Raw genomic sequence first — 72089 nt, forward strand, 5'->3', positions numbered from 1 at the left:
TCGTCACATATATGTACAATACATCATTCACCAAGAAATAAAATCATATTTAAAAATAATTGGATTCACACCTCATTCCATCATTTAAAACATAGGCTATCTCATAAGATTCATCGTGCTCGAAACGGCACTAAAAACAGACCTACGGTTCGAAAGTTACACATCATTTAACTTTTCAAGAAAACAACTAACGCTACAGCACGCGGCGCAACCAAGACTTCGCGGTGCGACCTGAAGCACACAAACATGTTCGCGGCGCCAACCTATGCATGCGGCGCGATGCGAGAAAACAAGTACGCCTTCGCGGCGCCAACACGGGGACGCGGCGCGAACTGGCGATTTTACAGACTTTCAAGTCTGCGTCATATCCTGCGATCTCACCCAATCTGAGTCGAAAACTGACTCTAAACATCATATACAGGCAGTTAATCATCAATTGCATCATTATTCATCATCACACATCAAAACAACACACAAGCAATCAATAATACATGCAATTTTCATCAATTCATAACCTCCCTAAACCTAACATATAATCCAATTGACTCAACAACATCCCTAATCAATATTATTATCTAAGAACATGATAATAGATGATAATCGGAGAGTCCCCCCTTACCTTAGCCAAAGATTCTTGATTGGTCTCTCCCTTCATTGTTCCTCTTCACGTACCAGCTTTCCAATCCCTCATCTCCTCTATTATGCTTTTCACGTTCCTTTTTCCTTTCTCCCAATTTTCCTTATTTTTTGAAAAATAACATTTTAATTAGTAAAGGGCTTTACTAACATAGCACCCCCTCTTTACTAATACCACACTTGGCCCAACACTATAAACCATCTTTCTTCCAATTAAATCCCACAAACCACCAATAATTCTAATTATAAATTAAATTTCCATTTAAATTAAAAATTAAAATATACCGGTGTTACAACTCTCCCCCACTAAAAGAGTTTTCGTCCTCGAAAACATACCTCCAGTAACCAGCTCGTATAAGAATCCTCCACCTGACTCTTCAGCTCCCAATTAACATTACCATCGGTCAATCCTCAAAATCCATCTGACATAACCAACAGGATACATGTTTCATACATTCAAATCTCAGTTCTTACGTCGCATTTGACTATCCAAAAGTATACCACTCGTTATAGCTCCAAAAAGGTTAACAACAACATAACACTGAGGTACAACCTATACAATACGCTCAACAACCGAGTAATACAATTACACAACCTATAGTATGATCACACTGATCAACACTGCAGTAATGCATACCATCTACCAACATGCCAACCTCAGACATACTCTTCCATCTGAGCGATAAAATAATACTAACACTTTTCACCAACCGCTTCCTTCAAGAAACTCAATACTCATATTCCTATACCATTGAATTCCAATTATCTGACTCCTTTTAAGTCAAGCCATCGATTATCCAACACTTTACATTCCGTTTTTTTCGCACTACTCTGACTACTCATCACAATCATCTATACCAATTAGATTTCTGAGTTTCACCCGATTCCGACTCTCTTTACTCATTCGTCCAAGAATCATTCTTCATCATTCATGGTACCAATTTACCACTCAGTAATACTTACTCGCACTCAAAAACAAATTCCTGAGTTACTACATCTATTAAACATTCCGGCCATCGGAACGAGTGCACACAAGTAATTATAATCACGCTCATCAGCCTCAATACACCATTTCTTACAAAACAACTCAAATTGAGTTTCGCTCTTTTCTAAGAATTAAATCAATTCCTCCCTTCATAGAGTATAATTCCTCATTATATCTAGAATCTACAATAACCCCTTAACAACAACACAAAATTATTACAACGTCATATAGCATCAACTCTTCGTTTTAATTTCGCCGAATACATACTCGTTAACTACGTACAACTGTAATAACATATTCATCATCTCGGCAATTATTCAAAAGAGTTATAATTCTTCGACACGACATCCTTACATCCAATGGACTCTAAATCCAACATATAGATCAATACATATTCTCTATGTAGGCTTCTGACATATTAATTCCTTACTTCCCGCGAGTAGTACTCATAACACTACTCCACATCACACTTTCGCTGCGCGACTCTGATTACCCGTCTTAAGTTATTTGCCCATCATGTCGCACTCTTCCATAAGGTGGAACATAATCTCTCCTCTTCGTAGGTTCGAACGACACATTAATCCGACACTCGGAACTCATGATATGAATTTTCCAGTCATTGCCCGCAAAATGCAACACCGACATCATGCAGCGACACTCTATACGATATATCCAAAACTCTTCAAATGCTATATTCAATTCTTAAAATTACTCCTCAACAAACCTCCTAATTATTCCTTCAATCCGTTCAACACTGACACTAACATCCCGTGCAGTACCAATAAACAAGTCTAGTTATAAGAACAAGAGCAACCGCAACTTCACCTCTTTCCAACGTCATCCTGTCACAATTAATTATCTTACAGCTGCTGCAACCATTTTTGTAACAAATTTCATCTCGTTAGCTTTCCGACGCTTCAAACGGAACTCGATTCGGATGTCCAGAACTCCAGTTATGAATTTTCGAAGTTCCGCAGCTATTCAGCAATTTTCCTGCGTTTTGCTTACGAAAATCTCTCTCCAAAACTCATTCTCCTCAACCCTATCACATTCCAAACAGCCCCTTATCGTATCTCTTCACTTCCAAACATTCTTATGACTTGAGCAACACATCCTATCGCCGAAGTGCAATTTCTGGAACATTACGACAGCAATCCTCTTTGTAAACTTGCAGCTGAATCTTCTCCTTCTTTTGTCAACTTTCTTCTTCTTCTTTTGTCAACTTTCTTCTTCTTCTTCCGATTCTTCGTTTCCGTGTGCAATTTCTGTGTGGTGCGTATTGTTGCGGCATGAATTGTTGTGAGCTTCGTGCGTATGCGAACAAATTGAGAGAGTAACGGTGGAGGTTGGTGGCCGAGCTCAGGCTGGCTCAGAGCTGGAGGCAGGCTCTGAGCAACCTTGGTGGTGAGCTTTAGAGTGAGGGTGAGGAAGATGAATTGAGAGAATTGAGGGAGAAGAGAGGATTCAGAGCGAGAGAGGGATGAAGGAGGTGGTTATGGCGGTGGTGAGTGAAGATGGAGAATGGTGATGAAGTGGTTGAACTGTGAAGAATGAGCGTGTAGAAGATGATGAGAGAAGAAGATGATGATGGAGATGAGTGAGAGTGGTGGAGGAGAGTGAAGGTTGAAATGAGCGTGAAAACTCTGAATTGTGGAGGGAGAACTGTTATATAGAAGTTGAGATGATGAGAAATCAGTTAGAGATTGAGGATTGAGGGCCATTGGATTAGAGAGAGTCGGTTAGGAGATTGAGGGTGAGGATTGAGTGATTAGATTTGTGAAAGTTTGTTATAAGGTGGTTACATTCTGTTTTTGATTCAGTTACAGTCTGTTAAAGGGTGGTTATAAAACAGTTAGAGAGAGTTGGGAATTGAAACTTGAAAGTTAGTTATAGGTGGTTGTTAGTTACAAATTGGTTGAAGGGTTAGTTATGTTTCTGTTTTTTCTGTTGAAGTTTATTAAGCAACTGTTAGGAGATGTCAACACAGTTAGGAGGTTTGAGATGTATGGCTGTTTTTTCTGATATGCGTGTGTATGATATTGTGTATGCAAAACTGTCTATAGGTTCTATGGTCAGGGAATTTGAGAAAAAAAAACTGGTGAATTAATAGTGATCTGCTAACAGAAATTTGTTAAGTAAAACATTAATGTTAATAAAGGAAAGATTCAACTGTTAGTGTTAGGATTAGTTGAATTAATTGTTATGGGTTTTCTGAATGCAATTGCAGGGTTGATGCATGTACGGCTAGCAGTGAAACGGTTTCCCCACGGATCTGCACAATTGATGTGATTACGGCGGGTTTGAAGCAGGGACCGGTTTGTCTATGGTAGGTATGAGACTGTTTGGAATTAGCTACGTATGTGAATGCAGACGTGGGATTGGTTTTATGTGAATTTGAGCATGAGGTGGTATATGTGGACTGGCTGAAACTGGCTTATTTTCTTTACAATGCAGTAGGTTGGTATAGGTTCAAAGTAAGTTTGGACTAGTTTTGAAATTGATAGGAAATATGGGGCTGACTTATGTATGTTTGTATAGTCATGGATTTTCGTCTTGATGCAGGTGGTTAGCATATGGTTTGTGAATGAATGCAGTAGGTAATTTTACAATGGAATGTATATTGAATTGTATGTTTTTTTGGTTTTTGTGTGGTGTTGTTTGAAGTTATAGGTTAGCATGAAAACGATGTTATGCTTATTGTTGGTAGTTTGAAGGCTGGGTTCAGTTTGAGTATGGTACCGGGACTGATTGAAACTGAATTTTGTGTTATGAAAAGCTATTAGTTGGTACTGAGTTGGTTATATGGTTCTGTTAATGAGGGCTGTTTATTGGGATAGCTGTTAGAAATTATTGTTAGCTTGCTGCTGAATATATGGATGAGAATAGAGTTGTTCTTTTTGTGATGCTGATTCAGTATGTTGCAGGTTTTTTTTTGTTTAATTTTGGATGGAAAAGCAGCAGCTTGGAACACATTGTATGGCTCAGTCTTGAATGCATGGCGGTGCGGTTTCGGTTGGCAAGTGAAGTGGCTGCAAGTATAGGCCTGAGAGTAAGATGAATACCTGTGATGCCCACAAGCAAGAGCTCTGACCAATGCCTTTATATTTCTCAAATTTCGGACTCTTTGTAACTGAATTTTTCTTTACTGCAATGGTAGGCTTAGATGTATAAATGTTGGGAATTTGATGTAATTTTTGGTAATGAATTATGACTCATGTAGTAGAATAGGACCTTTGGATATGGTGTGGAAAACAAATATTGTAATGGGGTATGGATTGGATATTTTTGTAATGGATATTGAATTTTTTATGTAAGCTTGTAATGAATAATGATGTTGAATGAAACTTGAAAGGGTGTTGATGCTCTTGTAACTCTTGTGACCTCGATGATCCCTTTTCAATACGCAAAGCATTTCCCCTCTTTTGCTAGCCTTTGACCGATACCTTGCATCTTAAGAAAGTTTGGTTCACTCTTCTGTTGTTGCATTTGTAATTCGATCCCCCCATAACAATAAAGCTTTGAAGGAATCCTTGAAGAAGATACTAATTGAGCATAGGAGAATGCCTTAACACGAAGTCCAGTGAACTCAAAATGAAACAACAATCTCAGACACCAAGCACAAGTAACTCTAATCTCTCGATATCCACGGGAATATAGACCTTAGTCCTTCGAACTTGGTACATCTTGAGAGATAGTACCTCTGTATCCTTTGAATGAATGCGAGAGCCTCAAAGCAATATAGGAACCCTAATTCTTCAAGATCCTTGAACCCAATACCAGATTTATTTATTAATGATGCATGATGTGTTAAATGACCTAGTGGAAGTATGCAGATGAAATGCGAAGCTAAAGCCAGTTAGAAATTAAAGGGTAGGACAAATTTGGGGTATGACAGCTGCCCCTATTTAATCGTCTTAAACCTGAAGGTGAGATTGGCGCTAGCCTTTCGAACATTCGGGGTAGAAGAAGATTAAATATCCAAGTACCAGAAATTTGTCCTAAAGAGAAGTTGGTGTGATTGTTGTCCTTACTTCTTAGTGTGTGAGTTAGTGTTTTTTTTTTTTTTATATCTGCTGGGGAATGGGAAATTTTTGTTTTTCTGGTGGAGTATATGGATGAATGGTGGTTGTCAGGCGGGAACTGACTTCACCGTAGGATATCAGACGAGGACTGAAAATGATGGAAATGATTTGCCAGGGCGAGAACTGGACTTTGAAAAAGTTTGCCAGGGCGAGAACTGGACTTTGAAAAAGTTTGCCAGGGCGAGAACTGGACTTTGAAAAAGTTTGCCAAGGCGGGAATTGGGCTTTGAAAAAGTTTGCCAGGGCGAGAACTGGACTTTGAAAAAGTTTGCCAGGGCGAGAACTGGACTTTGAAAAAGTTTGCCAGGGCGGGAACTGGACTTTGAAAAAGTTTGCCAGGGCGAGAACTGGGCTTTGAAAAAGTTTGCCAAGGCGGGAATTGGGCTTTGAAAAAGTTTGCCAGGGCGAGAACTGGACTTTGAAAAAGTTTGCCAAGGCGGGAATTGGGCTTTGAAAAAAGGTTTGCCAGGGCGAGAACTGGACTTTGACTTGATTTGCCAGGGCGAGAACTGGGCTTTGACTTGATTTGCCAGGGCGAGAATCTGGGCTTTGAAATTGTTCGAAGGTTGGAAGGTAAAGGATTTACAACACGGGGGTTGGATCTGAAAAGTTTTCCCATACGAGGGGAGGGGTCACGGAGGCTAGTGACGACTAGACTCGATCAAAAGACATAATCACGAAGATGTTGATGCTTGCGAAGCATAAGAACTACATTAATCCCTCAGGCCAAAAGCGGGGTGTAACTCTTCAAGAGTGGCAATCGTTCGAATTGCCACACACCAAGTATGGTTATTCAAACGATTGAAAAATGAGATGGGTTGAATGCCCATCCTCATTCGCACTCTAATTTGCACGCAGCACACGGGAAATAACCTCGGAGACACGATTCTGACGAAAAAGGACAGGAGAGAGAAGATAAGATTTCTTTTGGGGATTGAGGATACCAGGTATTGGCACCATGGTTTGAGGAGATTTGTAATGTAGTAGCAGATATCAATCGGAGTTTGTATGGACAACTTCTCTGTGGGGACGTAACATTGTCTTGATTGAGTGTTGATTTGTATTATCTGGCTTATGCTTTGTATGCATGTTTGGATTTTTTTATGGCGTAATGCTCCATTTTGATGGATATGCTACGCTTTTGAGGATGCAATGTTATATGCAATGGAAACTATATGCAGAGTGCCAAATAAAGGCATTAGTGATAGAGAAGCATGACCATTCTGTTGGGGAGGAAGTGACTTCATTTGACTTTCCCTACACCTTGAACTGCTTGGGGATGGTGAGTTCGAGGAGATTCCCTCGATTCACCATGTTGAGGATGAGAGATTCAAACAAGGAGACCAGGTTAGGGGAGCGGAACAACTCCCATGAGAAATAAACTCATGTGGAGAGGCCAAAGTTCCAGGAGAAATAAACTCCTATGATCAGGGAGAAGGCAATAAAATTCAGAAGGTTGTGCCCCAAGCTTTGTGAACTACGAAGGACTTTGCCCCATAGGATCTTTGGAGAGATTTGTCGAGTCTCGACGTAACTGCCCCAGATTGGTTGAACCCAAGAGAGATTCCTCGACTTGATTGCCCCAGATTGATGGAAGCTTGAATGGATGCCTCAGTTGACAGAATCTTCACACAACTTGCCCCTTGGAGTAATCAGCTTTTGAAGTGAATGGCTCATGGAATCGATCAACTTTTTCTGCAGTTGTTCATTGTTTGATCTTCCTTGATGTCAAGTATTTATTCACAAGTAAAAGATATTTGTTTTGAAGATGCTAATCTTAATGTAATGCTTATGCTAGCTTCGAAATCAAAGTTATTAAAACAAAGTTGTGACATTCAGTGTTTGAATTATTTGTCATATCGATATCAACATAAATGGTAAGCAAACATCTAGGAGTCAGTTTTACACAACTTGCTTTTGAAATAAACCCTGCTTCAATTAGGTCTTTTAAGGGTTGTAACGTGGCCTGGTTCACGGTTTTAGAAAGAAAGGATTTAAGGCTCAAAGTCTAACCTAACCCACCCATTCTTCGTGATGTTCTCCAGTCCTAAGTTCAGCTTAACCTGATACGAGCGTTCATCCTTCAGGAGGGGTTTAAGATGATTGAGGAACCAATGAAGTCTTCTTGGACATAGCAGTCACTCACTTTCTTCTTTGGCATCTGATCACACGACTTTGTTCTTTTGATGAGGATCTTTATGTTGTAATTCTCGTTTTTTGCTTCTGCTTTGCCTTTCTTTTTTGTTTCCCTAACTTTTGCCTGGACAAATTCTTTTGAATTTTATTTTGGAGTCCAGCGGGATGCCTTAATTTTGCCTAAGTCACTTGTTTTCAAGTTGTTGACTTAGCGGGCTTTTTTTTTTTCAATCCTTTCTTTTTGAATAAGTCGTGTGATCCTGAATCTCTGACTTGTGGGAGTGATTGTGACTGCCTCATTCTTTGATTGATGAGGGATTACCATTGTGGTATTGACTTTTCTAAACCTTTTGAAGGATAACCATTGTTGTATCCTTGGATGCACACTCCTAATGAATTTTGAATGCTCGATCGAATTAAGTGAACGCTACCCTGCCCCTGGGTCAAATGTGAGGGTTTTTTTTGTATAGAAAAGAAACTCCTACTTCAAGGCTCAAAGGGGTTAACGAGGGTCTATCTCCCTTATATCTCCAGTGTTTGGGGATTTGAAACAATGCCTGTACATCCTCAGCGGGGTTTTATTCAAAAGCACACAATTAGATTTTGCATTTATTATTTTTTCATCATTCTCCTTTTGATATTTTTTGCTTAAACCAGAGTTTGATATCGATAGACAGAAAGATATGAGTGAACACGAATGGATTGATTCGAAACTAGCATATGCAATGCATTTTTATTTTTATTCAAAACAAACAAGTTTTACATGGAAGAAACATATAACAAAACAAGGAAAATTACAAATGAAAATGCAGAAATGAATTGATGATTGCCATTGTTGAGGAGGCTTGACTCCGTCTGGACTTGTTGATCTTGAATACTTTTTGCAGTTCTTTCCAAATACTTCAGATTACTTCAAAAGAAAACTCCAACGAAGTCACCCAAGAGTTGTAAACTTTTGCCTTACTTTAGGGATTCGAGCAATGCGAGTGATGCAATGCTCAAGATAAGAGTACGTCTTGCTTATCCCTCGTGCGGGAGCCCCAAGCATAGTTGCTAGAGTGGTAATCACCATCAAACATGGAGGAACCTTGCATGGCCGTCAAACTTAGAAAAGCTATATGTTGTGAGGAAAGAATTTGTTGATACTGGAGACTTTCTGAAATCTAGGCATTTATTCGAGCAAAGGAATTCCATTCACCCATATGTTTCCTTCTTGAAGGGTTATATGCCTCCCATCAATCAACTGTTGTACTTTGGTTTTGAAAGCATTGCAGTCCTCAGTTGAGTGCCCCATTGATCCAGCGTGATATCCACATTGCACATTAGGGTCATACCCAGGTGGAAACGGTTGTGGTGGAGGCTTTAGAGATTTGGGAACCACCAATGAGCTTTGAACTAGATATGGAAGAAGTTTAGTGTATGTCATAGGAATCTGGTCCAAAGGAGCATTTCTTCGTTCCAAATTACTTCTCGGTTGGCGTTGATTCGGATGACCTTGTTGATGTGGAACACATTGCTTTTGTGGTAAATACTGAATCGGTCGTTGTTGGACCATCTGAGGTTGTTGATTGATAGTGGTGGCAAAGGCTTGTGGAATATATTGGCCAGGAGAAACTAGGACCATTTGATAGTTAGGAACCTGAACCTGAGGATGACCAGGGACTCCCTCTTCTTCAATCTCTGAAACTGCACATGTTTCGCTTTTCTCTTCTTCTGTGAATTCGGAAACATTAGCAATATCCTGAATTTTACCCATCTTTAAGGCGTTTTCAATTCGTTCCCCTACGACAACCAAACTTGAGAATTCAGAGGAAGCACATCCCACCATCATATTCAGATATGGATCTTTCAAAGTATTCATGAACATGTCTACAAGCCCTCGTTCCAAAAGAGGAGGTTGGACTCTGGAAGCTAATTCTCTCCATCTTTGTGCATACTCTTTGAAAGACTCATCAACCTTTTGAGTTAAACTTTGGAGTTGTAGTCTAGTAGGAGCCATGTCACTGTTGTACTTGTAATGCTTGAGAAAAGCCTCTGCTAATCCATCCCATGTGCGGACATGAGTTCGTTCAAGTCGTGTATACCATTCAAGGGATGCCCCACTTAGGCTATCCTGAAAGAGGTGCATTAGAAGCTTATCATTTTCTGCATACGGAGCCATCTTGTTGCAAAATGCCTTGATGTGATTCATCGGACAAGTGGTACCCTTGTATTTCTCAAAACTGGGGACTTTGAATTTAGCAGGAATCTTGATATCAGGCACTAGGCCCAAATCAATAGCATTTAAACCAGAGGAGCTTCGACCTTCTAAAGCATTCAAACTTTCTTCCAGAAGATGGAATTTTCTCTCATTTTCCTCGATCGGGAACTTGAAAGTTTCGAGTTCAGAATCGTTCTCATGATGTGAACCCTCCTTATTTGGAACTTCCACGGGCACAGGTTTTGATCCTCCATTAGCAACAATAGTCGGAGTACTATTAGCCAATTTAGCAACACTTTGTCTTAGCTCTTCTTGCCCTTGAACAACAACATGGAGAGTCTCAAAGAGTTGGGTCATCCTTTCCCCCATAGTATCCAAGTCCTTACGAAGCTCAGCCTGATTCTGTTCGAGCTGGTCCATGATTCTCTTCTGATTAATCCTTGTATGCTACGGATATAGGGAAGTCAAAGGCGTTGATGAAGCAGAAATCTGAAGAAGGGACCCCAATTAGCTTCTGATGCGGAACCATGAAATGTATGATGATATGAATGCAATGTTTCATTTCCGAGGAATCCTAAAGTCTTTTCACACGCTTTTCATTTTTTCTTTTGAAATCCAAGCTTTCCTTTTTTATAGAATATCTTTTCTTTTCTTTTTGCTTTTCTATTTTCTTTTTTCCTTTTTCTCTCTTTTTTGGAAATAGACTTTAGAATTCCTCACAAATGAAGTGGATAAAACAATGATGTTATGCAATGCAAAAGCATGGGATCAAGGTCCATATAATCTTGGTAACCACCGCACAATCCTCTGAATAACTGATATAAAACCTCCTTGCAGGCCAAATGTCACAGGATCAAAGGTTCGACGCCTTTTTTGAATACCAGAATATCAAGCACCATGAGAACGGACCAAATAAAGGTCCGACCTCAACTCTGAAGAAGCAATGGTATGTAGGAGTCAAGGTTTCCTGTCCCACCCCAATCTCACGGGTATGAAGTCTAGACACGGACAGGTGGTCCGTAATGGTCACTAGGGTCTACAGTTCCCATGGGGTACAAAGTGTTTGAGGCAGCAAGGGTGCCAGACACAGTGTCCCATGAAAGAACCTCGCCCAGTTGTGGTACCCCATGTTGAACTCGATCGTAGCAAGGGCCACGGGAGTCAACATGAGCATCCACGCTAATCCTATGTGTCACTGGCCTGGGTAGTGGGCCTTTTACCCCACACAAACCCCCCACCTGCAAAACAGAACAGAAGACCCCAAGGAACACAAAATATAATCCATATGCATGATGTGCAAGCAGAAATAAACATGATATGCAAGCAGAAAATAAACATGCAAACATATATACAAGATATAGACATAAAACAAATAAACACCCAATAAAATAAAACAAACAAAGGCTTGGATCGACTTGCTTAGGTAATCCCCAGCAGAGTCGCCAGCTGTCGCACGCTCGCGAAAAATGAACAGAGTCGCCACCAATATATTTATCCCATAAGGGAAAGGAATATCAGAAAACCTAACAAAGTAAGGAACAAGGTCTTGCGACCAGAGAATCAAGGTACGGGAGTCGGTTACGCAAGGGGAAGGTATTAGCACCCCTCGCGCCCATCGTACTCGATGGTATCCACCTATGTTTGTTTCTATCTAAAGGGTGTGTACTATGTCTATGTCTACATGTGAATGAATGCAAAAGAAATACGGGGAAAAGAAGGAATTATTTACAAGTGTGCTCGTTCAAGCCCCGCGACTTGATGCCTACGTATCCTTTTCAGGAATCAGAGCGTCGTAGTTCGGCTAAAGATTTTCTGTTTGTTTTTGTGTTTTTTAGTTGGGCGGAGTTAACGCTCGCGCTCTTGCATAAGGGATCGACCTAGGATGCAATGGAGCAGAAATAACGGTGCCCTTAAGAGAAAGAGATGAGAGAGAGAGAGTTTGAGTGTTTCGAGGAAATCCCTAAAGCAAGGGAAACTCGAGTTACTCTATGGTTTGTGTCTTTTAGAATTTGGGAACTTACGCCCGAACGGAACCCTAAAGCAAGGGAGGTCCAAGCACTCGAATAATTCCCTAAAGCAAGGGAGATCCAAGCTTCCATTCCCTTTTTAATGATTTTCACTTTTTTATTAATGTTTTAGGTGTTTTCTTTGTATTTTTTATGGGGAATTTATTTCAAGTATTTTTATTAGTGTTTTATGTTGTAAAAGAAAAAGAATGGAAAAAGTGGGGGACTAGCCTAATCTCTAAGCCTAGGGTTATTCTTAAAAGTCTAATTCTAATGGAATGGGAAAAGATAAAATAGGCCAAAAATATGGCCAAAATTAAGCAACCAAGTCACACAAAAATTATACAAAAATTAGCATGGAAATGGTACGAAAGCAATTCAAGCATAAATGCAAAATTAAACTAAAAGAACTATTTTTATGGCATTTTTATGAAAGAGAATTCAAAGGATTAATGTCAAAATCCCCCTAAAAATCTAACAAAATATTTAAAGGTTTAATTGATTTTAGAACCTAAAAAATAATGGGAAAACTATGTGAAAAAGAACCTAAATCTAATGTGAATTAGCTTGAGTCAGGGGGTGCGAGTGGAATTCAGGTGTATGCTCAGTAGTTCGCTCAGGGCCCAGGAGATTGAGGCCCAGGGTGGCATTTTTGTTCAGCTCCAAACTACAGCACAAAATGGTGGTACTGGGCCCTCAGGGAGGTGCATGTAGCGAGTCCATATGGCCCAATGAGAATTATTCTCTTCAAATTTTATGATCCATTTTTTTATTATCAGATTTTGCCTATTATTGCCAACACATAATACAAAAAGAAAATAAAAATAAAAACAAAATTAAAATGAATGAAAACGGTGCGTTTTGGTTTGTTATGCGACGATTAAACTTTCATTTCTCAGACTCATCTTCCCTTCCTCATGAACGAAGACGGCGGCGATGCCTCCCCCTCCGTGAGCCACCACCTCCGCCCTCTCAATCGACCACATCTACACATAGACTCGACCTAAAATCACGCCCCGAACCTAAATCTTCCACTGATTTCTTAGGAAGAAACTTCATATGTCTGAATCGGAGAAGAGGGGAAGTCGAACCCTAAGTCTAAGATTCGCAAATTCGAGCTATAACGGAGGAATTGAAATTCAGAAAGAACAAGGATTGCATACGTGACTGAATGAAGACAAGTGTGAAGGGAACCTGATTGAAGATCGATGGCGGACGAACATAAATCCGGATGGGAGATTCTGACGCTCTTGAATACGAAGTAACCGGAGGAAGATGAAGCTTTTTCGGGTAATTTCTGATTCCGTATTTCTCGTATCTTCTCCTTCTTTTGTCAACTTTCTTCTTCTTCTTTTGTCAACTTTCTTCTTCTTCTTCCGATTCTTCGTTTCCGTGTGCAATTTCTGTGTGGTGCGTATTGTTGCGGCATGAATTGTTGTGAGCTTCGTGCGTATGCGAACAAATTGAGAGAGTAACGGTGGAGGTTGGTGGCCGAGCTCAGGCTGGCTCAGAGCTGGAGGCAGGCTCTGAGCAACCTTGGTGGTGAGCTTTAGAGTGAGGGTGAGGAAGATGAATTGAGAGAATTGAGGGAGAAGAGAGGATTCAGAGCGAGAGAGGGATGAAGGAGGTGGTTATGGCGGTGGTGAGTGAAGATGGAGAATGGTGATGAAGTGGTTGAACTGTGAAGAATGAGCGTGTAGAAGATGATGAGAGAAGAAGATGATGATGGAGATGAGTGAGAGTGGTGGAGGAGAGTGAAGGTTGAAATGAGCGTGAAAACTCTGAATTGTGGAGGGAGAACTGTTATATAGAAGTTGAGATGATGAGAAATCAGTTAGAGATTGAGGATTGAGGGCCATTGGATTAGAGAGAGTCGGTTAGGAGATTGAGGGTGAGGATTGAGTGATTAGATTTGTGAAAGTTTGTTATAAGGTGGTTACATTCTGTTTTTGATTCAGTTACAGTCTGTTAAAGGGTGGTTATAAAACAGTTAGAGAGAGTTGGGAATTGAAACTTGAAAGTTAGTTATAGGTGGTTGTTAGTTACAAATTGGTTGAAGGGTTAGTTATGTTTCTGTTTTTTCTGTTGAAGTTTATTAAGCAACTGTTAGGAGATGTCAACACAGTTAGGAGGTTTGAGATGTATGGCTGTTTTTTCTGATATGCGTGTGTATGATATTGTGTATGCAAAACTGTCTATAGGTTCTATGGTCAGGGAATTTGAGAAAAAAAAACTGGTGAATTAATAGTGATCTGCTAACAGAAATTTGTTAAGTAAAACATTAATGTTAATAAAGGAAAGATTCAACTGTTAGTGTTAGGATTAGTTGAATTAATTGTTATGGGTTTTCTGAATGCAATTGCAGGGTTGATGCATGTACGGCTAGCAGTGAAACGGTTTCCCCACGGATCTGCACAATTGATGTGATTACGGCGGGTTTGAAGCAGGGACCGGTTTGTCTATGGTAGGTATGAGACTGTTTGGAATTAGCTACGTATGTGAATGCAGACGTGGGATTGGTTTTATGTGAATTTGAGCATGAGGTGGTATATGTGGACTGGCTGAAACTGGCTTATTTTCTTTACAATGCAGTAGGTTGGTATAGGTTCAAAGTAAGTTTGGACTAGTTTTGAAATTGATAGGAAATATGGGGCTGACTTATGTATGTTTGTATAGTCATGGATTTTCGTCTTGATGCAGGTGGTTAGCATATGGTTTGTGAATGAATGCAGTAGGTAATTTTACAATGGAATGTATATTGAATTGTATGTTTTTTTGGTTTTTGTGTGGTGCTGTTTGAAGTTATAGGTTAGCATGAAAACGATGTTATGCTTATTGTTGGTAGTTTGAAGGCTGGGTTCAGTTTGAGTATGGTACCGGGACTGATTGAAACTGAATTTTGTGTTATGAAAAGCTATTAGTTGGTACTGAGTTGGTTATATGGTTCTGTTAATGAGGGCTGTTTATTGGGATAGCTGTTAGAAATTATTGTTAGCTTGCTGCTGAATATATGGATGAGAATAGAGTTGTTCTTTTTGTGATGCTGATTCAGTATGTTGCAGGTTTTTTTTTGTTTAATTTTGGATGGAAAAGCAGCAGCTTGGAACACATTGTATGGCTCAGTCTTGAATGCATGGCGGTGCGGTTTCGGTTGGCAAGTGAAGTGGCTGCAAGTATAGGCCTGAGAGTAAGATGAATACCTGTGATGCCCACAAGCAAGAGCTCTGACCAATGCCTTTATATTTCTCAAATTTCAGACTCTTTGTAACTGAATTTTTCTTTACTGCAATGGTAGGCTTAGATGTATAAATGTTGGGAATTTGATGTAATTTTTGGTAATGAATTATGACTCATGTAGTAGAATAGGACCTTTGGATATGGTGTGGAAAACAAATATTGTAATGGGGTATGGATTGGATATTTTTGTAATGGATATTGAATTTTTTATGTAAGTTTGTAATGAATAATGATGTTGAATGAAACTTGAAAGGGTGTTGATGCTCTTGTAACTCTTGTGACCTCGATGATCCCTTTTCAATACGCAAAGCATTTCCCCTCTTTTGCTAGCCTTTGACCGATACCTTGCATCTTAAGAAAGTTTGGTTCACTCTTCTGTTGTTGCATTTGTAATTCGATCCCCCCATAACAATAAAGCTTTGAAGGAATCCTTGAAGAAGATACTAATTGAGCATAGGAGAATGCCTTAACACGAAGTCCAGTGAACTCAAAATGAAACAACAATCTCAGACACCAAGCACAAGTAACTCTAATCTCTCGATATCCACGGGAATATAGACCTTAGTCCTTCGAACTTGGTACATCTTGAGAGATAGTACCTCTGTATCCTTTGAATGAATGCGAGAGCCTCAAAGCAATATAGGAACCCTAATTCTTCAAGATCCTTGAACCCAATACCAGATTTATTTATTAATGATGCATGATGTGTTAAATGACCTAGTGGAAGTATGCAGATGAAATGCGAAGCTAAAGCCAGTTAGAAATTAAAGGGTAGGACAAATTTGGGGTATGACAATCTCACCATTAATTGACCATTCAACCACCTCCACAGCAGATTCATCATCTTCTCTATTCTCTTCTACCACCTCTGTTTTGTTCTCTAGAGAACCTGAACCCTATTTTTTTCTTAACCCAGATTCTCCTATCACCCGTCTCATAACCAACCCTCCTGAACCCTCTGTTGATATTCGTTTTGAATTATTAAAGTATAAGGTACGGACAAGGTTAGATGCTCTGAAGGTTGCTCATGATTCCAAGATGGATCATGTAGTTGCTGGGAAGCTCTGGAGAACTTTTAGAAGAGAGATTCAATCTGACTTTCTGGATTTTCAAAAAGAGTGCTTGGCTGCTGCTCCTGGACCTTCTGGATTCCTTCTGGAGTATGATGATGAAAGATCCTACCATCCCATCACCAGCTGGAAGCCTCTTGAAGAGAAGGAGTTTGTTGATGAGCTTGAAGAAGAAAATCCTCTGGAAATCGTTGTGTGGAAGCTACATCCATACAAGGTTCTGACTGGAGATTTTCAGGCCTTATTCAACTGGCTCAGGGAGAACCCTTCTGAAAAGGCTCCTAACATGGTTTTCCAGAAGTTGAGTACCCTCCTGAACCTGAGACTCCTACTGCTCCTGAGAATCTGGCTGCAATTCTTCAAGGCCTAGAGCATCCTGCTGAAAATATTCCTATTGAGGAAACTCATGAAGATGTTCTAATGGTTGAAGCTGATGCAAATCCTGCTGTTTTGGACAACAACTTTGATGCTGCTTCTGCTGGACCTTTTGCATCTGTTCTGATAAACACTATGAAGGAGCTCCAACAGAATCAAGCTAGTTTGGCTAGTCGTTTGGACAAGCATGAGGACACACATGCTGAATTCAGATCCTTTATGCAGACTAAAAAAGAAGCTACTAAGAAGCAAGTTGAAGACACTGTTGAGATTAAGAACCTTCTGGCCGTCTTAGCTTCTAAGTTTAGCCAGTCGTAGTCTATCTTGTGTCTTAGTTTGTTTTCTTTGTTTTTGCATCTGCTTAAATTGCATATGCTTAAATTGCATCTGTTTCTGTATTGATTTCTTCTAATTAATTATCAATGAAATACTATCTTTTTCTTTCTTCACTCTGTGTGTCTTTTTCATCTGAATCTTTTATGCTTTTTGATGTTATGACAAAAAGGGGGAGAAATGTGATAATTGAATTGATTTATAATATAAGTTGCCGGGCTTAAGTCTCAATATTCCTAACATTATTTGCAAGTTTTTATGTCTCTGATAATTTTGCAGGAATGAGATATTCTGGACAAAGCTCAAACATGAGAAGCAAATACATGGGGAAAAGCAAGCTCTTAAAGATTTGAAGCAAGCTTAGTGCTCTGAAGCTTCAAGATCAGAAGCAAGGAATGCTCTGATACAATTGATTACAAAGAGAAATTCAAAGCTCTGCAGCTGTCCAATGGAAGCTCTGAAGAGAAGCTCTGAATGTTCTGAAGTTTTATTCAACGTGAAAGTCTCAACTGAAATGGAAAAATACTCAGGGAAGTTTTATTTATATATTCTTCTAGTTTTAATTTCAGGGGTAGATTGTTAATCTCAGGGGGAGACATATTCACACACTCTGATTATATGCTTATGCTATATCTGTGTAATTGTCTTTGTTCATCTGATATTTTGGATACAAATTCATATCAATTATATATGTTTTTGTCATCATCAAAAAGGGGGAGATTGTTAGAACAAGAATTGTTCTGATCAATATTATGTGTTTTGATGATAACATTATGTATGAATTTTGTATAAGATAATGTGGTACTCTAATCCTTTGCATTTTCCATTTCAGGAAATATATAAAGAGTATGCACAAATCAGCGCTCAGAAGCAACTGACTCAGAAGGTTCTGGATGGCTTCATCAGAACATGCTTTGGCAAGACATCAGAAGATGGTCATGCAGAATCAGAACATGAACTAAAAAGCATCAGAAGAATGGATGTCGGAAGAACAAGCTCTAAAGTTATGAATGGTATCACGCCCAAGCTCTTCAAAGTCAGAAGACAGAAGATGCTCTGCACCAAAGCTGATGGCTCTGATATTCAAACGTTGTTATCTACAAAATTTGAGTCCAGAAGAAAGTACAAGATGAAAGGCTGTAACGTCTAATCTCTGACTAACAAAAGGAACGTTAGAAGCTACAAAAGGCAAAGTTAGTAAAAGCAGCAAAAGCAAGGCTCGAGGTAGTTGACAAAAGTGTGAAACATTAAATGCAGCGTTGTACTATTCACGCAAAGCATTAAATGCTCCCAACGGTCATTTCCTCTCAGCGCCTATAAATAGAAGTTCTGATCAGAAGCAAAACAACAACACTTGCGCAAATATACAGAAACACTGTCAAATTCAAAAGCTTACGAACTTCATCTTCAACCTCACAAACTCTTGTAATATTTAGTGAGTGTTAATCATAGAACTTAAGAGAAATATCACATTTGTGATTACAGCTTTATTAGAAGCATTCAAACTCTTGTAAACTTTATTTTTACATTGATTGTAAAAGGATTCCTAGAGTGATCAAGTTGTGATATGTAGACTCTATAAGACTTAAAGGTTATCTAAGTGGAAAACCATTGTAATCAGTTGGATTAGTGGATTAAATCCTCAGTTGAGGTAAATCACTATAAGGGGGTGGACTGGAGTAGTTTGGTTAATAACGAACCAGGATAAAAATCACTGCGTTGATTGTTTTTATCTTCTAAGTTTTTGAGATACACTTATTCAATCCCCCCTTTCTAAGTGTTTTTCTATCCTTCAAGACCCTTCCTTCTTCTTCACCAACAACACCGGCGCACCCCACGGTGACACACTTGGACGAATAAATTCCTTCTCCAGCAACTCTTCTAATTGACTCTTCAATTCAGCCAACTCAGATGCCATCATTCTATAAGGTGCCATTGACATAGGACTAGTTCCAGGAATCAACTCAATAGCAAATTCCATTTCTCTCTCAAGTGGCAACTCTGTAACATCTTCTGAAAAAACCTCTGGAAAATCACATACCACCGACAATTCACTACTCACTACTTTTCCTTTCATCTCCATCGATGCAAATAACATAAACATGGCTGCTCCGTCCTTAACCGCCCCACCCACCTGTCTCGCAGTCATTGCTAAGTCCTCGACACTAACCTCTTCATGAAAGATAACCGTCTTCGTAAAATAATTGATACGAACTCGATTGAATTGCAACCAGTTCGTCCCCAAAATAACGTCAAGTTGTTCAAGCAGAAGGCACATTGAGTCCATTCCAAACTTTCTACCAAATATATCAATAGGACTGTTCAAACATGCAGATGAAGTGGTCACTGAACCCGACGCAGGAGTGTCAATAACCATACTTCCATTTATACTAGATATCTCTAAATTTAATCTCTTAGCACAATCCAATGAAATAAACGAGTGAGTTGCACCTGTATCAATAATCGCAATTAAAGGTGTGTCATGTATGAAACACGTACCTTTAATCAGTCTATCCTCTAGAGTAGTCTCTGATCCAGACAAAGCAAAAACCTTTCCTCTAGACTGGTTCTTCTTTGGCTTCGTACACTGCGGACTGATATGGCCTTCTTCGCCACAGTTGTAGCAAGTCACGGTCTTCATTCTACAGTCAGAAGCAATATGACCCGTCTTACCACACTTGAAGCACTTCTTCTCCCCACTCTTGCACTCATTCCTTCTATGCCTAAGCTCATTACAGTTGTAGCACCTAACGGAAGTACCAGAATCTCCCCCACTAGGCCTTTTCTTATCACCAGCTTTTGGGTTTCCTTTACCATATGGTTTACCTCTATCCATAGGCTTCTTACCCTTCTTATCAACTAACTCGTGAGAGTGAGATGATTTCAATCTAAGGTTATCCTCCTCAAAGATCCTGCTACAGTCTACTAAATCTGCAAATCGACGAATCCTCTGATACTTGATGCTTTGCTTGATCTCGTCACGAAGGCCATTCTCAAATTCGATACACTTGGAGAATTCATCAGCTGCATCGTTGTTGTAGTGTACGTAGGGATGTCAATTGCATCTGTTAATGGGGATCCCTGTGGGGAATATCTGTGCGGAGATCTGAAGTTGGGGATTTTTTTCCCCGTGGGGATGGGGATGGAGGGAAAAGTTCCCCCGATAACACTTTGGGGCGGGGATTGGGAAAGTATCCTCCGTCCCCGTGGATTCCCCGACTCCGAAGATATATGTTAATTTATATATTTTATATATTATATAATTATATAATTTTACAATGTATTAGAAAATGAAGAGTCATTAGAAGTTATAGATTTGTCGTCACACATAATCAACCACTTGCGCTGGACGACATCGGTATTGTGGTAGTAAATTAGTGGAAGCACGGTAGCAAAACGTTATGTCACTATTTATTTATTTTTACATAAAAAATATTAGCAACATCAAGTTCTTTTGCTTTTTTTATTTATTATTGATGCAAGATGTATTTTGATTTTTTTTATAAAATAAAGATGCAAATATATGCGTTTTAAAAAATACGGAAAAAATTAACAAAATACTAGTGTCATAGTTTTGATCAAAAAGTGTAGAAATTTTCTTAAGATTCGATCTCCGTGGATATCCGTGGGGATCTGTGGGGATGGGGATGGAGGGAAATATTCCCCCGTGGCGGGGATTGGGGATGGGGATGGGGACTAAATTTGGGGGCGGGGCGGGGAGTGGAGAAGCATCCTCCGAACAATATCTGCCCCGTTGACATCCCTAAGTGTACGTAGTACTTAGCCAACTCAACAAATTTAGAAGCATACTCCGGCACCGTCGTACTACCCTGTTTCAGCTCCAAAAACTCAATTTCCTTCCTTCCTCGAACATCTTCAGGAAAGTACTTCCTCATAAATTCCCTCTTAAATATGGCCCAAGTGATTGCTATCCCATCAGAATCCAATTCAGCCCTAGTAGTAACCCACCAGTCGTCAGCTTCCTTCGATAACATGTGAGTGCCATATCTCACCTTCAGGTTCTCTGCGCAATCGATCACTCGGAAGATCCTTTCAATTTCCTTCAGCCACTTCTGAACACCATCAGGATCATGAGTGCCTTTGAACAATGGAGGATTGTTCCTCTGAAAGATGTTCAATTGTCTGTCAGCACCAATCCCAGCTCCATTGGCATTCCCGCCTAGCACACCAGCAATCATGCCTAGAGCCTCTGCAATAGCATCATCATTCCTTCCACCTCTGCTAGCCATTGTTCTGCTAAGTCCCAAAACAATTCCGTTAGAATAGAAGTATCGACAGTGATACACACACTAGTCGCATACAGGAAAAAGTAACAAGACTCTGGTCACAACGACCGACTAGGCTCTGATACCACTATTGTAACACCCTTCTAAACTCCCACGACAATTATGATAATAATCAGAGTAAACATAAAACAAGGGTGCCACAATCAAGAAAAATAATAAAAACCATAAGTCGTCCGTCATGCTTTATTAGGAACGATCCACAAAATATCAAAACATATGATCAACACAGCGAAATATCATTCAACGGTATCGTAAGACATCACCAAAACATAAACCAAACGATACATAATTCAAAACAGCAAAATAGAGTATCATAAGTAACTCTAAGTCTATCGTTCCCTAGTGTTACAAATCAGAGCATGACTCGACACGAACTACGGACTAGTCTATGAGCTATCCTCACCAATTCAAGATGCCGCTACTCCTTAATCTGAAACAGTCAACATGTAAGGGCGAGTCTCATTCGAAATTAATAAGTATTATACAGTCATAAGTAATAAAACATCATAGCATTATCATTCACCCAATCATAACATGTCAACATGTAAGGGTGAGTCTCATTCGAAATTAATAAGTATTATACAGTCATAAGTAATAAAACATCATAGCATTATCATTCACCCAATTATAATGTAATTAGATAGTTTCAGCCTTGTTGGCATAGGAAGAAGCTAGCGATGAGTAAAAGTAACAAAAGAACCAAAGTATCAGAAACTGAAATCACATGCCATGCCACTTGGATAAGTTTTAAGAAAGGGGAAAAGTATCTGAAACTGAAATACAATGAAAAACTTTAACTTAAAAAGCCATTACACAGAAATAAACTTAACTTTTGAACAAAAAAAAATATTTGAAACAGGAATCACAAGAACCAGAAGAGCTGAAAATTTTCATTATAAAGAAATCAAAATTACTTTTAAATGTAATCAAGAAGACAAAAAAGTCAGTTCCCACAAAAATTACCTTAAAATGTAATCAAAATTACCAGATCTATATCTTTTTCTTCACTAAAACTCAAAATCTTAACCCACAAACATATATCCATCTTTTTTTTCACATGGTTTTCCGCTGAACTGAAATCATGAAGACAAAAAAAGCCATTAGGAACAAATCGATCTCAGATGAAAAGTGAAGGTTGGATCTGGAATAACAAATGATTATGTTGGTCTTCTAAAGCGTAAACTTGACATGTAACCTTCAAGAGGAAGAAGAAATCAGATTTGGAGAAGAATCAAAATGAAAATGGGTATAGTTCTATAAGTGAAAGAATGAAAGTAAATGATGCACTTACAAGATATGGAGAAGAATCAAAGTTGTAGTTGAAGCTTCAAATGAGAACTTGATCTTTACAGGGGAGAGAGTGAAAGGTGAGGATTGGAATGCAAGAGGAGAGAGGGAGAAATACTAATAGCCTGCAAAACTATGGTGTGTAGTGAGAGAAAGAACATTTACCCGGTTAAAGACGTGAATCCAAAACATTGAAAAATTGAAACAAACCGGGTAATTCAAATTTTGAAATTTGAATAAAATGGGGTGTTGAAGAATGAATGTAAAAGGGCAAAAGAGAGAGAAATATTGAATGTAAGGTGCAATATTTGTCTACCGTGTAAAAGGATGACTCATTTTCAGTATTACCCAATGGATTAAAAGGCTTAATGAATAGACAAAAGGAAAAAAAAAACGAAGGCAAATTTGAGATTGGGTGTGCCACTTAGAATAATGGAGAGATATGATTGGTCTACTAGAAGTTTGATTTAGTAAATTACCAAAATAAGCATATTTCAGTGCAATTTTAAAAAAGCAAAAGGGCAATTAAGGATGTTAATAGGTATATTATAATCTTAGTTAAGTACTTGATGAAATAAAAAAATTATTCTATTTAAATAAGAGCATTAAAAAAAATTAGAAAATCGATGGCACGGTACCACGGGTATAATTTTTGGGAAAAAACAATGAAAGAAAGGGAGCAATGATCGATGAGAGGAAAATTGGATAATACCTTGAAATTTACGAAAACTCCATACCCAAACCCTAATTCATCACATTCGCCATGGAAGTTACTTCTGCAATCCATCGTCTCTATCTCTTTCCCCAAGAACCCAGATTCTCCTCTTCCACACTCGTGAGTGCCATCATTTTTACCTCGATCTTCATCTATTTATCACATCCATGTTTGGTTTTATTGAAATCCTCTGATTATTGCATTGCAGTTACGCTCTCAAACAGGAACAACGCCTCGTGGTTTGTGAATTTTGACTTCTTCTTTGCGTTTGCTTACTTGTTAGGGTTTTGATATGTGAAATTTTATCTTCCTTTTCCTGTATAGCTTCTCAAACTAGTTTCTTAGGCATCTCCAAGCACAAGAGAAATGTATTGAGGGTATCATTTTGTCCCAAAATTGAGTTAGGTGGATCTCGTTACTGTTTCAAATTGAATAATAAACTCCCCAGGGATGTGATTGTAAGATCCGAGATTACTGCGTCTGGGTCTGGAGGAGAAGGCTATTCAATACCTGGTTTGTGTTGAAATAAAATGTCTTCTTTGTTTAGGTTAAAACTTGAATGCCGGTTCGTTATGTGATTGTTATTGTTCAATTTATTGTAGAACTCAAATTGGAAGCAAAAGTTCGGGGAGTTTGTTTTTACGCCGTTACTTCCTTTGCTGCTATATTTCTTTTTGTCTTGATGCTGGTTGGACATCCATCTGTGCTCCTGTTTGATCGTTACCGGAGAAAGTTTCATTATTTTGTTGCCAAAGTCTGGGCTACGCTGACTGTGGCCCCGTTTTTCAAAATTGAATATGAAGGGTTGGAGAATCTTCCGCCTCCAGATACTCCTGCTGTGTATGTTTCCAATCATCAGAGTTTTTTAGATATATATACTCTTTTAACTCTGGGAAGAAGCTTTAAATTCATAAGCAAGACTGGGATATTCCTTTTTCCAGTAATTGGGTGGGCAATGTTTCTTTTGGGTGTTATTCCCTTGAAGCGCATGGACAGCCGGAGCCAGATGGTACTCTTTCACCATTGTTTTTGCAGCTATTATTAACCCGTTCTTCTTGATTAAATGTTAGTGTTTTTCTTTGATATTATTCCCTCCCCCCTGGATTTTAAGATATTTATAGCTCTCTAATCATTACTGTGTTTGCTTCTTCATGTATAGGAGTGTCTTAAAAAATGCATGGATCTGATCAAGAAAGGTGCCTCTGTTTTTTTCTTTCCGGAGGGAACACGCTCTAAAGATGGAAAGTTAGGTGCATTCAAGGTGAGTTTTTATCAGGATTACCGTAATAAGGTATCAAAATTACAGCCAAAGGATAGAAAAGTAGTAAAAAATTGAAATAATATATTTCATTTGTACTGATAACATTATGTCCTATAAGCACCCCGTCCTCCCTTAATACCCAAACCACCTATTTAGGACAAGTACCAGTTTAGCACAGTGGGAGAACCTGGTACCAAAATACAATTTACTTGTAGAAACAAACCTTTATTGATGACAAAATATCTTTACAACAGAAACAAGATTACACATACTAAATAGAATGCACAATTCACACATAAACTAAGGAAAGAAATAGTCTAATATCTTTAGGATAGAAACTAGTGTTATCAAATACCCGCATGGTGGCACTCTGTTGGATATACATGGCAGTTTTTGCTAGTTTTTCCGCCATGGTGGCGCTATGTTGGATACATAGCGGGTTTTCCAATATAGTCCGTGATAACAACGCCACAAAGCTGCCGGTATGGCAGGATTTTAATTCTCCGCCACCGACTGCCATCTGCCATCTGCCATCGACAACATTGACAAAAACAAGATTAGACACACTAAAGAGAATGCACATTCACACTTAGGGTCCGCTTGGTTCAATTGAGGGGAGGGGAGGGGAGGGGAGGGAATTTTATCAAGGGGAGATGAGGGGAAGGGAGGGGAGGGATTTTAATTACATATATGTTTGGTTCAAAATATGAAGGGGGAGGGGAGAGGAGGAATTTTATTTACAAATATGTTTGGTTCACAAGGGAAGGGAGGTATTTTAAAACTAATTTACATTTTTAACCTTGTAATTTTACTATAAGATTCACGATATTTACTATTTATAAGTATTCAATTCGATAACATCAAAGAAAATTATAAAAACGTAACAGTTATAATATATAGTTTAAAAAGATTATCGAATACAATAAAATCTAACAAAAATATTTGAAACAAAAATATTGCAATAGTTAAAAAGTAACATAAAAATATAAAAAATAAAATTAAAAAATTTAATTATAATTATAACAAGGGTAAATATGTAAATATAATTATAATTAATATGAATCACCTCCCCCTCCGAATCCCCCCAAATCGGGGGAAGCAAAAAGTGACTCAGGAGGGAATTTGGTCCCCTCCATCTACCTCCCTTTCCCCTCTTAAAATTTGAACCAAACACCTAAACTATTAAAAATTCCCTCCCCTCCATTTACCTCCAACCAAACGGACCCTTAGGGTGTGTTTGGTTCGGGGTAGATGGAGGGGAGGGGAGGGAATATTTTTAATTAAATGTGTTTGGTTCAAATTTTATGAGGGGAGGGAATATTTTTAATTAAATGTGTTTGGTTCAAATTTTATGAGGGGAGGGAAGGGAAGAGGAGCAAAACCCCTCCAAAACGCACTTTTTGCTTCCTCCAAATCGGAAGGATTTGGAGGGGAGGGGAGGGAATCTCAACTTTAATATTTTAAAAATTATTATAATTACTATAATATCCTCAGTTTAATTTTAATATTTTAAAATTATTCATTTTCTTTTGAATTATTGTTCTCTTCTGTGTGATTTTTCTCGATTGCTTCTATCAACTTATTATAATTATTCTCCACCTTCAAATTATTTTGAAATTTTTGTCCTTAATATAAATCATAATCATTTCACTTTTTTGATTTTTTTATAACTCTTTTATGTTTATTTAGGTTTTTTTCTAATTTTGTTATGTATCCTATCATATTTTCTTTTATATCAAATTTTAAAATTTTCATTTCAATTAATTAATTTATTTTATTAAAAATTTAAACCATTTATATTTAATAATAAATTATTTTATGTGTTAAATAATTCATTACGATTTCAAAGTTGTTATCAACATATAATTTAATTTGTTTTTGAACATTTTATTCGAATTAAGTGAACTCAATTTTTTAACGTTATGTAGTAAATTATAACTTTTTAGTCACTCAATATTAAAAATTTTACTAACAAAAGAATATGTATAGATTTTTCACATTTGAATATCATATTGTATCACTTATATAAGATAATAAGGATAAAAATGTAAATTATTAATAAAACCCCTCCCCTCCTGAACCAAACATATTTTTAATTAAAATTCCTCCCTTCCCCTCCCCTCGTTTGAACCAAACACCCATCTAATTAAAAATTTCCCCTCACCTCCCCTCCCCCTCTCTCCCCTCCATTAAAATCCCCCCCTCCCCCTCATCTGAACCAAACACACTCTTAAGGAAATAAATGGTCTAATGTTAAAAGACAATTCCTATCCAAAAAGTTCGAAAGCTTGATCTTTCCCTCCCACAGCCATTCAAAAACTATCCCATAACCACTTTCCCCTTTCCGTATTATATTCTCAAACAGAAACACACATATAGCCCATAACTACTATACATAACTAACACCAATATAAAATAACTACCTATAACTTCCATAAAAAGTCCAACACAACTATTAGAAGCCTACTCCAAAAATGCTAAGAATGCTCATGATATTACAAGGCCATTTTCATCTTGTTAGAATTATCACTTAAAGAAAATACCCTCAGGCTCTTTGATGGGCTAATAAACCACAAACTTTGCTAGAGATACAACACAAGTAGTACAGTGGGACATAAGAAAATTTGGAGGAATGACATTGACTATGTCAGAGTGTGACTCTTCTTATATAGGGCAGTAAAACTTTTGGAGGCATAATGCTTTACTTGCTGGCTCGTGACAATATTGACTAGGCCTGAATTGTATCATATTATACAATATCAAGTAAGAGGAGTGTATTATTGTGAGAAATTAGATATTAAATAGTGGCCATTGGATTAAAACAAAGATTGAGATTAAATCATTCATTAAAGATTGCATGTAATATCCTCAATTTCTTATCTTTGTTGTTAGCATTAAAAAGTGCTTCTTTTTTTGTTGTTTTTCAGTCTCTCTCATTACCTTCCCTTTAGATAGATATACCTAATTCAAATTTACTGAATTAAGCATATTTTGGCAACAACAATCACATTCATTCATTTACACATTAGGCATATTAATTATTGAATGCAGTATGGTTCACTTTTAAGCAAGCATCCAATAAGGCAATAATGGTTATTATTGATGTGGAAGTCATGATTCTACTGGTTTGGCGTGAAAGAGCAAATTGGGGTGACATAATATTTGTTTGACTTTGTCTTAGATGACATCATATTCCATCCTGCGTTTATGTTTTTTGGGATGAGGCTGTGAGAGCTTCATCCAGGGTGCTATTGGGTAAGTTCACAGGTTGAAAGAAGACAAAGTGCACAGCCTAGAAACATGAGTAAATGCAATGACTATGATACCATTAGAAAATTTTAAGGATTGATTTAATTTGTTTTTTTTACAAAGTGCACAACTAGTCACTTGGGTTCATCTTCTTCATCCTACCACTCATTATTGTCTCCAAAATATCCATAACACAATCATCAAACACTATACTTAAAAAATCTAATGTGTGGCAATTGCTCACGTTGTCTTTGATTTAGGTCTTCCTTCACCGAGTCAATACTCTGCATCCAGCCACACTATACCCGTATTGCCTGCTTGTTTCTCAGATGCCTTGCATATTTGTCGTTGACGACAACAATGTCGCGCTCCTCACCATATTGTGCAAAACAACGCACACGTCCAACATTCTAATAGAACCCAGAAAATTATGGTAGCAAATGAATGGACGAGTTCAAGAGCTCTACAATGGTGACAAAATAGAAAAGGAAATGATAAACCAGAGTCAAAGACTCCTATTCCAGAGCAAAGCTCCTAACCCGAGATAACTCTTTGAACCAACTCTAACAATATTTTTGAATGCTGCTCAACTTCCCCTCCCTCACATAACAGAAATTCCCTAAAATAAGAGAGTATCCTAACTAACCTTCTAGAATATGCCTACGATTGTAGGTGTCATACCAATGCAACCCTTGCATTCTAGAATTATAATTCCTCCTTTCTCATGATTGAAAATAAGAGTCAATCCAATATTGAAATTATCTCTACTACTCTAAGATTTTGTGTCACTTGCATGACTAGAAGCTGATCTTGGAAAGGATCCTTCAGTGTGATTTGTTGAAAAGAATGAACCCAAAGTATTGAATACACCACCACCAAACAACTCTTGCTTGGGATCCAACTCAATCTCATATCTCAAAATCCTAAATACATTAAAACAATCTTTAAAAAAAAACAAGAGTTTCATAAGTTTCTAAATCAAGTAAAATTGGGTAAAATTGCTTTTGATTATGTCCAATTTCAGAGAGTTTACTACGTGTTAACTAGGGTAAACTGGTTCAACTCCGATCTTATACAGATTTGATTTACAAGCGATTTAACTCGAAATCTATATACGTGAATTGTGAAATTAGACGATTTTACAAGTTAAAGTTTGATTTTTACAACCTTGCTTAGGGAGCAGCTTTACTAAGTAGTATGTTCAAATTGTGATCTATTGTTTTCAAGTCTTTTATTATTCTATGCCTATTCATTTCTGGTAGAAATTTCATTTAGATAAACTAATTGTCAACTTTAATCTTTCCCTTGGGGATGTACAGAAGGGAGCTTTCAGCATTGCTGCAAAGACTAAAGTACCAGTGGTACCAATTACCCTTATTGGAACTGGCCAAATCATGCCAGCGGGAAGGGAGAGTATAGTTAACACAGGTTTCGTGAAAGTTGTTATACATAAACCTATTGATGGAAATGATCCTGACATGTTATGCAAAGAAGCTAGAAATAAAATCGCCAGTGTGCTGACTCAAGCTTGAAAAATGTACTGCAAAATATTTATGTAAATTTCTATTATCTGGGAATCAAAACCTCTTGTGCATTGAATCGAATTGAAAAGGTAAAATGTCTGCCTCTAGTAACTTGTAGCAAAGAAATTTCGTAGTTCATCAGTGAACTGTGGTGAGTGCGGATTGTGGGTTGTTCTTTTAGAAGGTGATTTGAGTTATCTTGTTCATACTAAACACTTTGTTACTTCCTGTGGTGCAGTCATGCTTTGCTTTGGTGGAACTATTTTGATTCATGTTGAAGTATTAGCCATGAGTTAGCAGATGAGTTAGCAGCTCTTCAGGCGTTGAATTCAATCTTTGTTCAGTCATATTGGTTCCACCATGTTTTTCTTTCTATAGGGAGGATGGAGGCTGTTCCTTGGATCTGCTGATCAACAAAGGGTTGATTGCAATGGCGGTCCAAGTGTTAGAAATGGATAATATTGATATTCTAATTTCAGTTTTGCAACTAATTTTTATGTATAAACTGCTTGGCAGGTTTTTAGTATAAAGAGGGCGGAAAGGAAGAGTGGAGGTATCTTGGAGAAATCATTTGTTTTAGTTATGGACAGAGAATATAGTTCTCTGTAGGAGCTTGGCTCTGGGGTAGATTGGGATTCATCCCTTTTTGCATTTTATATTTCTTCATTAATCAAATTCAGTCTATTTCCTAAAGTTTTACCGCTTTGTTTCTTTATTTTCTGTTTCGGAATTTCGGGATCCTAGCAGTTAGAAATGAGTTTTATAGCATTAGCAAAATGCCACTTAGATTTAAGTTTTAAGGTGTGTTTGGTTTGGAGTAGATGAAGGGAGAGGGGGGAGAGAGAGGAGGAGAAATTTTTAATTAAATATGTTTGGTTCAAATTTTAGAAGGGAAAAAGAAAGGAGGGGAGTAAAATTACTCTAAATAACACTTTTGCGTCAATTGAGGGATTTAGAAAAGAGGGAAAAGAATATAAACTTTAATATTTAAAAAATTATTATATTACCTAAAATATTTTTGATTTAATTTTAGGGTGTCTTTTAAGACGAGGATCATTCAAATCCCTCATCTATATATAGGGGTGGCAAAACGGGCGGCCCGCCCCGCCCGCCGCCCGCCTCGCCTTATGCCCGCCAAAAAACGAGCGGGGCGGGCATGCCCGCCAAGTAAAATGGACATAAAAGTCATGCCCGCCCCGCCAAGATGGCGGGTTGGCGGGCGGCGGGCTTACCCGCCTATTTTTATTTATATATTTTTTAATAGATTAATAGGCTCTTTTTACCTTTTAATTAAACTTTTCACTTATTTTTTAAAACAATTTTTTATAAAAGTAATTTTTAAACAAATTTACTTAAAAACTATTACATATATTTATAAATAAATGTATAAAATAAACCATCAAGAATTAGAATTACTAGAATTAACTAAAAAGAGTGAATTTTGGAGGAGGAGCGGACTTTGGCGAGCGGCGGGCTTTGGCGGGGCGGGTATGGCGGGCGGCGGGCTTTGGCGAGCGGCGAGACTAAAATCCCAACCCAACCCGCCATTTTTTGGCGGGTGCGCGGGCGGTCCGACGGACCCTGGCCCGTTTTGCCACCCCTATCTATATATAAATCTATATACTATCAATAATATACCATTAGATTTATAGAAAAAAAATGTAACCATATATCCTTTCTCCACTCAATCCCCACACAATTCGTGTACTACTTTTTTTTTTCAGAAAAAGCTTCTTCTCTATACAACCCTATACCTACTATATTATATCAAGTAGGTGTTTTATCAGTAAAAAGAAATTAATATCTGTACTATAAACCTCATAAGGAAAGGAAAAATTAAAAATCAAATAAACTATTCCAAACCAACGAAAATTATAACCATGGTTAAAGTTTTCATTTTGATAAAAACATAATTCCTAATTTATTATGACTTAACAGAGTCGATCTAAAGATTCATGTTTACTAATTATTATGGGAGTTTTGACAAAAGCACAATGTTTGAAAGTCTTATCATTTATTCAAAACAATTTGGTTTAATTTACACTCAGATCTAATATTGCTTCGAATGCAGAATAATCAATTTTTTAGTTTCTAATTTCATTTTTTGTAAACTTCATCATCATTAATATTATCATTGTCGACATGTCGTGTTGTGTTAAAAAGAGATAGCAATTTTCTTTGTTTCACCAATTGAAAAAATCTTCAATTTCATAAACGGAAAAGAACACGAGATGTGAAAAAAGACAACTCCATAGAAAAGATAGAGTGGAGAAAGACATATATGTTCCTCTTTTCTTAAAATAGATCTCATCCGTTAAATTATTTTAATATATCCATTGACATATTATTGATGGTACATTTGTGAGAGATTTAATTGCTCCCTCATCTTAGACACCACCTAATTTTAGTATTTCAATATTATTTATTTTCTTCTATGTAATTTTTCTTATTTGTTTCCATCAACTTATTATAATTCTTATCTACCTTTAAATTATTTTTAAATTTTCGTACTTAATATAAATCATAATCAATGCATTATTTTTGTAATTTGCATTTTTTTAATTTATATTTATGTTTGTTTTTTCTAATTTTTTATTTATCCTATCATATTTTATTTTATATCAAGTTTTAAATCATTCATTTTATTTTATTTTTTGTTTCTTCATTTTATTAAAATTTTAAAATTATTTATTTTAGTAATAACATATTTTATGTATTATTTTGTTAGATGATTCATCACGATTTAAAAATTGTTATTGGCATATAATTTTATTTGTGTCGGAGAGTTATAATTTGAATAAGCGTACTCAATTTATTAACGTTATGGTAAATTATAACTTTTTAGTTCTTCAATATTAGAAATTTTATTATCAAAAAAATATGTATGGATTTTTCATATTTGAATATCATATAACTTACATAAGATCATAAGGATAAAAATGTAAATTATTAATAAAATTCCTCTCCTCCTAAATCAAACATATTTTTAATTAAAACCCTCCCTTCACCTCTTTTAAACTAAACACTTATCTGATTAAAAAGAATCCATCACCTCTCCTCCCATTCCCTTTCCTCCATTAAAATCTCTCCCATTCTCCCCCTCATTTGAATCAAACACGCCTTTAAATTCTAGCGTTGAAAGGTTGTAAATAAAATTTGAAGTCACTAGTTCTCTCAAATCTTGTAAAAATTCGTAACCGAGATTGAAATTCGAATGCATTAAATGCAAAAAAACTACAATATAATATATTTTTTAATAGAAATATATCCAATGCAATTAAGTATTTGTCTCAATTATAATTTAACACTCTTCAGAAATTGAAACCCAGATTTAATCGAGAAAACGATTTTTACATTACTTTGTGTTAAACCATGCATAAGAGGTACTCTTTATAATCCTAACATATTTTCTTAAACCTTTTCAATTTTTTTTTAGATTCTTATTCAAGATTTTTTTTTTCAAACACAATCCTATTGTATTTTGACATTAAAAGACACAAAATCGACTGAAATTATAGATGATTTACATGTCTATTAATGATGTTCAGTGAGATAATCTATTTTTTCTTTCTTTTTTGTAAATGAACATAGAGTAGAAAATTGTAACCCGGGTCCTTTAAGAATTGGTTCAAAAATTGTAGTGTGGATCCTTTGAATGTTGACTGAAATTATCTTTTTTTATTGGTTGTAGGTATAGTGCATCTTAATATTGTGAAGAAAGCTAATACATTTAATGATGGTAATCCGGAATATTCCCAATAAATGAAGAGCAGAGTGCCAACTCTGATACCAATTGAAATTATGGTATCAGATATAAGATGTTTAATGAGATGTCACGACACTATATTTGAGTAATGAACACAAATAGCAACAACAATAATATACTTGCAGAAAGTAAATAACACAATGATATGTTTACCCAGTTCGGAACAATCCTTCCTACTCTGGAGGCTACCAAGCCAGGATGAAATCAATATTTGATAGTATCAAATCGAAGTTAAACAGTCCCAATTTACCCTTCTCACTTAATCACTACCCTTCTTATGATTTCTACCTAAGTCTCACCTAGGTATGAGGCCCTCCTCAAATCCATTCCTGTCACAATCCCGTGACTAAATAAAAATCAAATAAAAATAAACAAACTACTCCTCGATGCTTCAAAGCTTACGAGGATGGAAATACTCTCCTTGCTTAAAAGCTTCGAAGATCAAACAACATTCAACACCTAAAGGTTTGTGAATGTGCACAGTGGAACACACAGAAAAATAAGAATTCCTAAACCCTAAAATAAACAATATCAGTTCCACACCTAAATTAGGTTACAACCCTTCTATTTATAGATATGTCGTTTTCTTGACTAGGCTTCAAATTGCAACAGTGAGGCTGGCAAAAACTCTGCTACTTGTTCTCCAAGAAATTAGGACTTCAATCCAATCTTTCCTAAAATATCTCCAATAATAGACAACATGGAAATATTCTTATTGAATCCATCCTGGAAAAAATATCAGCTGATTGATTTCTTCGAATATTCTGAGCTGATTTAAATATTCTTGTAGCAAATAATAACGCCTGATCCACTTGTCAGATCAACTTTCTACAACCAGGATGTCATGACATCTTCTTCAACATTGTAGATGTTTTCATGTTGGCTGCATTTGTGGTAAAACATACCTGGGTGTTTAATGTCTTGACAAATGTCATGACATGCTTTATATGGTGTTATGCAGGTTGCATATGTTTAAGCTAATACAGGTTTTGTTAGTGAATGTCATGAACGATGTCATGACATCCATGTTTGACAGCAGGAGCTGTTATGTTTTTCTATTATGTTTCTTGATTTCTCTCAATCTACAATTTAGGAAACATTTTATTGTGTGCTGAATATTTCTCCTAGAAGATTTCGTTAATAGCACATTCTGTAACAGCCTGATGACGTGTGAATTAGGTTAACTTGGTTAACCCTAATTTATTTCTTAAAAAGCCCGAGGCCCAAGAGCTGCATATAAGAAGACTGTAATCCTAATTTGGAACGTAGAGAGATTGTTAATTGTGAAGAACCGTAGTTCTGTGTCTGTGTGTTTAGTCTCTTGTACTCCAAACAATTGTCTTTTGATGATTGTATTGGAATAGGTTGTTTTTGTACTTTGTCACTGTAAGCTTTTAAGCACGAGTGTGTATCTCTTGATTGAAGCTTTTAAGCAGATCAAGGTGTGTTTTTGAAGTGTGTCTTCTCTCTCATTTGATTTATGCCTGTTTGTAATCACTACTGTGATTGAGGGGGAGTGAATGGAGATACTCAGGTCTAGGACTAGATTGGAATTGGATTGGGTAGGTCTTAAGTGAGGAGTTGTAAACAAGGGAGTTTAGCTCTGAATTAATTCTGCTTATATTGGATTCCCTCCCTGGCTTGGTAGCCCCTAGAGTAGGTATTGTTGTATACTGAACTGGGTAAACAATTTGCTGTGTTCTTTACTGTTTTTATGCTTTTCAATTTTAAAGTATTATTCTGTGTGATTGTGGATGTTACGATGTCATAACATCCAGTACGACATCGCGTGCGAGTTACTAGAATTTTCAATTGGCATCAGAGCAGGCACCATGCCTGTTTACATCTGTGTGAGATCTAGGGACAACAAAATTCGGGTACTATGGAGAAGGAATTGTTAGTGTTTGGGAATAGACCACCCATTCTGGATGGCTCTAACTATGACTACTAGAAACCTTGTATGGTGTCTGTTATAAAGTCTATGGACAACAAGGCCTGGAGAGCTGTGGAAAATGGATGGAAACATCTTGAGAAGGTAATGGAAGATGGAACCACTGTTCAAATTCCTGAAGAACAATGGAGCAAAACTAAGGAAGAGCTGACTTTGGGCAATTCCAAGGTACTAAATGCCTTGTTCAATGGAATTGACAAGAACATATTCAGACTTGTGCAACACTGTGATCTGGCTAAAGAAGTTTGGGATATTCTCAAAACAACTCATGAAGGCACATCCAAGGTGAAGATGTCTAAACTTCAAATGCTTACCACCAAGTTTGAAAATATCAAGATGAAAGAGGATGAGACCATTCATGAGTTCTACATGAACATCCTTGAGATTGCAAATACCTCAGGAGCCTTAGGAGAAAAAATGTATGAAGAAAAACTGGTAAGAAAGATCCTCAAATCACTGCCTAAGAGATTTGCTATGAAGGTGACTGCTATAGAAGAAGTTCAGGACATCAGCAACATGAAGCTGGATGAACTCATTGGTTCTCTACAAACCTTTGAGATGAGTATTTGTGACTCTGTTGAAAAGAAGAACAAGAGCATAAATTTTGTTTCCAACACTGAAGATAATTCAAGAGAAAGCAATGGTGGAAGTGATATCAATGGTGGAAGTGATGAAAATTTATCATAAGCCATAGCCATGCTTGGAAAACAATTCAACAGGTTCATTAAAAGGGTTGATCAGAAGTCCAGACCCAATGTCAAGAACACTTCCAATAACATCAGCAAGACCTATGATTCTAGCAGAAGATTCAAAGCTGAAGAGAAGCCCAATCAAGGCAAAGGGGTTCAGTGTCATGGATGTGAAGGATATGGACACATTAGAGCTGAATGTCCTACCTACCTCAAGGAGAAAAAGAAAGGGTTGTCTGTCACTTTGTCTGATGAAGATTCTGACAATAAGTCTGAAGAGGAAACTGCAAAACATGTCACAGTTCTAACAAGTGTCTATGCATCTGATGATGATTCCAGTGATGATGAGCTAACCTTTAATGAGATTGTTGCCTCATACAAGAAGTTGTGTATCAAAAATGCTAAAGTCTGCAAACAAGTGGAGAAGCAAAAGATAATCATAAAGGAGTTGGAAACTGAGAAGAATGAACATCTTGCAACCATAGACTCTCTCAGTAGTGAAATGAGCATGTTGAAATCCAAACTTGATCAAATGACTAAATCTTTCAGGATGCTGAAAAATGGAACTGACATTCTGGAAGAAATTCTGCAGTTTGGACAGGGAGCAGGAGATATGTTTGGGGTAGGATTTGTGGCTAAAGCAGAACTCACTTTTGGAATCAGGAGATCAAAACCTGAAGCCTGCTTGATAAACCAGATGTCAACACCAATGTCACAACATCAAGGAAACAGAAGAAGGAGCCAAACAAAGAAGAAATTCCAAAGATGGAGGTGTCACTACTATGGAAGATTTGAACACATAAAGCCATTCTATTTCAGACTAGTTGGATATCCCAACCAAACACATCAAGCCAAACCTAAACATGATACTCCTGACAGAAAGCAACAATGGGTGGCTAAGAATGTTGCTCTAGTAGCACACACTTCTCTAAGAATGCCTGCCAAGGAAGACTCAGTGGTTGCTCAAATCATATGACTGGAAGAAAGAACTTATTAGTAGACATCAAACTTGAGGGAACCAGTTATGTGACTCTTGGTGATGGAGAAATAAGGGAAGTCAAAGGTGTTGGTAAGTCAGGATGTCCTGGTGTTCCTAATCTGAACAATGTCTTGCTGGTACAAGGATTGGCTGCAAATCTTATAAGTATCAGCCAACTGTGTGATGAAGGGTTCAAAGTCATATTCACTAAAGAAGAATGTATTGTCACAAATGGAGAAAATGAAGAAGTCATGAAAGGATATAGGTCTAAGGGTAATTGCTACCTATGGAAGCCTAACACTTCAAACTACTTCTCAGCCTACTCCATGATCAGAAAAGAAATCAAGGATGACTGTCAAGAGAATGATGAATCTGATGAAGAATCATATGTTGGAGACCTCACCATCAGTGAACTGGCTGCTGGCTTTACTGAGACATGTCTAATGAATGAGAAACTGTGTGCAAAGGTACGGGAGTATATGAATACTAATAGATTCCTACTAGAAGAAAGAGTAAGTCTCATGGAAGATATTGCTGATCTGGAAAGAAAGTTAGAAGACACAAGATCAAACAAACAAGCAACCAGGAAGATTGATGTTCTGAAAGAAACTGAGCCAACTATCTCAGGAGCATGTAAGAATGTCACAACAGATGTCTTGCCATCAAAATTTGCTAATGAGTCAAGTGTGAGCAATGAATCAGAAAGATGCTCTAGCTGCAATATCAGAGAGAATGATGTAACATCAGTTGGCAACATTGTAAAACTTCAGATCATCAAAAATTGTATGACTACTGATCTTTCTATTACTGATGGTACTTCCAAGACCATATATGGAAATCACTCTGAAAAAGTGAAGGGTATGTTATGTATTTGCCGCTAAACAGAATTATAGCAATTAATCCTATTAGGGGAATACACTTTGGGCTTTTTAAATATCCATTATTTGAAACTTCCCCTATTTAGTTTCTGTGTCAAGTTCCCTCCTACTCCTATTTTTCTACAAAAGACGACAACCTACTCTATTGGTTTCATCAATACCTTTCTGAATTTGAACCGCTCCGACGCACCTCACAATCGTGTCACAAGAAGCTCTCTGAAGAATCTCAAGATGTCTCAACAACCGAATGCTTCCTCCCCAAAGAAAGTGTCTCCCATCTTCGACTCTGCAACACCTAATGAGTCAACTAACCCTAATCGGACTCTCAATGTATTTCCTCTGAGGATGATTAACGTTGAAGATTTAACGACTACAAAGCCAAGAACATCGCATGCAAGAAGACCTAAGGAGAGTGTTCATACTAAGGGCTCCAATCCCTCATCATCCAACCCTCGTGAGGAACTTACTAAAGAAGGAACAAGATATGTTTATAACTCCATAGCCAAGATTTTCAAACGGATTTTGGATGAAAATCATCAGGTCCATGAGATATCAGTCCCTTTACAAACCGTGATTCCTGATCCTCCCAAGAGAAAACGTAATGATAATGATGTTCACACTGCTGGTAGTGACATTCACATGACTGAAGAGGAGAACAATGAAGAGGTTCAAGAAGATGCTGATATCACCATATATTTTCTAGATGTCAAGGCCTCCAATCTTTGTAAATGACTTGGAGATAGGAAATCATGTTTGAAAAATGGCAATCCGGATTACCTATTTGTGGACTGTCAAGGAGAGGAATGGACAAACTTCAGTAAGTTATTATATCTTGATTGCTTTATTTGTTGGTCAAACTTTAATATACGTTATTATTAATCTATCTTTCCAAAAAAATTATGCAATTATTTTGCTTGTGTTTATTACTTGACTATTTTGGCTCTTAATATTTTCTTTATATAAATTATTATTTTCTGTTTCATAGATACCCGACACAACATAGTTGCTCTTATTATTACCTGACTGTTTAGGAAATAAAAGATAATTTATTGCAGGAATTGTGTTGTTTTTTTTGTTTTAATGGGTTTGAATGTGATTGCAACAATTGTCAGGTGATATACATGAGGAGGTAGATAATCATAACCGAATATTGGATCATATGGTGTGTATTGTATTGCCACTGTTAAAAGTATTTAACAATAACTCATCTTTCTCGATTTCTGCTTTAACCATCTGTTGGTATTTATGCAGGGCAATGATATGGATTCTTCAAGGGGAGTCCTCTCAAAAACTATGGACAAGTTCTAAATGGTATGTGCTAGATGGTTCTATTTTTCTATAGTTCTATACATGCCCTCTTAAGGAGCATTTTCCTATAGTTTTATTCTTTCTTCAACATGGTTTTTACATCCTTTTTCCAAATTCTTTCTCTTTTGGTTGAGTTTATTTTGTTGTCCTCTTGTACATCCTTATATGGTTTACATATAGATCTCATTCAATTTATTTCTCCTTTGCTGAAGGTTCTGCAAGATGTCCTTGACGTTTATGATGTTATATATGCATTTAAAACTTGCTCTCTCAGTGATTGGAACTGTGGAAATGGTTCTTTGTTGTCTGGATCTCAATATGTAAGATCTGCACTATTTTTTCTTTTCTTTTTATTCATAATTTTACCCCATTTAGAGTACTGCATGTTAATTTTTGATGTGTAGGGGAAAAAGGTTTTATCATTGTGTAGTTGCTTTGAAGTCCATTATGTTGGTGTGCATGGACCTCTTTGGGCTGCAGTTTGTTGGTGTGCATGGAAACATAGGAATGCAATCTTATTTGAAAATGCAATGGAAGACTTGGAGGATCTTGTGCACAAAGTGAAGATGTACTCATGGTGGTGGATGGCAATAGGTTGTAGAAAAATGGTTGTATGTTCATTTTATGACTGGTATAACTATCCCTTAATCTCCATGTCTATGTAATGTTTCAGGCCCTGTAATGTAGGTTTGATTTCATGTAAGAAAGTTGGGTTTGAGTCTGGTGGTTTACTCCACAGAACAATTGTAATGCTGCATTTTGCACTACTGGTGCTGTTGTTAATATAATACATTGCTTATCAAAAAAAAAAAGATTTTATATTTAGATGGGAAAACACATCTTTTTTATTCTTCTTTGCAGGGAGTTAAACCTATTGAAATAGCTGTCATAGAAATTAAAAAAAAAAAGATGAAAAAGTTGAGACTTACAATTTATTGGTGGAAGGGTTAGTTTGTCCTCTGTATATACCTTATTATTGGACTATATTATTGCATTAGTTTCTCTTGCTTTAAGGAATTAGAGTTGCACGTAAGAAATGCATAAGTGTGCTTAATATGCAGAATGATATTAACTGGGAATATTATTGTTGCTCTATCACTATTTTTGTTTAAGCTTTCATTAAATGTGTTACGTGTATGAAGAACTCCATTTTCGTTCATGAATCATAATATAAAGTGATGGGTGGCCATCAGAAGTAATAAAATCACCATATATTCAGGTTGATATGAAATAAAAATCAAGAATGTGATCATAGAGATTATCCTGCTGGACCCAAAGAAAAACATCACAGGGGACAATGGTGTTGTAACAGTAAGGTGCACTAGGGTTAGTGAAAAATAGGAGGACTTCTAATTTTTATGTAGTTTTCTGTGTACACTTTTAATGAACCCCTTCAACACCATATTATGCTTCTAGCAGATATGATGACTGTCAGGGTGAGTTATTTGGAAATTATTACTAAGCAAAATAGTTTAAACAAAATGTCTCATGTGTATGTGATAAACATGTAGGTTTCTGTTAGATATAGGTATAATAATCCTGGATATCTTCAAGAATCGTGTTCGTTCACTTTCTGAACAAAGTATTTCGACCCTATTCTTGTCTGGGTTCACGAAATCTTTGCGGGGATAATTCTCGAAGAACAATCTGTTTCTGACAATGGAGAACAGATCAGAATGTAGAGGAAGTATGTTTTTCGTGTTCGAAACCGAGGCCAAATAACTCCTTATATAGGAGATCAACAATAGAAACCGAAATGACACACCTGTTCGGTAAAAACAGTTATGTTGGTTGGGAAACGACGCACCTGTTCGGTAAAACAGTTATGTCGGTTGGGAAAGGGTGCAACTATTCAAACGAAAATTTTGTTCGGGGCGCTGCCCCGCACCCCGCCCGCTGACCTGGAAGCGGGACCCCAGCCAGGTGCGCTGCCCCGCACCCCGCCAGGGGCTCCGCCCCTTGGACCCCTGTTTCTATTATTCGTATTCAATTGCACGTTTGGCTCTACGAGCGTGCACTCCGCACTACCCTAACTCGTTTCAAGCTTAACGCATAATTGCATCGGCCTACAGTAAATCACATTATTACCAAAATACATTGATGATACTAAAATCACCAACTCCCCCCATTTTAGTATAATCCTTGATTTACTTACAGGTATAACGATCAAACAAATGCATAGAAGAAAATGTCTTGCGATTGAATTTTCATCTTAGTACAAATACACATTCCAAATATTCGAAAATCGGGGTGTCACAATGATTGAACCCGTCAATCCATTTGAATATCTAAAGATATAGTACACATATGTTTCTTACAATACTCTACTATTCATACTTGACACTTTACAAGCCATGTGTCCTTATCCATTAATAAGCATATAGGAAGCCAAGTCCAAGCTTCTTGAAGTGACAAAACTTCATGCTCACATAGGTGATCCTTTTAATCTTGCACCTGCATTAGAAATTTTTCAAAATAACCATTAAGAAGATATACTTCAACCTAGCCATCACTTGCAGGTCTGAGCACATACCTTGGGAAGATAAACACAATTGCTCCAATCTTTAACTATGATCTTTCCACATTGAATTCTGCTTCTAACGTTGTATTAGAAGGGAATTGGGTATACCATAACTAATAGATTTAAATGGACTTTAATCCCATCCCAATTACCGAATTCTTCACTAAGTCTCTTGCTAACCCCTTCGTCAAGTGGTCAGCTAAGTTTTGTTGCGACCGAACAAACTCAATAGATATCACTCCATTCATGATTAATTCCCTAATCATACTATGTCTAATACCCAAATGTCTAGACTTTCCATTGTATATTTGGCTATATGCTTTAGCCAGTGTGGCACTACTATCACAACGGATAGAAATTGGTGATATCGGTTTAGGCCATATCAGAATCTCATATACCAAGTTCCTTAGCCATTCTGCTTCTTTACCAGCAGCAGCTAATGCTACAAACTCAGATTCCATTGTGGAACTAGTTATACATGTTTGCTTCTTGGAAGCCCATGAGATGGCACCTCGCCCAAGCAAGAACACCCATCCACTTGTAGAGGATGAATCTTCAACATTATTTATCCAACTAGCATCCGAATAACCCTCTAACAACGAAGGAAATCCCATATATGACAATCCATAATTCATAGTACCCTTCAAGTACTTGAATACCCTAGTTATCGCATGCCAATGATGTCTACTAGGATTACTAGTAAATCTGCTCAACTTTCCAACCGCATAAGCAATATCCGGTCTAGTGCTAATCATAACATACATCAAAGAGCCTATAGCTCTTGAGTATTCTAGTTGATCCACAGGTTTACCTGTATTTGGCATAAGCTTTTCTCCCGAATCCATGGGAGTACTTACTGGAGAACAATTTTCATAATTGAACTTCTTGAGTATTTTCTCAATGTAATGAGATTGCGTAATTACAATCCCCTTATTCTCCCGTTTAATCTTAATACCAAGAATAACGTCTGCTTCTCCCATATCCTTCATGGAGAACTTTGATGACAAGAAATTCTTTGTTTTATCAACTTGATTTTGGTCGGTGCCAAAGATCAACATGTCATCAACATATAGACAAATGAAAACTCCTTTACCGGATGTATCAAATTTGCTATATACACATTTGTCAGCTTGGTTTAGAATGAAACCATTAGACAAAACAACCTCATTAAACTTTTGATGCCACTGCTTCGGAGCTTGTTTCAGCCCATACAACGACTTAACTAGCTTACACACTTTGTGCTCATTACCAGGCATTACAAATCCTTCAGGTTGCTTCATATACACTTCTTCTTCCAAATCACCATTCAGAAATGCTGTTTTGACATCCATTTGATGAATCACTAGATTATGAATAGCCGCCAAGGCAATCAACAATCTAATAGTAGTGATACGGGCAACTGGAGCATAGGTATCGAAATAATCAATCCCTTCTTTTTGTCTGAAGCCTTGGATAACTAATCTAGCTTTAAACTTGTCAATTGTACCATCGACTTTCATCTTCCTTTTGAAGATCCATTTGCAACCCAATGGTTTGCAGCCTGGTGGTAAATCAGATAATACCCAAGTATTATTTTCCATGATAGAACCAATCTCTTCATCAATTGCTTCTTTCCAAAAGACAGAATCTCGAGATTTCACAGCTTCATCATACATTCTTGGATCCTCCTCTATACTATAGCAATAATAGTGTTGAGTCTCAATCTGATCCTTTGATCCCTCAACTAAATATAGTTGAAAATCAGATCCATAAGATCTAGATTTCCTAGCTCTTTTGCTTCTACGGGGTTCAAGTGTCTCACTTGGTACATCATTTGAATGATCATCCCTTAGAGATTCCTCTGAATTAGGTATAGATATCTTTGGTCTAGGTATAGAAGAGAAACAATTCTCATCAAATATGGCATCTCTTGATTCTATAATCGTGTTAATAGAAATCGAGTCATTAGGTTCTATAACATAAAACCTATAAGCCTCGGAGTGTTCAGCATATCCAACAAAGATGCAACCTACACCCTTTTCGCCCAAAGTTTTCCTTTTTGGGTCCGGGAGTCTAACCATGGCCCTACAACCCCAAACACGTAGAAATGTTAAGTTGGGTCTTTTCTTATACCAAAGTTCATATGGGGTAGTCTTGTTCCTTTTATTAGGAACCCTATTTAACAAATAGCAAGCCGTTAACATAGCTTCTCCCCAAAACCCTTCACTCAGACCAGAGTAAGATAACATGGCATTTACCATTTCTTTAAGAACTCTATTTTTCCTTTCAGCCACACCATTTTGTTGAGGTGTATAAGGTGCCGTAGTTTCATGAATGATTCCTACGGATTGGAAAAATACAGGATCATAATATTCACCACCTCTATCAGTACGTAATGTTTTAATCAGCACATTCCGTTGCACTTCAACTTCAGTTTTTTAAATTTTGAATTTATCTAAGGCTTCGTCCTTAGCGTGCAACAAATAAACATAGCAGAATCTAGATGCATCACAATGAAAGTGACAAAATATTTTGTATTCCCTAATGATGGAGTAGCATGCAAATCACATAAATCACTATGTACTAACTCAAGAATGATAGATTTCCTTGTTATACTTTTAAAAGGTTGTCTAGTGATCTTTGTTAACATGCAAGTTTTACACTTTTCGTTATTTTCATCAAAAACAGGGATTGAATCGTTTTTAGACATTTCATGCATTCTTTTATAATGTACGTGTCCTAGACGAGCATGCCATAACGAAAAATTGATAATATTCGAAGAAGACATAAATATAGAACCAGAATCTTTAGGAACTCCATTCAAATTCATCATAAACATTCCATTATTATAATAACCAAATCCTACAAACACACCAGACTTCGATAAAACATATTTATCGGATTCACACACTTGCTTGTATCCAAGCTTATTCAATACAGGACCAGAAATTAAATTCTTACGTAACTTAGGAACATACAATACATTAAACAAAGTAATAGTCTTTCCAGAACTGAATTCTAGCACCACGTTTCCTTTGCCTTCAACGGGAGCGAAGTGATCATCTCCCATGTATAGAACAGAACCATCTTCCACTGGAACAAATATCTTGAACCAGAAACGATCCTTGCAAACATGTGTTGTGGCGCCAGAATCAATCCACCATGCGATAGCATCATCCTGCACATAAAATTCCTCAGAAGTTAGCGAAACTGAATGTTTAATCAAACTATTCAAATCACAAATTGATTTCTGACCTTGGTTTTCGGATTGGTCCTTAGACCCTTTTCCTGAACCACTTGCGTTCGCGTTGTCGTGCTTTTTGCCGAAACGACAATCCTTCTTGAAGTGGCCTGTTTTGCCACACTTCCAACATTCTAGTTTCGGTTTCTTGTTAACATAGAAATTGCCCTTTTTGTTATTGAAAGCACGTTTCTTTCCTTTGTTTTTGTTGTTATCGTTCTTACCATCCTCTTCGATCATATTAATCGAGGGTCCAGCAATTTCTTTGCTTTTTTCTTTGTTATCCTCATGCGCTCGTAGAGATTCCTCTATGCGCAAGTGACTTCCAAGTTGGATCAAAGACAGTTCGTCTTTTCCATGTTTCAGATTGTGTTTGGAATCCTTCCATAAAGGAGGCAACTTGTCTATGATGCTTGATACAGATATTGTTTCATCCATCTTCAATCCATGCAGTGTGAACTGTCCAAGGATTCGGAGGAGTTCATTGAATTGTTCCATGACAGACCTCGATTCAACCATTTTGTAATTGTTGAAGTCGGTCACCAGAAACTTTTTACTGGATGAATCCTCTGCCATGTACTTGGCTTCGAGACAATCCCACAATTCCTTTGCAGATTCCACGTTTTGGTAAATATCAAATAAGGGATCAGACATACCGTTAAGAATGTGCCCTCTGCATATGTAGTCGTCGTTCTCCCACTTTGATCGGCGTCTCAGATTTTTAACCGTGTCATCCTCCTCAAGTTCTGGAATTGGTGTAGACAGGACGTGCACCACCTTCAACGTTGTCAACATAAATGCATCTTCTTCTTCCAACGCCTGAAGTCTTGTCCTTGAAACTTGTCCAATTTTCCGAAACTTTTAGTCATCTCCTTCACGGTGCTTCCTCCTCCAGCCATGATTATCAGAAAATGATACTTTGTTCGTTTGTTAGATATAGGTATGATAATCCTGGATATCTTCAAGAATCGTGTTCGTTCACTTTCCGAACAAAGTATTTCGACCCTATTCTTGTCTGGGTTCACAAAAACTTTGCGGGGATAATTCTCGAAGAACAATCTGTTTCTGACAATGGAGAACATATCAGAATGTAGAGGAAGTATGTTTTTCGTGTTCGAAACTGAGGCCAAATGACTCCTTATATAGAAGATCAACAATAGAAACTGAAATGACACACCTGTTCGGTAAAAACAGTTATGTTGGTTGGGAAACGACGCACCTGTTCGGTAAAACGGTTATGTCGGTTGGGAAAGGGTGCAACTATTCAAACGAAAATTTTGTTCGGGGCGCTGCCCCGCACCCCGCTCGCTGACTTGGCAGCGGGACCCCAGCCAGGGGCGCTGCCCCGCACCCTGCCAGGGGCTCCGCCCCTTGGAACCCTGTTTCTATTATTCGTATTCAATTACACGTTTGGCTCTACGAGCGTGCACTCCGCACTACCCTAACTCGTTTCAAGCTTAATGCATAATTGCATCGGCATACAGTAAATCACATTATTACCAAAATACATTGATGATACTAAAATCACCAACAGTTTCTACTCATTTATGTGATTTATCAAACTAGGGTGGAGTACTCGGGATAGCAAGACATGGAATTCAGAAGATGGGCAGAAGTGCATTAATGCTCGCACCATTTGAGAGTTCAACTGACTATCTTTTAGAGTAGGTAACATCTTATGTATTTGATTCTATAAAGTTTCGTCATATTGTTTTCTTAAAGGTTTATTTTCTATTCCTGTCACCCTAAGTTCATTTGTTAATGTGACCTTATCCATGCTCGATATTGAGCTTATATATGTCTTCTAAATATAATCAAACATGTAACAAGATTTGGCAGATGTCTTGATAAACAGAGGAGTTAATGTGCAAGTTGAACTTTTGGTTAAACTTGCAGGTTGAACACGTAGACCGGGCCAATGCAAGTTATTTTAATGTAAAATCGCATAATACAGTTGTAAAATAGAGGAACTTTTAAGGATTTATAGCTAGTTGGCTGTAATTTTTATGTGTCCTGTTTTTGGAATGTACTGGTGATTATATTACTTCTAAGAAACATTGTGCATTCACAGGTCACAGCTATACTGTTAAGAACAGAATAGTGCTTTAGTAATGAGAATAAGCCTAAACAGAGGTCAGCCAAGCTACTGATTAAATTGTGAGTTAAACAGGATGGACTGCTTATTAATGTACATCTTTTATTTTCCCTTGATTATTTGCAAAGTTGTTGATCAAACCCATTTAAACCGGTTTTACGAACTAACACACATAGGTTCATTAGGTTTGTTATTAAACTAGGCACAAATTTGCATCTCAGCAAAATTGATATCTCTCTTTCCCCTTCTTTCCTGTCTTATGTTATTTTGGTTTGAGTTTCCTCTGAATTGTTCATGCACGAAGGAGACGAAAAGAAGACAGGATACAAATTGAGAAGCAAGTGACTTAAAGTTAATATGAACCCAAAGAAATGGAGAAAAGATGAGATGGTCTAGTGGGATCTATGATTAGAATAGGGAGAGACAAATTTGTATTTTTTTATAAGGTAGCAACAATATTTATAAGCACTTCGCCAAAGAAAGTTATATTTTGTGGTTTTTCCATATTAAATATTGTTTTTATGTATTTAACATATTTTATTCTATTGTTAACCATTTAGAGAAACACAAGGTGGAAAACAGGCAGGTGTATATAAGGCATTGTTTGAAGTTTTCCAACTAGACAAGGGAACAAGTATTCCTTAAATTGTAAGTGTCAATAACTTTGTTATGTCTTATGTTCTATTTTGATGTTTACTCGATCAAACTGGAAAACTGTTTTTACAGGTTTGCTTGATCAACATGTTGAAATGTATTAGTGAGGGCCATAAAAAATGATTAATGAGGTTAACCTATTTCTCAAAATTCAAATTCAATCATGAGTATTGCATATTATCTAACAAACCCATTTTTGTCATATATTCTATAGATCAACACAAAAATACAAATAGATTTTTTTTTTTTTAGAATTTAACTAATAACTTTTATTTTGCATCAGTTTTTCTATGTGATATTAATGTAATAGAAATTACCCGGACATATTTATTCTTTATAATATTACTTTTTATTTTAATAAAAAGATACATTATATAGTTTATTGAAATTATTCAATACTTTTAAATAATTTTAAATTGAATCTTTAAAATAGTTGCTATTTTTTAAAATATAAATGATTTTATCCATGCAAATGTACATGTTTTTAACCGTTTTTGTCTGTATTTTTTAAATTTATATTTTATATTTATTATTAATACATGCAAAGATGTATTAAGATATAAACATAATTTTACTATGTATTATAATAATTTGGATCTTCTGTTAGTATATATATATATATATATATATATATATATATATATATATATATATATATATATATATATATATATATATATATATATATATATATATATATATATATATATATATATATATATATATATATATATATATATATATATATATATATATATATAGGGAGCGTATCTGGTGAGAATTGATATCTCTTATGAGAAATGAGAACTATTGATATCAGTCATCAGATTTTATTAACGTTTAAGATTTATTGATTCCATATTAAGAGCACCTTACTGAATTTTTATCCATTATGATCAACATTTAAAATTTCCATAAATAAAGTATCTTTTCAAAAATATATTTTTACTTCTTTAATTATTAGAATATTATTAAAATAAGAGAATTTTTTCAGAATTATTATGCTTAGTATTTAAATGTTAACACAATTTTTTTTACTGCTAATGTGCTATTATTTGTATGAAATTAATAAATTTTTTGAGTAATAAATAAGATTAAAATTTATATTCTATTTTTGATCAAATAAGATTAAAAGGTTGGTGATAAATATATTTTAATCTTATGAATGAATAAACAATATTTTAATCATATTTATCACTTATAAAATTTATTAATTCCATACAAATAGCACTTTATTGTCTTTTTATTTATTACGCTCAGTATTTAAATTTTTCATAAAAAGATATTATTTTCGAATAAATAAACCAACCAAATTTAAATACAAGTAATAATTTTGTTTTCTTCAATATTTTTATTCAAATAAAAATATAAGTAATAAATTTTAAAAAATTATTTAAAATTGTCACAATAGTATATATAGCATGCAAAAATAAAATTAATTTAAAAATAAATAAATCATTCGAATCATAATATAAGTAATAAATTTACATTCTTAAACTTATATAAATAAATGAAAATATAAGTGACAAATTAATATAAAGTTAGATTTATAATTATGTGAAGAATAAAATTAAATGAATTCTAAAGTATAAATTAAATTTTATATTCATAATACTATTCAAAATTAAACAATGAACGAATCAATATAAATTAAGAAAAATAAAAAAAATTTTATAAAAAAAATAATTTATTTCATTCAAAATAAATTATAAATCAAATTAAAATGCAGTTAGAATAATAGTGAAAATAAAAAAAAATTGTGATAACATTTAAATATCAAACGTAGTGATTCTTAAAAAGATTCTCTTATTTTAATAATATTATAATAATTAAAGAAATAAAAGTATTTTATTTATGGAAATTTTAAATATTGATCATAATGGATAAAAATTCAGTAAGGTGCTCTTAATATGGAATCAATAAATCTTAAACGTTAATAAAATCTGACGACTGATATCAATAGTTCTCATTTCTCATAATAGATATCAGTTCTCACCAGATACGCTCCCTATATATATATATATATATATATATATATATATATATATATATATATATATATATATATATATATATATATATATATATATATATATATGACGTATTATATGAGAATGACATTTTTACGTGAGAATATGAGAATCAATCTGAACCATTAGATTTTAAAATAATTGATGGAGATTAAGTTTGAATCTTTTTTTCTGTATCCTCCATCATTTATTTTAATAATGGAGGAGAGAGAAAAAAATGTAAACATTTAATCTCTACCATTTGTTTTAAAATCTAATGATTAGATTCATTTTCATATTCTCACATAAAAACGTCATTCTCATATATGATACGTCATATATATATATATATATATATATATATATATATATATATATATATATATATATATATATAACTTTCAATAAAAATTAGGTCTAATCATTATTAATAAAGTCTTTAACTAAAGTAGCAAATAAATTATAGAAAGCTTTTTAAATTTTAGTATAAAATAAACCAAAGCCAATTTTAAGTAGGAAATATTCTCTGTGTCCCATATTATTTGTCGCTATTGAATATTTCACACAGATTAAGAAACACTAATAAATAAAAGAGAAAGAATAGTAACTTTACTAAATTATCCTAATTAACTATTGATTTATTCAAATTTGTATTAATGTTAAGTTAGAAAATAATAAATTAAAAGTATTTATTAGAGGATAAAATTAAAAAATTAAATATAAAATTGTATTGATAATATAAAGTGACAAATAATTTAGGACAAGTTTTTTTTTTCAATGTGACCGTTATTTTGGACAATTTTTGGGATAAATAATTTCTTAAACTCTTATGAATGATTTACTGCTTACTTACGTAAACCATATATCAGTCTACAATATCACTACTATTATGTCCAATAGAAACCTTATCCTTAAGCTTCAGATTGGAAGCTACACGTGAAAAAAGAGAGGACTGCGTGTGAAAGGTGTAGTAGTGGGGGCCGCACATTGAGGAACGTGTGATTGGTTGGGAGGGAATATGGTTGGATTTCCCTTAAGGGAGAATCTAATGGGTTTTAAAAAATCTGCAAAAGCATATTTGTGGGATATAACTTTAACTTTCACTTTAATTTTAATATATTCTCTTATCTTTAATAAAGTTAGATAGTTACTACTATGTCATTCAGTGCAACCCCGACATATTATCATGATAAAGTGTCAAAAGCACTTTCTTTATAAAACTTCCTTCACACTCTTCCGTGCATCTAACTCTCATCTCCTTCATAAACATTTTTCATTATTTGAAATCTCTATATAATCTCCTCTCCTTCATAAACATTTTTCATCATTTAAAATCTCTCTAAATTACATGGCTTTATTTTTCAACAAATATTCTCCTAGTTTTATACTCCTACAACTCAACCTTCTCCAAATGCAAGGCCTTCATGGAGGTATACTCTGTCTTTATCTATTTTATTTTTGCCATTTTCGGTTCTGTGGGTTGTCGGGTGGTTTCTTTCAGTTTGAATAAAAACATTTTCATGAAAATTTGTCACAAAAAGTCCGAAAATTGAATGTAAAAATAGTTTTAAAATGATAGGCTTAAACCTAAAATAAAAACAAATAAAAACAAAAAATAAGAGGGTCTTGCTAACGGGTTCTCTCAGGACATTCTTTAAGTATACTAAACAAAAAAAAATCTTTATAAAAGTCAATATTTCAATTTCCAATACATTTTTAATGCATTGAATACATGGATTTTTTTTATAAAAAACTTACTATTTTAATCTCTTAAAAAGTGCTCCAAAAGCATTTGTTAACATTTCCCAAAACAAAATTATAGTTAAGAAAATGGAAGATACGTTTAGATCTATGTTAGTTGCATTGACTGAAACTTTCATGAATAGTGTTTGAACAAAACTAAATCGTAGTTGAGGATGAAGTTTAAATAATGATGAAAAGAAACTCAGATAGAAAACCCACTATAAGTAGAGAAAAGGGAGCATGTGATGAATATTAATGATATTAAATGTTGTATAAATGAAAAACGTTATCAGCTAAACAAAAGTAATATTTTTATTAAAATATATTAGAGTTTGACCTAACTCATTGTTACAAAACTTGTTGGTGATTGATAAGGTGATGAGTGTCCCTCTATATATACTCTTTCAATGCTCTATCTCCAACCAATGTGGGACTTTAAGATCTTCCAAATAAAAAATAATAATATTTTCGGACGAACTCGAATATAAATATGAACCATATCCAACAACCAAAAACCACTCACACTAACCCTTATTTATTACTTTACTCATGTAATTTATAGTTTATTAAATTTCTTTTAATTTTAGCACTCTTATTTAATTTTGCAGGACGTGTGTTCTCCTGGTACAACAAGAGCATTTAGTTAACATGTGGGCTTATACAATTAAAAATCCAAAATCATTTAATAAAAAATCTCAATCCAGTGAAGTGTTGTGTTTAACATGAAGCTTCTATCAAACTTGTATGGTGAATATTACAGTTTTGAAGTGGTGGTAACAAAAAACTAGTGAAGCTTGTATGAAACTTGTATGGTGAATATGACAGTTTTGAAGTGGGGAACAACATATTATAAAATGTTTAATATTTATGTAAAATTACAGATTGCATTAGCTTTATCTTTTTCAAATGTTTAATATTCATCTTACTATATACCAAACTAACACCATGAGTCAATGTCCACTTCATTAAAATCACAAAAAATATATTCAAATAAAAAATATAATGACACATATTTATAAAACACTTTTTGTATTAATATAAGAATTTAAAATGAAAGAGGGGTCTCTTTGGAAGTGGTTTTCCTTAAAAAAATACCTTCCACATTACAAGTGTTCTCTCCAGTTGAAAAACTCTAAATCAATGACCTGCACCTTATATTGGTTCAAATGTTAGGATTTCCCCATATTCTTGGGTCCATGGAGCAACCTTAACAAGTAAATATCAAAATAAGTTATTTTTACAGCTATGAATGGAAGACAAGATAAAAACTGTTCTGACTAGAAATCTAGATTACTGGTTCATATTCACAGCCTTCCTTGAAACCAAGCTTCATGTGGCTTGTGATTTCCAACCTGAAAACTTTAGCCATTTCCTATATCAAGAACTTGTCCTAATAAATGCAATCACAAAAGCTTGATCACCACTTCCAGGGTAAATAAACAGCTTTGCATAAATATTAAATACTAAATTGATACTAAAACTATGAAGGTAAAGATACTGTAATAAGGTATTATCTGAATAATAGAACCCATACAAGCGTCCATAGAATAGAGATGGTTATAATCAACTGAATTTAGGGATTATACAGGAGAACCCTAGTACTTAATGGAATGTTGATCACTACTCAACAAAAACTTTTAACTAAAACACTCTGATTTTTTAAATTAGATAACTTACGAATGACACAGTGACCAACTTTTGATCCCTACAAGCACGACATGTAAGGCTTTTTGCGTTTTTTTCATATTCATGCACGTATTTGTTTCATCTCTTATGCATACATAAGCCTTCTCACCCATTTGATAAATAAAAAATGAGGGATACAATAAGATGGAATATCTATCTGACATAACAACGTAAAGTTCCGATTGGATGAAATGCATATACCAAAGTTGTCAGAATTGAGTTTTTACCTTGACTTGTTTTGCATAGGTAAAATCGAAACGTAAAAAATGCGTAAAATCATAAAGTTTATCTCATGTGAAAATAATATAAAATTTATATACACGATACACAGACCAAATACACCTAAGTGCGCACACGCACACACGCGCACGTATTCAACTTGATTAAATTCATCTCTAGATAATAAAAGTTCTTCAATAATATAACCAATATATGAAAGTGAGTAAAAGGAAAAAGCCCGTAAGTCTTCGTGGGCTAAATTATAAAATAAACTTTATAAAATTTGACTAAAAAAAATTAAATCTGGTTAAAGAGTAAAGTCGAACGATTTTAAACTATTTTACACGATTTCACATATTTTAAAGTGATTGAAATCATTAGGTGTTGAATTTTTTAGGTGGAAGAGGGAGAAGATTATGTGGAGTATAAAAAGTGGAAAAAGAGGGTGTTGAATAATTCAACCATTGTTGATAGTTGTCATACCCCAAATTTGACCCACTAAGACTTGTCTATTCTTATTGGCACATCGTCTAAAATACGTATGTATTAAAATATATATGTATATAAGTGTGATCAAGATTATAAAATGCATGTATACTTCAATTCAATCTCCTAGGCTTAGCATCCATAAGATGTGAGGTCATTAGATTTTATTGATTAAATGAGGGTATGCATTGAGTAAAAAGTGTGTATTTAATTGGGTTTATTATTCATAAAATATGAGGCCCAATTTCAAAATTCATAATTATTTTTAAACTTGGTTTTTATAAACTTCCTTGGTTTATTTACAATATTTTGGAATTTTGTAATTATTTGTTTAAAAATATAATAATTTACTTGTAAATTATTTATATTTTTAAAATAATAAATATTTAATTGCATTCATATGCTTTTAATTGGGTTTTTGTTTCAAATAAATAACATAGCACAATTGGTAAGAAATGAGACTTGCAAATAAGAAGTCACGTGAAAAAAGAGAGGACTGCGTGTGAAAGGTGTAGTAGTGGGGGCCGCACATTGAGGAACGTGTGATTGGTTGGGAGGGAATATGGTTGGATTTCCCTTAAGGGAGAATCTAATGGGTTTTAAAAAATCTGCAAAAGCATATTTGTGGGATATAACTTTAACTTTCACTTTAATTTTAATATATTATCTTATCTTTAATAAAGTTAGATAGGTACTACTATGTCATTCAGTGCAACCCCGACATATTATCATGATAAAGTGTCAAAAGCACTTTCTTTATAAAACTTCCTTCACACTCTTCCGTGCATCTAACTCTTATCTCCTTCATAAACATTTTTCATTATTTGAAATCTCTATATAATCTCCTCTCCTTCATAAACATTTTTCATCATTTAAAATCTCTCTAAATTACATGGCTTTATTTTTCAACAAATATTCTCCTAGTTTTATACTCCTACAACTCAACCTTCTCCAAATGCAAGGCCTTCATGGAGGTATACTCTGTCTTTATCTATTTTATTTTTGCCATTTTCGGTTCTGTGGGTTGTCGGGTGGTTTCTTTCAGTTTGAATAAAAACATTTTCATGAAAATTTGTCACAAAAAGTCCGAAAATTGAATGTAAAAATAGTTTTAAAATGATAGACTTAAACCTAAAATAAAAACAAAAAATAAGAGGGTCTTGCTAACGGGTTCTCTCAGGACATTCTTTAAGTATACTAAATAAAAAAAAAAATCTTTATAAAAGTCAATATTTCAATTTCCAATACATTTTTAATGCATTGAATACATGGATTTTTTTTTAAAAAAAAACTTACTATTTTAATCTCTTAAAAAGTGCTCCAAAAGCATTTGTTAACATTTCCCAAAACAAAATTATAGTTAAGAAAATGGAAGATACGTTTAGATCTATGTTAGTTGCATTGACTGAAACTTTCATGAATAGTGTTTGAACAAAACTAAATCGTAGTTGAGGATGAAGTTTAAATAATGATGAAAAGAAACTCAGATAGAAAACCCACTATAAGTAGAGAAAAGGGAGCATGTGATGAATATTAATGATATTAAATGTTGTATAAATGAAAAACGTTATCAGCTAAACAAAAGTAAATATTTTTATTAAAATATATTAGAGTTTGACCTAACTCATTGTTACAAAACTTGTTGGTGATTGATAAGGTGATGAGTGTCCCTCTATATATACTCTTTCAATGCTCTATCTCCAACCAATGTGGGACTTTAAGATCTTCCAAATAAAAAATAATAATATTTTCGGACGAACTCGAATATAAATATGAACCATATCCAACAACCAAAAACCACTCACACTAACCCTTATTTATTACTTTACTCATGTAATTTATAGTTTATTAAATTTCTTTTAATTTTAGCACTCTTATTTAATTTTGCAGGACGTGTGTTCTCCTGGTACAACAAGAGCATTTAGTTAACATGTGGGCTTATACAATTAAAAATCCAAAATCATTTAATAAAAAATCTCAATCCAGTGAAGTGTTGTGTTTAACATGAAGCTTCTATCAAACTTGTATGGTGAATATTACAGTTTTGAAGTGGTGGTAACAAAAAACTAGTGAAGCTTGTATGAAACTTGTATGGTGAATATGACAGTTTTGAAGTGGGGAACAACATATTATAAAATGTTTAATATTTATGTAAAATTACAGATTGCATTAGCTTTATCTTTTTCAAATGTTTAATATTCATCTTACTATATACCAAACTAACACCATGAGTCAATGTCTACTTCATTAAAATCACAAAAAATATATTCAAATAAAAAATATAATGACACATATTTATAAAACACTTTTTGTATTAATATAAATATTTAAAATGAAAGAGGGGTCTCTTTGGAAGTGGTTTTCCTTAAAAAAATACCTTCCACATCACAAGTGTTCTCTCCAGTTGAAAAGCTCTAAATCAATGACCTGCACCTTATATTGGTTCAAATGTTAGGATTTCCCCATATTCTTGGGTCCATGGAGCAACCTTAACAAGTAAATATCAAAATAAGTTATTTTTACAGCTATGAATGGAAGACAAGATAAAAACTGTTCTGACTAGAAATCTAGATTACTGGTTCATATTCACAGCCTTCCTTGAAACCAAGCTTCATGTGGCTTGTGATTTCCAACCTGAAAACTTTAGCCATTTCCTATATCAAGAACTTGTCCTAATAAATGCAATCACAAAAGCTTGATCACCACTTCCAGGGTAAATAAACAGCTTTGCATAAATATTAAATACTAAATTGATACTAAAACTATGAAGGTAAAGATACTGTAATAAGGTATTATCTGAATAATAGAACCCATACAAGCGTCCATAGAATAGAGATGGTTATAATCAACTGAGTTTAGGGATTATACAGGAGAACCCTAGTACTTAATGGAATGTTGATCACTACTCAACAAAAACTTTTAACTAAAACACTCTGATTTTTTAAATTAGATAACTTACGAATGACACAGTGACCAACTTTTGATCCCTACAAGCACGACATGTAAGGCTTTTTGCGTTTTTTTTCATATTCATGCACGTATTTGTTTCATCTCTTATGCATACATAAGCCTTCTCACCCATTTGATAAATAAAAAATGAGGGATACAATAAGATGGAATATCTATCTGACATAACAACGTAAAGTTCCGATTGGATGAAATGCATATACCAAAGTTGTCAGAATTGAGTTTTTACCTTGACTTGTTTTGCATAGGTAAAATCGAAACGTAAAAAATGCGTAAAATCATAAAGTTTATCTCATGTGAAAATAATATAAAATTTATATACACGATACACAGACCAAATACACCTAAGTGCGCACACGCACACACGCGCACGTATTCAACTTGATTAAATTCATCTCTAGATAATAAAAGTTCTTCAATAATATAACCAATATATGAAAGTGAGTAAAAGGAAAAAGCCCGTAAGTCTTCGTGGGCTAAATTATAAAATAAACTTTATAAAATTTGACTAAAAAAAATTAAATCTGGTTAAAGAGTAAAGTCGAACGATTTTAAACTATTTTACACGATTTCACATATTTTAAAGTGATTGAAATCATTAGGTGTTGAATTTTTTAGGTGGAAGAGGGAGAAGATTATGTGGAGTATAAAAAGTGGAAAAAGAGGGTGTTGAATAATTCAACCATTGTTGATAGTTGTCATACCCCAAATTTGACCCACTAAGACTTGTCTATTCTTATTGGCACATCGTCTAAAATACGTATGTATTAAAATATATATGTATATAAGTGTGATCAAGATTATAAAATGCATGTATACTTCAATTCAATCTCCTAGGCTTAGCATCCATAAGATGTGAGGTCATTAGATTTTATTGATTAAATGAGGGTATGCATTGAGTAAAAAGTGTGTATTTAATTGGGTTTATTATTCATAAAATATGAGGCCCAATTTCAAAATTCATAATTATTTTTAAACTTGGTTTTTATAAACTTCCTTGGTTTATTTACAATATTTTGGAATTTTGTAATTATTTGTTTAAAAATATAATAATTTACTTGTAAATTATTTATATTTTTAAAATAATAAATATTTAATTGCATTCATATGCTTTTAATTGGGTTTTTGTTTCAAATAAATAACATAGCACAATTGGTAAGAAATGAGACTTGCAAATAAGAAGTCACGTGAAAAAAGAGAGGACTGCGTGTGAAAGGTGTAGTAGTGGGGGCCGCACATTGAGGAACGTGTGATTGGTTGGGAGGGAATATGGTTGGATTTCCCTTAAGGGAGAATCTAATGGGTTTTAAAAAATCTGCAAAAGCATATTTGTGGGATATAACTTTAACTTTCACTTTAATTTTAATATATTATCTTATCTTTAATAAAGTTAGATAGGTACTACTATGTCATTCAGTGCAACCCCGACATATTATCATGATAAAGTGTCAAAAGCACTTTCTTTATAAAACTTCCTTCACACTCTTCCGTGCATCTAACTCTTATCTCCTTCATAAACATTTTTCATTATTTGAAATCTCTATATAATCTCCTCTCCTTCATAAACATTTTTCATCATTTAAAATCTCTCTAAATTACATGGCTTTATTTTTCAACAAATATTCTCCTAGTTTTATACTCCTACAACTCAACCTTCTCCAAATGCAAGGCCTTCATGGAGGTATACTCTGTCTTTATCTATTTTATTTTTGCCATTTTCGGTTCTGTGGGTTGTCGGGTGGTTTCTTTCAGTTTGAATAAAAACATTTTCATGAAAATTTGTCACAAAAAGTCCGAAAATTGAATGTAAAAATAGTTTTAAAATGATAGACTTAAACCTAAAATAAAAACAAATAAAAACAAAAAATAAGAGGGTCTTGCTAACGGGTTCTCTCAGGACATTCTTTAAGTATACTAAATAAAAAAAAAATCTTTATAAAAGTCAATATTTCAATTTCCAATACATTTTTAATGCATTGAATACATGGATTTTTTTTTTAAAAAAAACTTACTATTTTAATCTCTTAAAAAGTGCTCCAAAAGCATTTGTTAACATTTCCCAAAACAAAATTATAGTTAAGAAAATGGAAGATACGTTTAGATCTATGTTAGTTGCATTGACTGAAACTTTCATGAATAGTGTTTGAACAAAACTAAATCGTAGTTGAGGATGAAGTTTAAATAATGATGAAAAGAAACTCAGATAGAAAACCCACTATAAGTAGAGAAAAGGGAGCATGTGATGAATATTAATGATATTAAATGTTGTATAAATGAAAAACGTTATCAGCTAAACAAAAGTAAATATTTTTATTAAAATATATTAGAGTTTGACCTAACTCATTGTTACAAAACTTGTTGGTGATTGATAAGGTGATGAGTGTCCCTCTATATATACTCTTTCAATGCTCTATCTCCAACCAATGTGGGACTTTAAGATCTTCCAAATAAAAAATAATAATATTTTCGGACGAACTCGAATATAAATATGAACCATATCCAACAACCAAAAACCACTCACACTAACCCTTATTTATTACTTTACTCATGTAATTTATAGTTTATTAAATTTCTTTTAATTTTAGCACTCTTATTTAATTTTGCAGGACGTGTGTTCTCCTGGTACAACAAGAGCATTTAGTTAACATGTGGGCTTATACAATTAAAAATCCAAAATCATTTAATAAAAAATCTCAATCCAGTGAAGTGTTGTGTTTAACATGAAGCTTCTATCAAACTTGTATGGTGAATATTACAGTTTTGAAGTGGTGGTAACAAAAAACTAGTGAAGCTTGTATGAAACTTGTATGGTGAATATGACAGTTTTGAAGTGGGGAACAACATATTATAAAATGTTTAATATTTATGTAAAATTACAGATTGCATTAGCTTTATCTTTTTCAAATGTTTAATATTCATCTTACTATATACCAAACTAACACCATGAGTCAATGTCTACTTCATTAAAATCACAAAAAATATATTCAAATAAAAAATATAATGACACATATTTATAAAACACTTTTTGTATTAATATAAATATTTAAAATGAAAGAGGGGTCTCTTTGGAAGTGGTTTTCCTTAAAAAAATACCTTCCACATCACAAGTGTTCTCTCCAGTTGAAAAGCTCTAAATCAATGACCTGCACCTTATATTGGTTCAAATGTTAGGATTTCCCCATATTCTTGGGTCCATGGAGCAACCTTAACAAGTAAATATCAAAATAAGTTATTTTTACAGCTATGAATGGAAGACAAGATAAAAACTGTTCTGACTAGAAATCTAGATTACTGGTTCATATTCACAGCCTTCCTTGAAACCAAGCTTCATGTGGCTTGTGATTTCCAACCTGAAAACTTTAGCCATTTCCTATATCAAGAACTTGTCCTAATAAATGCAATCACAAAAGCTTGATCACCACTTCCAGGGTAAATAAACAGCTTTGCATAAATATTAAATACTAAATTGATACTAAAACTATGAAGGTAAAGATACTGTAATAAGGTATTATCTGAATAATAGAACCCATACAAGCGTCCATAGAATAGAGATGGTTATAATCAACTGAGTTTAGGGATTATACAGGAGAACCCTAGTACTTAATGGAATGTTGATCACTACTCAACAAAAACTTTTAACTAAAACACTGTGATTTTTTAAATTAGATAACTTACGAATGACACAGTGACCAACTTTTGATCCCTACAAGCACGACATGTAAGGCTTTTTGCGTTTTTTTCATATTCATGCACGTATTTGTTTCATCTCTTATGCATACATAAGCCTTCTCACCCATTTGATAAATAAAAAATGAGGGATACAATAAGATGGAATATCTATCTGACATAACAACGTAAAGTTCCGATTGGATGAAATGCATATACCAAAGGTTGTCAGAATTGAGTTTTTACCTTGACTTGTTTTGCATGGTAAAATTGAAACGTAAAAAATGCGTAAAATCATAAAGTTTATCTCATGTGAAAATAATATAAAATTTATATACACGATACACAGACCAAATACACCTAAGTGCGCACACGCACACACGCGCACGTATTCAACTTGATTAAATTCATCTCTAGATAATAAAAGTTCTTCAATAATATAACCAATATATGAAAGTGAGTAAAAGGAAAAAGCCCGTAAGTCTTCGTGGGCTAAATTATAAAATAAACTTTATAAAATTTGACTAAAAAAAATTAAATCTGGTTAAATAGTAAAGTCGAACGATTTTAAACTATTTTACACGATTTCACATATTTTAAAGTGATTGAAATCATTAAGTGTTGAATTTTTTAGGTGGAAGAGGGAGAAGATTATGTGGAGTATAAAAAGTGGAAAAAGAGGGTGTTGAATAATTCAACCATTGTTGATAGTTGTCATACCCCAAATTTGACCCACTAAGACTTGTCTATTCTTATTGGCACATCGTCTAAAATACGTATGTATTAAAATATATATGTATATAAGTGTGATCAAGATTATAAAATGCATGTATACTTCAATTCAATCTCCTAGGCTTAGCATCCATAAGATGTGAGGTCATTAGATTTTATTGATTAAATGAGGGTATGCATTGAGTAAAAAGTGTGTATTTAATTGGGTTTATTATTCATAAAATATGAGGCCCAATTTCAAAATTCATAATTATTTTTAAACTTGGTTTTTATAAACTTCCTTGGTTTATTTACAATATTTTGGAATTTTGTAATTATTTGTTTAAAAATATAATAATTTACTTGTAAATTATTTATATTTTTAAAATAATAAATATTTAATTGTATTCATATGCTTTTAATTGGGTTTTTGTTTCAAATAAATAACATAGCACAATTGGTAAGAAATGAGACTTGCAAATAAGAAGTCACGTGAAAAAAGAGAGGACTGCGTGTGAAAGGTGTAGTAGTGGGGGCCGCACATTGAGGAACGTGTGATTGGTTGGGAGGGAATATGGTTGGATTTCCCTTAAGGGAGAATCTAATGGGTTTTAAAAAATCTGCAAAAGCATATTTGTGGGATATAACTTTAACTTTCACTTTAATTTTAATATATTATCTTATCTTTAATAAAGTTAGATAGGTACTACTATGTCATTCAGTGCAACCCCGACATATTATCATGATAAAGTGTCAAAAGCACTTTCTTTATAAAACTTCCTTCACACTCTTCCGTGCATCTAACTCTCATCTCCTTCAGAAACATTTTTCATTATTTGAAATCTCTATATAATCTCCTCTCCTTCATAAACATTTTTCATCATTTAAAATCTCTCTAAATTACATGGCTTTATTTTTCAACAAATATTCTCCTAGTTTTATACTCCTACAACTCAACCTTCTCCAAATGCAAGGCCTTCATGGAGGTATACTCTGTCTTTATCTATTTTATTTTTGCCATTTTCGGTTCTGTGGGTTGTCGGGTGGTTTCTTTCAGTTTGAATAAAAACACTTTCATGAAAATTTGTCACAAAAAGTCCGAAAATTGAATGTAAAAATAGTTTTAAAATGATAGACTTAAACCTAAAATAAAAACAAATAAAAACAAAAAATAAGAGGGTCTTGCTAACGAGTTCTCTCAGGACATTCTTTAAGTATACTAAATAAAAAAAATCTTTATAAAAGTCAATATTTCAATTTCCAATACATTTTTAATGCATTGAATACATGGATTTTTTTTTAAACTTACTATTTTAATCTCTTAAAAAGTGCTCCAAAAGCATTTGTTAACATTTCCAAAAACAAAATTATAGTTAAGAAAATGGAAGATACATTTAGATCTATGCTAGTTGCATTGACTGAAACTTTCATGAATAGTGTTTGAACAAAACTAAATCGTAGTTGAGGATGAAGTTTAAATAATGATGAAAAGAAACTCAGATAGAAAACCCACTATAAGTAGAGAAAAGGGAGCATGTGATGAATATTAATGATATTAAATGTTGTATAAATGAAAAACGTTATCAGCTAAACAAAAGTAATATTTTTATTAAAATATATTAGAGTTTGACCTAACTCATTCTTACAAAACTTGTTGGTGATTGATAAGGTGATGAGTGTCCCTCTATATATACTCTTTCAATGCTCTATCCCCAACCAATGTGGGACTTTAAGATCTTCCAAATAAAAAATAATAATATTTTCGGACGAACTCGAATATAAATATGAACCATATCCAACAGCCAAAAACCACTCACACTAACCCTTATTTATTACTTTACTCAAGTAATTTATAGTTTATTAAATTTCTTTTAATTTTAGCACTTTTATTTAATTTTGCAGGACGTGTGTTCTCCTGGTACAACAAGAGCATTTAGTTAACATGTGGGCTTATATAATTAAAAATCCAAAATCATTTAATAAAAAATCTCAATCCAGTGAACTGTTGTGTTTAACATGAAGCTTCTATCAAACTTGTATGGTGAATATTACAGTTTTGAAGTGGTGGTAACAAAAAACTAGTGAAGCTTGTATGAAACTTGTATGGTGAATATGACAGTTTTGAAGTGGGGAACAACATATTATAAAATGTTTAATATTTATATAAAATAACATATTGCATTAGCTTTATCTTTTTCAAATGTTTAATATTCATCTTACTATATACCAAACTAACACCATGAGTCAATGTCCACTTCATTAAAATCACAAAAAATATATTCAAATAAAAAATATAATGACACATATTTATAAAACACTTTTTGTATTAATATAAATATTTAAAATGAAAGAGGGGTCTCTTTGGAAGTGGTTTTCCTTAAAAAAATACCTTCCACATCACAAGTGTTCTCTCCAGTTGAAAAGCTCTAAATCAATGACCTGCACCTTATATTGGTTCAAATGTTAGGATTTCCCCATATTCTTGGGTCCATGGAGCAACCTTAACAAGTAAATATCAAAATAAGTTATTTTTATAGCTATGAATGGAAGACAAGATAAAAACTGTTCTGACTAGAAATCTAGATTACTGGTTCATATTCACAGCCTTCCTTGAAACCAAGCTTCATGTGGCTTGTGATTTCCAACCTGAAAACTTTAGCCATTTCCTATATCAAGAACTTGTCCTAATAAATGTAATCACAAAAGCTTGATCACCACTTCCAGGGTAAATAAACAGCTTTGCATAAATATTAAATACTAAATTGATACTAAAACTATGAAGGTAAAGATACTGTAATAAGGTATTATCTGAATAATAGAACCCATACAAGCGTCCATAGAATAGAGATGGTTATAATCAACTGAATTTAGGGATTATACAGGAGAACCCTAGTACATAATAGAATGTTTATCACTACTCAACAAAAACTTTTAACTAAAACACTCTGATTTTTTAAATTAAATAACTTACGAATGACACAGTGACCAACTTTTGATCCCTACAAGCACGACATGTAAGGCTTTTTGCGTTTTTTTCATATTCATGCACGCATTTGTTTCATCTCTTATGCATACATAAGCCTTCTCACCCGTTTGCTAAATAAAAAATGAGGGCTACCATAAGATGGAATACTTATCTAACATAACAACGTAAAGTTCCGATTGGATGAAATGCATATACCAAAGGTTGTCAGAATTGAGTTTTTACCTTGACTTGTTTTGCATAGGTAAAATCGAAACGTAAAAAAAGCGTAAAAATCATAAAGTTTATCTCATGTGAAAATAATATAAAATTTATATACACGATACACACACCAAATACACCTAAGTGCGCACATGCACGCACGCGCACGTATTCAACTTGATTAAATTCATCTCTAGATAATAAAAGTTCTTCAACAATATAACCAATATATGAAAATGAGTAAAAGGAAAAAGCCTGTAAGTCTCAGTGGGCTAAATTATAAAATAAACCTTTTAAAATTTGACTAAAAAAATTAAATCTGGTTAAAGAGTAAATTCAAACGATTTAAAACTATTTTAAACGATTTCACATATTTCAAAGTGATTGAAATCATTAAGTGTTGAATTTTTTAGGTGGAAGAGGGAGAAGATTATGTGGAGTATAAAAAGTGGAAAAAGAGGGTGTTGAATAATTCAACCATTGTTGATAGTTGTCATACCCCAAATTTGACCCACTAAGACTTGTCTCTTCTTATTGGCACATCGTCTAAAATACGTATGTATTAAAATATATATGTATATAAGTGTGATCAAGATTATAAAATGCATGTATACTTCAATTCAATCTCCTAGGCTTAGCATCCATAAGATGTGAGGTCATTAGATTTTATTGATTAAATGAGGGTATGCATTGGGTAAAAAGTGTGTATTTAATTGGGTTTATTATTCATAAAATATGAGGCCCAATTTCAAAATTCATAATAATTTTTAAACTTGGTTTTTATAAACTTCCTTGGTTTATTTACAATATTTTGGATTTTTGTAATTATTTGTTTAAAAGTATAATAATTTACTTGTAAATTATTTATATTTTTAAAATAATAAATATTTAATTGCATTCATATGCTTTTAATTGGGTTTTTGTTTCAAATAAATAACATAACACAATTGGTAAGAAATGAGACTTGCAAATAAGAAGTCACGTGAAAAAAGAGAGGACTGCGTGTGAAATGTGTAGTAGTGGGGGCCGCACATTGAGGAACGTGTGATTGGTTGGGAGGGAATATGGTTGGATTTCCCTTAAGGGAGAATCTAATGGGTTTTAGAAAATCTGCAAAAGCAGATTTGTGTGATATAACTTTAACTTTCACTTTAATTTTAATATATTCTCTTATCTTTAATAAAGTTAGATAGGTACTACTATGTCATTCAGTGCAACCCCGACATATTATCATGATAAAGTTTCAAAAGCACTTTCTTTATAAAACTTCCTTCACACTCTTCCGTGCATCTAACTCTCATCTCCTTCATAAACATTTTTCATTATTTGAAATCTCTATATAATCTCCTCTCCTTCATAAACATTTTTCATCATTTAAAATCTCTCTAAATTACATGGCTTTATTTTTCAACAAATATTCTCCTAGTTTTATACTCCTACAACTCAACCTTCTCCAAATGCAAGGCCTTCATGGAGGTATACTCTGTCTTTATCTATTTTATTTTTGCCATTTTGGGTTCTGTGGGTTGTCGGGTGGTTTCTTTCAGTTTGAATAAAAACACTTTCATGAAAATTTGTCACAAAAAGTCCGAAAATTGAATGTAAAAATAGTTTTAAAATGATAGACTTAAACCTAAAATAAAAACAAATAAAAACAAAAAATAAGAGGGTCTTGCTAACGAGTTCTCTCAGGACATTCTTTAAGTATACTAATTAAAAAAAAATCTTTATAATAGTCAATATTTCAATTTCCAATACATTTTTTATGCATTGAATACATGGATTTTTTTTAAAAAAACTTACTATTTTAATCTCTTAAAAAGTGCTCCAAAAGCATTTGTTAACATTTCCCAAAACAAAATTATAGTTAAGAAAATGGAAGATACGTTTAGATCTATGTTAGTTGCATTGACTGAAACTTTCATGAATAGTGTTTGAACAAAACTAAATCGTAGTTGAGGATGAAGTTTAAATAATGATGAAAAGAAACTCAGATAACCCACTATAAGTAGAGAAAAGGGAGCATGTGATGAATATTAATGATATTAAATGTTGTATAAATGAAAAACGTTATGAGCTAAACAAAAGTAATATTTTTATTAAAATATATTAGAGTTTGACCTAACTCATTCTTACAAAACTTGTTGGTGATTGATAAGGTGATGAGTGTCCCTCTATATATACTCTTTCAATGCTCTATCTCCAACCAATGTGGGACTTTAAGATCTTCCTAATAAAAAATAATAATATTTTCGGACGAACTCGAATATAAATATGAACCATATCCAACAACCAAAAACCACTCACACTAACCCTTATTTACTACTTTACTCAAGTAATTTATAGTTTATTAAATTTCTTTTAATTTTAGCACTCTTATTAAATTTTGCAGGACGTGTGTTCTCCTGGTACAACAAGAGCATTTAGTTAACATGTGGGCTTATATAATTAAAAATCCAAAATCATTTAATAAAAAATGTCAATCCAATGAACTGTTGTGTTTAACATGAAGCTTCTATCAAACTTGTATGGTGAATATTACAGTTTTGAAGTGGTGGTAACAAAAAACTAGTGAAGCTTGTATGAAACTTGTATGGTGAATATGACAGTTTTGAAGTGGGGAACAACATATTATAAAATGTTTAATATTTATATAAAATAACATATTGCATTAGCTTTATCTTTTTCAAATGTTTAATATTCATCTTACTATATACCAAACTAACACCATGAGTCAATGTCCACTTCATTAAAATCACAAAAAATATATTCAAATAAAAAATATAATGACACATAATTATAAAACACTTTTTGTATTAATATAAATATTTAAAATGAAAGTGGGGTCTCTTTGGAAGTGGTTTTCCTTAAAAAAATACCTTCCACATCACAAGTGTTCTCTCCAGTTGAAAAGCTCTAAATCAATGACCTGCACCTTATATTGGTTCAAATGTTAGGATTTCCCCATATTCTTGGGTCCATGGAGCAACCTTAACAAGTAAATATCAAAATAAGTTATTTTTACAACTATGAATGTGTTGCACCCCAATTTTTGACCTCTGAGATCCCATCATTTTCTAAGTGTTATGATCATTATTGTTATACCCCAAAATTTGCCCGCGTCTTTTTTTTCAAAGAGAAGTCAAAAGACTTCTGTCTAAAAATTTGGAGTTTTATACAATCTTGGATTTTTATTTCATAAATATCCTGATTTTATGAATACTCAATTTTTAGAATTTTTTATACAGTATTTTGGTTCGCTGTTAAATTTATTCTTACATAAACGCCAAATACTGTTTATCACTTCATACACTGTTTATTTGAGATTTATTTTCAGATAAATAATGCTGACGCAATTGGTACAGAATTAAAATTTGCAGGCGCGGAGTCCGGGTTTCAGATTATGCTGCTAGTTACCAGTCAAACCCGCTATCAGCGCAATTCTCCGTTTTTGTACCATCAGTCAAATCAATTTTTCGCACTTCAAATTTCCAAGATTTTGTTCTAGAAGTCTTCTGATAATCACGTGATCAACAGAGACTCAACACTGCACAAAAATCAGGTACGCCTAACTGTCTCCTACACAAACAGTCCCTAACTAGGTTTTTTTGGTTTTTTTTTCAGGAGAACGAGTTTTTGAGACCTCAATTGGATTTCATGGATCTCCATATATCTCAAAGTACCACCAGGCAAACTTTCAAACTTTGATTCGCTCGGACGCACAGTCAACAGCTCAAACAGTCAACAGACGACCAGTTTGACCAAAAAGTCAACAGACAGTCAAAAATGCAATTTTTTGTCAACATCCATATTTTGTCAAAAGATTCATCATGTGATCAATGGTTGATCATAATTCATCAAGAAAAGTTCAGAAATCAACAAAACTCAAAATTGCAAAATTAGAGTTTTTTACCTAAAAGTCAACTGAACTTTGACCGACCATAACTCTCTCATAATTTATCAGAAAAATTCCAACCAAAGCTCATTCTCAAGGAAATTCAATTCTCTACAACTTTGATGTTGGGACCAAGGTCAAGAAATGCTTCCGCCTAAGAGATATAAGCCAAAACATTACAGGTCATTTTCAAAGTCAACAAAAAGCAGTTTTTTGTCAAAGCCCATATCATCAAAATAACTTCTCCAAATGCAAAAACGCTTCCAAAGTGGCTTGTAGAGGACATCTTGGGCTTTCCAAATAGTACAAGAACACTTTCATAGGATCAAAATTGAGGGATATATGCCTTGATGAAGTTGACCTTTTTTGGGAAAATGCATAAAACAAGTAATGACCAAAACTTGATTCTTTTTTCAAAACGGCCAATTCTTTTGTGATTCAATCTTGATTCCCATATGTATAAAGGGCATCCACGACCTATCCATGATTCATGACACTTTTATTTCATTTTAATTAAATTTTATTCATTTAAAGTTTAATTAAAGTGAGATAATTCAAAGATATTATCCAAGATGCTCATGTGGTGCAAGCAATGACCATTCAAGATGCTTAAATATATTATTGTAAGATTGAAGAGAATAATACTTGAGTGTTTTAACCATGGTTAAGAAATGCACTCATTGAAAATATTCCATTATCATATTTTTTCCACAAAATCAATCAAGAAAATTCCAACTTGCAAGGGTTCAAGATCAAATCATTTGCCTAAAAATGGAGCTTCATTTTCTTCATTCAAGAAGAGGAAAAAAAGGGGGGAGGAACACAAAGAACAACAACAATCACCACAAAGTCATAGTTTAAGTTTATATTTTTTGCAAAAGTTTCAAGAAACTTGTAAAAATCAAGGCTCATTCAATTAGCCACTTTCAATCAATTTCAATCACTCTATTCCACTCTTGGGACATCATAGAGTAAGTACAATGTAATTTTTAATATGTAGTAGTGTTAGGAGTTCATGAATAAAAAACTCCATATTTATGCATATTTTCAATTTCTCAAAAAAAAATGTTTTAATTTTAGTTTTAAGTTGATAAAATGTTTATTTAATTTTTAACATAAAAATATTTTATTTCTTTTCATAATTAATTTATTTTGCTTAATTAATTAGTAATTATGTAAATATTGCTTTTTTTAATTATTTTCAACCAATCAAAAAACTCCAAATATATTTTCCTTTTAGATTTAGATTTATATTTTTTATAATCTAATTTTTGACATATAAAATAATATTTTTCTTGTTAAGTTTAATTATTTGTATAATTATTTGTTTAATTAGCTTGTTAATTAACTTAAAATCAATTCCAAAAAAATCACAAAAAGAATGAATTAAGTTTAATTTGTTTTATATTTATTTTTGTATATTATTTGATATTATTTCTTATCTTTTTCTGTGTCCCGAATTGGAATAAAAGATCAAATATGGCAGAGATTGTATGCAGTTGATTTAAGACTTTTGGAAATTTATCGTGTAGTCGCTATGATTCTATCAAGCTTCTGATAAATTTTCATTAACTTTAAATCCGAGATCATCATTCACTCACCATCGATCTTCACTAACATCGTGGATATACTTGACTAGCTTCAAGATGATTCGCATGCTAACATACTAACAATTAACTTTAAATTCCGCATTTTATTATATTGTTCTTTATATTTCTTGCTTTATACTTTATTTTATCATTCATCATATTTATGTTTATGTTATTTTCTCTTTGTCCATTTGGACATATTATTTATGTTTTTGTCATTTTTTCTTCGTCCATTTGGACATATTATTTATGTTTCTGTCATTTTTTCTTTGTCCATTTGGACATATTATTTATATTTCAGCTATTTTTTTCTTTGTCCATTTGGACATATTATTTATATTTCTGCTATTTTTTTTGTCCATTTAGATATATTATTTATATTTCAGCTATTTTTTCTTTGTCCATTTGGACATATTATTTATATTTCTGCTATTTTTTTTGTCCATTTGGACATATTATTTATATTTCTGCTATTTTTTCTTTGTCCATTTAGACATATTATTTATATTTTTGCTATTTTTTCTTTGTCCATTTGGACGTATTATTTATATTTCTGCTATTTTTTTCTTTGTCCATTTGGACGTATTATTTATGTTTCTGCTATTTTTCTTTGTCCATTTGGACATATTATTTATGTTTCCGCTATTTTCTCTTTGTCCATTTGGACATATTATTTATGCTTCCGCTATTTTTTCTTTGTCCATTTGGACGCATTGTTTATGTTTCCGTCATCTTCCTTTTGTCCACTTGGACCATATTTTTACCTTTGAGCTAAAACATTAATAATTAAGATAAAACTTAAAAAAAAAAAAGCACTTTGCACACTTGCACCTCTATGGTTTTCCCTCTTATTACTTTTTTTTTAACCATACCATCATTTAAGAAAAGTATTAAATGCATAGGAAAGGTCTTATAAATTGAGAGTAGATAACTCCTAATTGCTTGCTCAAACACTTTCATTTTCAAACAACGTATTTTTAAAACTTCTCATCTATTTTCAAAACTTTCATCTGGTATTTGAAGGGCATTATTCCCAGTGAAACTCTTCAGAGACCTATGTGACCTATTGTCCATCTTCACTTCTTCTATTTTCAAATCAACAAAGCATTTAAAAAAGTGAGCTAAGCAATTAAGAGCCCATGGATAACCATGGATACAAAGGGTGCTTTAAACCTTCCCTTTGTATAACCAACCCCCCGAACCCAAAATCTGTCAAAAGGTCTTTCCTGTTCTTTTATGCCTTTCCTAAATGTTGGATAAAATAAAAGTCGGTGGCGACTCTTGCAAAAAATAAAAAAAATCAAAAAAAAAAGAGCAAGGAGTCAGTTCGCCTCAAAAAACCGAGTTACAGAACTGGCGACTCTGTTGGGGAATTGAAAAATCTTTTTTAAAAGAGGGGTTACCTTAGAGTTTTAGATCACTTTAATATTTGCTTATACTTGTTTATTTTGTTATTTTTGCTATTCTGGATATATATGTGGTTCTGTTACAAGTGATACATTATGGACAAATCCTAACCCGGATTAAGTACACATAAGAATTAGGTGGAGGGTATAGTCATGTATGGCATACAAGGAGTTCAGTCCTTAAAAAGCTGGCATGAGAATCCTTCCACTCAGTGGAGGTTCCTTGTTGGTAATATATGTTTAGCATGTTTCGTAGCAAAGACATTATTGCTTTCATTGAACTGTAGAAGCTGAGTTGGCCGTAGAACCCCAACCCATCCTGGCCTTATTAGGTTGTGGCGCAGAAACTATTCAGGTGAAGACTTGGATTAGTTGTCATGCAGAGAGCCACACTCAGACGAGTTTTTCTTGAGAATATTGCTAGCTCACAAGTTCAGTTGTGCAAGCCAGTAATATCCGAAAGAAGAATGTGGACTCTGACGTATCAGTAGAACATGTTGTGCAGGTGATTAACCCCTAGTACTATCCCATATTTGGTTCTTTGACCTCATGCTCGTGACGTTGAACTTTGGAACCTACCTTATGTGCACCATGTTTGTGTTATCATTTCTGTATATGTGGCATTCATGCATTCATACATTCATAAAAATCCTTTCCTTTGATTTCAAATGAACTTAGAGGTCTTTCTTTGTAAACATCGTAAGTTTCATCAAACTCAATGGATCTTGGGTGTTGATGGGGTGAAAACTCTAATCCACCAAAATGGATGATTGATTTTGATGATAGCTCGATCAATGCTTTAATCCAATGCTTGAATGTTTGCAAATTAATATCTTAAGTTCTTTGAAACTCAAAAAAATATAAACAAGAATTACATCATTTGCATACATACATCCAGGTCATCCATGAAACTTATCCTTGTCTGTCTCCATCTTCGAAGTTATCTGTCTACCATCAAGCTGATTCCTCCTCCTCGGAATCCTCTTCCAGAAGGTTTTAGGTCTGATCCTCATTGTCATTTTGTCATACCCCAAAATTTGCCCATACTATTTCTCCTATTCAAAG

General features: G+C 34.2%; 1 protein-coding gene across 3 annotated transcripts; it reads left to right on the forward strand.

The window, feature by feature from the left end:
• Window positions 1-23290: 23290 nt before the first annotated feature.
• LOC131628476 (1-acyl-sn-glycerol-3-phosphate acyltransferase BAT2, chloroplastic-like) lies at window positions 23291-30077 on the forward strand. Of its 3 annotated transcripts, none has more exons than XR_009291807.1 (7): window positions 23291-23489; window positions 23578-23608; window positions 23694-23882; window positions 23972-24378; window positions 24529-24630; window positions 29199-29553; window positions 29641-30077. XR_009291807.1 is itself a non-coding variant. In XM_058899316.1 (6 exons), the coding sequence occupies exons 1-6, from the start codon at window positions 23418-23420 to the stop codon at window positions 29409-29411; spliced, it is 1014 nt and encodes a 337-aa protein (XP_058755299.1). In that variant the 5' UTR covers window positions 23291-23417; the 3' UTR covers window positions 29412-30077. The 3 variants fall into 3 exon arrangements, 1 of the variants encoding a protein (XP_058755299.1); XR_009291806.1 differs by having other exon boundaries at window positions 29199-29491; XM_058899316.1 differs by having other exon boundaries at window positions 29199-30077.
• Window positions 30078-72089: the final 42012 nt, after the last annotated feature.

Source organism: Vicia villosa, unplaced genomic scaffold (genome assembly GCF_029867415.1).
Source record: "Vicia villosa cultivar HV-30 ecotype Madison, WI unplaced genomic scaffold, Vvil1.0 ctg.000456F_1_1, whole genome shotgun sequence".
Taxonomy (NCBI): Eukaryota; Viridiplantae; Streptophyta; class Magnoliopsida; order Fabales; family Fabaceae; genus Vicia; species Vicia villosa.

What these genes read in the sequence shown, in the direction of transcription:
- LOC131628476 (XM_058899316.1), top strand. Translation starts at nt 23,418, where the DNA reads ATGGAAGTTACTTCTGCAATCCATCGTCTCTATCTCTTTCCCCAAGAA. An exon ending in TGGACAGCCGGAGCCAGATG is followed by an intron (nt 24,379 to 24,528) that starts GTACTCTTTCAC and finishes CTTCATGTATAG; the next exon opens with GAGTGTCTTAAAAAATGCAT. An exon ending in GAAAGTTAGGTGCATTCAAG is followed by an intron (nt 24,631 to 29,198) that starts GTGAGTTTTTAT and finishes GGGGATGTACAG; the next exon opens with AAGGGAGCTTTCAGCATTGC.